The sequence below is a fragment of the Asparagus officinalis genome, unplaced genomic scaffold, assembly GCF_001876935.1.
Source record: "Asparagus officinalis unplaced genomic scaffold, Aspof.V1 AsparagusV1_Un731, whole genome shotgun sequence".
NCBI classification, from domain to species: Eukaryota; Viridiplantae; Streptophyta; class Magnoliopsida; order Asparagales; family Asparagaceae; genus Asparagus; species Asparagus officinalis.
This window is the reverse complement of record NW_017972991.1, coordinates 5,398-77,486: the sequence shown is the minus strand read 5'-3', so window position 1 is coordinate 77,486 and position 72,089 is coordinate 5,398. Positions and strand designations below refer to the sequence as shown.

At 38.6% G+C, this 72,089-nt stretch overlaps 3 protein-coding genes across 3 annotated transcripts; 2 read left to right on the top strand and 1 right to left on the bottom strand.

Annotated features, from left to right (window-relative positions):
- The first annotated feature begins 45,031 nt into the window (after nucleotides 1-45,031).
- Nucleotides 45,032-46,031, top strand: LOC109828112 (anthocyanin 3'-O-beta-glucosyltransferase-like). The gene has a single exon (XM_020395151.1). It carries the CDS (start codon nucleotides 45,069-45,071, stop codon nucleotides 46,029-46,031), a length of 963 nt encoding a protein of 320 aa, XP_020250740.1. The 5' UTR covers nucleotides 45,032-45,068.
- Nucleotides 46,032-46,056: 25 nt separating this feature from the next.
- On the top strand, nucleotides 46,057-46,509 carry LOC109828111 (UDP-glucose flavonoid 3-O-glucosyltransferase 7-like). The gene has a single exon (XM_020395150.1). It carries the CDS (start codon nucleotides 46,057-46,059, stop codon nucleotides 46,507-46,509), a length of 453 nt encoding a protein of 150 aa, XP_020250739.1.
- A 6,081-nt stretch (nucleotides 46,510-52,590) lies between these two features.
- On the bottom strand, nucleotides 52,591-54,910 carry LOC109828110. The gene is made up of 6 exons (XM_020395149.1): nucleotides 54,836-54,910; nucleotides 54,482-54,733; nucleotides 54,301-54,402; nucleotides 54,079-54,213; nucleotides 53,744-53,983; nucleotides 52,591-52,860 (listed from the first exon to the last, which is right to left on the bottom strand). The coding sequence occupies exons 1-6, from the start codon at nucleotides 54,908-54,910 to the stop codon at nucleotides 52,591-52,593; spliced, it is 1,074 nt and encodes a 357-aa protein (XP_020250738.1).
- Between the last annotated feature and the right edge of the window lie 17,179 nt (nucleotides 54,911-72,089).

Sequence of the window (72,089 nt, the reverse complement as noted above, 5' to 3'; positions counted from 1 at the left end):
CTCAGTTTAATACGTCGCGGGCTTGCTCGCGTCCCGATTCCCCGGTATTTTGGGAAGCGGGGCGTGACAATAACCCTGACACCAACACATTCTTCACCAAGAATGGAGAGCTCGGATTACCATTACACGAAATGATGAAGGTTTCCGGTTTACCCATAGGTGATGTCCCTTATCAAGAATTCTTCCCCACTACCAATCAGCTTAATAAGATGAAGGATCGGTCAGCTGTGACCCACGACACTCTATGGGAACTGACTTGTCATTATCACATAGCCATGGCTGAGATGGATACTAAAGCTAGGAAGAAATCTCCCCAGATCAGCTTAAAATATATATATATATATATATATATATATATATATATATATATATATATGATGCAGCATAAACACGTACCAAAAATGTTGCAAGTGCACAACTATGTCAAGTTATAGTATAAAGATATCGATCCCACGAGGAAGGTGTTTTGTAGGAGAAAATATAAAATTGGTTCTTATATTGTGTATGTGACAAATAGGAGTGATGAGTGAATGTGATTGTGAAGAGATTAAGAAGGTGATAGTGTATAAATAGGTACAAAATGTAAGTGAGAGTGGATGTGACAATGAATGAATGATTTTCACAAGGAGAGATGAATAAAATCAAGAATCAAAAAGAAAAATCAAGAATGAAAATAAAATTCAAGAAAGTAAAGATGGCAGATTCAATTAAAGATATGGGTAATCTAGAATTGAATCCACTTCTTAGAAAATGGTGATTCCCTAGAGGGTTCTAGCCTAAAGGCGAATCAAAGAAAATAAAAATAAATAAAAAGAAAAACTAAACCCAAGAGGGTTCTAGCCTCAAGGTGAATAGTGTAAGAAATTAAAATCTAACTACAAAATAAATTACAAAATCTAAACTACAAAATAAATTACAAAAATTAAATGTAAGAAAATAAATCTACTCTATAAGCATAAAATAAATCTAAGGCAAGAGGGTTCTATCCTCTTGGCTATTTAAACAAGAAAATAAAATCTAATTACAAGCATGAAAATAAATCTAAACTAATAAGCAATAAAAGAGAAATAAGAAAAACAAACCTTTAAATTAATCTCTATCTTCATCTTCATCTTCATCATCCAACAAAGAGAAGAAAAGAAAATTTTAAAGTGGTGAAAAAAATCTTTTATTAATTGTAACAAAAAGTTATAAATTTGGAAGGTCTTCTCAATTAAGAGTAGCCCTCCTCTCCAAAAGGAGTTACAAAAATTTTCTCACCTCTAACCTCTCACTCTCAACCCCTATTTATTGTAAACATCAGTGAATGAGAGCCCTTGGATCAAACTTGAGCCCCAATAATGCAATTTCGGCCGTTGATGAAATCTGGATGACTTCGCATCGATACAGGCATCGATGCCCGCATCAATGCTGGCATCGATAATCCAATAAAAATTCTGACTTCACGATTGGCTTCGTCTCGTTGAGATAGGTAAGTTTCATATATTATATATTAAATTCCGCCTTCCGGATTAGGAGATATCGTCGTTTCTTTGCGGCCAACTATCTTGAATACATTTTTTTTATATTTAATTTTTTTTATTTTCTCCTGCTTCTACAGGCTACTCGGCTTGATTCTGGGCTTGGGCTTTTTGACTATTGCTTGTGTTCTTCATTTAATTCATGGGTTTTTGTTGAGATAAGAGATCTTGGGCTTTATTCTTCACTAACCTGCAATTAAAGATAAAAACAATTATTAATTGCATATTTATTCATATAAAATAGATAATGAGGGTATAAAATTGTAATAAAATGTGATTATCAAATACCCCCACACCAAAACTTTTGCTAGTCCTCTAGCAAAGAAAGAAAAATGAAAGAAGAATGAAAGAAGACCTAACTCACTTTCGCAGGAATCGCTGTTGTATTTAGCGCATATAACAAGCCTTTAAACCCCTAGGTTACCCTAGTAGACGAGTTATAGTCTCGTGAGAGTTTGCAGTGAATATACCCACAAAATTTGGTCTACTTGCCAAATTAAAGAAGTCAGTAAATAACTAAATTCACTTGATAACTTTAGACAATCTAATTGAAGCTAGTTATAACTCAAGAAAACGTTTTTATAAATAACTTGAAGGTAAATTTCCTAGAAAATCTTCTCATTATAGCAATACAAAACTAAGCCAAACTTAGAAATTTAATTTAAAAGTTTTGAAAAGAACATGCTAACTCTTTCTTTTAAATAACTTTCAAGTCTCTTGATCAAAAATTGTTTTTCAAGACCATATATACAAAACAACAATATATAAAAACAATTGTTAGTGTTATATATATATGTATATTTTTTCTACTCTCTAATTCTTGGTGATTGTTTTCTATTTTAACGGGCTTTCTAAGTGACCATTTAACGAGTTTTGGGCCAATGAATCCCAACCCAATTGGGCTTAGGTCATTAAGTATAGAAAGTATACTACTTTGAAAATTATTTCTTAAGAAATTTATTTAGAGTTATCATAAAAGGTAAACTTGAGTAAATAACAAACTAGAGATTAGAAAATTTAAAATTTATCAAATAAATCAATTATTACATAACTTTATCAATTTGGCAAGTGACGATATTTTTATAATTTTTTTTAAGGAAAAAGAAAAAATGACAAAAATGCAACTAAAAATGTAAAATAAAGAGAAAAAAAATAACTAATTCCCACCCCCACACCTAAATTTTGCATTGTCCTCAATGCAAACTCCATGATACACAAAGTAAAGCAGATAAGAAGTGAAGTACTTACATTTGATCAGCTGATAAAAATCTGCAATTACCTTTGATCTGAGAAGGATAGAAACAAAATTTTATTATTCTCTTTTTTTTCTTTTTTTCTTTTTTTTTCTTTTTTTACAACTGAACAAGAAACTCTCAAATGAGAGAAGATAAATTCTTTTTATAATTCTAAAATAAACAAAACAAATAATGCAGAATGAAGTGTTCAACACGAAGAGCTCATATTCTACATTGAATCCTACCTTATTGTTGAAAATTCTTCCCAGGATTTTAAATAAATTCAGAATGATATAATCAATAATGTGAAATTCCAAGCATTTCGGGATGTTGAATAATTCTTGCAACAAAGTAAGGTATGTATTATTGGTGTCATGCATTTTATATTTCTTAATGAACTTAGACTCTTGTACTGTGAAGTTTTGTTTCCTAACAACCAATTCTTTTGTAGAGTTCTAAAAATTTGGTTGTTGATTATTCTCTAAGAATCTAAGTTCATCAAGAAAGAGTTCTTCAAAATTTAATTCAAAGCAGCAAATATTTAGCACAGTTTCATTATTCTCAAGGACCTGATCTGCTTCTTCTAAAAACTCAAACTCTTCATCAAAAATTTCCAGTTTCATTATTCTCAAGGACCTGATCTGCTTCTTCTAAAAACTCAAACTCTTCATCAAAAATTTCCTAAAAACTTAAATCAGACTCTTCTTCTTCTTCTTCTTCTGATCTTTCCTGAATATAATTTATTTCTAGAGGCTGATTATTTGGCTGGTCCCCTGGATTAAAAATATTGAGATCAGTAGTCAAATTCCAAAAGGACAGCTTCATTTGACCAGTTCTACAGTTGATGAGAGCATTAGAAGTGTTAGACCCTAGAGGGGGTGATTAGGGTCTTATGCTAATCTAATCCGATTATATGCCAATTAAAATTAATTAACAAGTTATCCTAGCAAGTATGAAATACAACAATATATGAGCTAGGATAAACAATATGAATAACGAGATATATCCTAACAAAGAGATATAGGCAATGTATGTGCAAGGATATATATACTAACACAAGGGTAAACAAAATGAACTAGATAGTGAATGAAATAAATGAGCAATGCACAATTGGCGATATAAGATAAATGCAAAAGCAAATGCGCCAATGACAAACTCAAACACACTCAAATGATAACGGAGTTCGGACCTTCCGTCCTACGTCTCCGCTCCCCACTCCCGGGGAGAAATCCACTAAGCTCACCCGAATAACGTTTACACCTCATAGTGTCGGTTTTCAACGCTTACCGAACAACGTTCACTCCTCACACTCGGTTTTCTAGTTCACCGAAAACTTCACTACACACTCGGTTTCTAGCTCACCGAAAACCTTACAACACTCACAATGTAACAAATATAAATTTGTTCTCTACAATAGATGAGAACATAATGAAGCACAACTCAATGTTACAATCTCTCACAACCCTAATATACTATGTATGCAAATATAATAAGCTCATTTGGGTGTGTGTAACAATGAGATTAAAATCAAATCTAAACTCAATATAAAAACTAGCTTTAAAGAAAGATAATCAAATAACTAAGCAAATGTAAAACTAGATAAGAGTTTAGAAAACTTCTCAATAGATCAAGAGGTAGAGGGAGAATAGTTGGAAGCTCAAATTTCAATAGATGATCTCCTCAAGCTCTTGTGGAATTTTCTTCACAAACAAACTCTTGAAACAAACTTAAAAACCCTTCAACAAACTTGTAAAACTCTTTTTAAAACTCTCTTAAACATCCATAAGAAACAATGAAAGTTAAGTGCTTTTTATATCCTCTTAAACCATCCACAAAGCCCCAAAAACCGAAAATATCAAAAACTAGCCGTTACTAGCCGTTATAGGCTGAAAAGACCAAAATACCCCCTAAATTCAGCATTCTGGAAATTTACGTATCTGGCTTTGTAAAATCAATTAAAAATAGTAAATCAACTCCAAAACTTATGAAATTTTGAGGTAAGGTTCTAGACATGTATAAGAACATGTTAAAGAAAGAATTTATGAAAAATAATGTCTCATTTGAGAGAAATAAATGTTTGAAGACAGATATACAGTTTCTGAAAATCTGCTGACATACACGATTTTGTAAAATCAATTGGGCACAGTGAATCAACTCCAAAAATAGTAAAATTTTGAGGGAAGTTTCTAAACATGTAGATAAACATGTCAAAGAAAGAATTTCTTAAATATCACTTCCCATTTATGAAAACTTATCTGTTTTGTAAAACATGCATGAACATGTGCACGAACAAAAACATGATTTTGTAAATTTTATTAAACATAACAAATCAATTCCAAACTTGATGAAACTTTGTGAAATGTTTATAAGCATGAAAACAAACATGTTAGAAAAAGAATTTCTCAAATTGAATTTCCATTTGTAAAAACTCATGTATTTTGCAAGTGTGTCCAAAGCATGAAAACTCAAAACCATGCATGTATATATATAACTATATATATACATAGAAACCAAATACGTGTGTGTATATGATATTGAGCTTAAGGTACTTAAAACACATAATATAAAACCTAAACTAAGTTACCCAAGCTAGATCTTTATCTTCAATAAGCTCTTCTTGGTAATCTTGCGGATGAAGCTTGAACTTGGATCTTCAACTTGAATTTGCATAGCTTCAACCACTATTCCACCAACCTCCATTTGATATGATCGTTATGGTGCAATCCATCCATCCTCCAACTCGTTGTTTGCCTAGAATAAATACGAAAACACAAACACTAGATAAACAACATTAGCAACAATCTCCCCTTTTTTGATGATGACAAACAATTTACAAAAAGGATATATGCATGAAAGGAAATGAATATATAAATTATAATTCACATGCATATAAACAAGAAAGAATATACTCACAATATTTCTCCCCCTTTGACAACATCAAAAAGGGGACACAGGTATGAAGAGAGCGAAAGCTCCCCCTATCAATATGCATGGATGAGTATAACACATAGAAAGATATAGGGATTGCTCCCCCTATCAAAATGACATATAGAATATAAGCAATAAAAGATCATGGCAAACATATGTGAGCAAGCATAGATAAGAGCATGCTAAAAGTTTTACTCACATACATGAAGATAATGAGAACATATATGAAAATAGTGTCTCATAAAGAACATAAAAACATGTATAATAGTAGATTTATGAAATCAAAAGAAAAAGAGCATGAGAATCATGCAAAATGTTTTCAAATGAAAACGATTCAATCAAATAAAATCATAAATCAAAATTTAAATCATAAAACCAAAACATCATTGATTTTAAAAAAAATCAAGAGAGGTAACCATATCTAGCTCTTGAGCTAGTAACAACCCATATAAACATTTTAGCACCCGGTAAACAAGATTTGGGAATAAACACCCAATAATCCGGGGGGTTATATAAATACAAACCTCTCATCAAAATAAGATCAATGAGCATGAAAACAAAAAAGATTTGATCAAAGAAAATTTGTTTTCATAACAAAAAGATTTTCAGACATAATTTTTTAAAACCAAGAAAGGAAAAAGTAAGAAAACTAAAATTCTTGGTTTAAAGTTTAAATTTGTTTTGGTACCCAATAACTCTTGGTACCAAAAGATTTAGGGACATGACCCCTATCATTAAAGCTCAAAGCCCTAGGGTTATAAACCCTCTTAGGCATATGTGGTGCACTAACACGGTCAAGGAAATAATCGCTCAAATGACCCTTCCGATTACAATATGTGCAATGAAAGAGATCCATTTGTTTTTGTGGACCATTAGCTCGTGCACGGGAAACAATAGAAACATTTGCAAACATGGATGGTCTTTTAAAATTATTTTGCAAATGAGAAACCTTATCAAAACAAAACTTTCCTAAGTGGCCATATCTACCACAAACATCACATTTAAAAACATGTGGTCTATTGGAAGCATTTGTCAAATGAGATTTTCTTTTCAAATCAAAGCAATATTTGGCCAAATGACCAAAACGACCACAATAATCACACTTGAACACACTAGCATGCTAAAGATAAAATGCATTTTTTCATAAGATTCAAGTCTTCATTTTTAGGCACATATGCACTTTTAGAAGTAGAACATAAATAGTTATTTATAAAAGAAGCTGTATCATTCTTTATGTTCTCTACTTCTAACATGGCATCAATCTTAGCATGAGATAGGCTAGCAATAGATGAGATCAAATTTTTATTTTCCAAATTTAATAAGTCATTGCTTTCTTTAAGCATAGTATTTTCATTTTCAATGACATCAAATTTGGACACAAGCTTCTCATGATTGGATTTTAAATTATCATGCTTGCATTGTAAATTAATGAAATTATTTTGCAATTTGTTAAAGGCATGCAATAATTTTTCACTAGCACAAGCAAGTTCATCATTAGGTAAATCATTAATGGTTTCGAACTCGCAAACCTCACTAGGGCTATCGCCTAGTGGCCGTGTGCATGAAGCTCCATATGAACTTGAAGCGGGATCCTCCAAAGCTTGTCGGATCGCCTCTAAGTCTCATTGATGTGCTTCTATAAATTTTTAAAGTTTGTAAGCACTATCAAAATGAACAAACTTGTTAGAGATAGATGAATTAAACGCATTTAGCAAATATTCTAACAAAATATTGTTCATTGTAAACATACGATGATCATTCTTATTCCATTTGGATTTCTCCAAAGTGGGCACAATATAAGCATCATCTATAATTTCCCATAAATCAAAGTGTTTAGATTGAACAAAAAGTTTAAATCTAACACACCATTGGGTATAGGGGAAATTATCTAATCTAGGAACAATATTGATGGCATAACCTAAACCATGCATATCCATAATATAAAAGGCAAGCAAGATACAAATAAAGCTCAAAATTAGATTAGCACAATAAGCTAACTTGGATCTTTAACTCAAGGCGATTACGCCTTAAATCAAAGAGCATCAAGCTCTGATACCAATTGTTAGACCCTAGAGGGGGGGTGATTAGGGTCTTATGCTAATCTAATCCGATTATATGCTAATTAAAATTAATTAACAAGTTATCCTAGCAAGTATGAAATACAACAATATATGAGCTAGGATAAACAATATGAATAACGAGATATATCCTCACAAAGAGATATAGGCAATGTATGTGCCAGGATATATAAACTAACACAAGGGTAAACAAAATGAACTAGATAGTGGATGAAATAAATGAGCAATGCACAATTGGCGATATAAGATAAATACAAAAGCAAATACACCAATGACAAACTCAAACACACTCAAATGATCAAGGAGTTCGGACCTTCCGTCCTACGTCTCCGCTCTCCACTCCCGGGGAGAAATCCACTATCACAACTGGGTTTTCTACGCTCACCTGAATAACGTTTACACCTCACAGTGTTGGTTTTCAACGCTCATCGAACAACGTTCACTCCTCACATTCGGTTTTCTAGTTCACCGAAAACTTCACTACACACTCGGTTTCTAGCTCACCGAAAACCTTACAAAACTCACAATGTAACAAATATAAATTTATTCTCTACAATAGATTAGAACATAATGAAGAACAACTCAATGTTACAATCTCTCACAACCCAAATATACTATGTATGCAAATACAATAAGCTCATGTGGGTGTGTGTAAATGTTACAATCTCTCACAACCCAAATATACTATGTATGCAAATACAATAAGCTCATGTGGGTGTGTGTAACAATGAGATTAAAATCAAATCTATGCAAATACAATAAGCTCATGTGGGTGTGTGTAACAATGAGATTAAAATCAAATCTAAACTCAATATAATAACTAGCTTTAAAGAAAGATAATCAAATAACTAAGCAAATATAAAACTAGATAAGAGTTTAGAAAACTTCTCAATAGATTAAGAGGTGGAGGGAGAATAGTTGGAAGCTCAAACTTCAATAGATGATCTCCTCAAGCTCTTGTGGAATTTTCTTCACAAACAAACTCTTGAAACAAACTTAAAAACCCTTCAACAAACTTGTAAAACTCTTTTTAAAACTCTCTTAAACATCCATAAGAAACAATGAAAGTTGAGGGATTTTTATAGCCTCTTAAACCAGCCACAAACCCCCAAAAACCAAAAATATCAAAAACTAGCCGTTATAGGATGAAAAGACCAAAATACCCCTAAATTAAGCATTCTGGAAATTTACGTATCTTTCTTTGTAAAATCAATTAAAAATAGTAAATCAAATCCAAAACTTATGAAATTTTTAGAGAGGGTTTTAGACATGTAGAAGAACATGTTAGAGAAATAATTTCTGAAAAATCATTTCTCATTTGAGAGAAATAAATGTTTGAACACAGATATACAGTTTCTAAAAATCTGCTGACATACACGATTTTGTAAAATCAATTGGGCACAGTGAATCAACTCCAAAAATAGTAAAATTTTGAGGTAAGTTTCTAAACATGTAGATAAATATGTAAAAGAAATAATTTCTTGTATATCACTTCCCATTTATGAAAACATATCTGTTTTGTAAAACATGCACGAACATGTGCACGAACAAAAACACGATTTTGTAAATTTCATTAAACATAACAAATCAATTCCAAACTTGATGAAACTTTGCGAAATGTTTAAAAGCATGAAAACAAACATGTTAGAAAAAAATTTTCTCAAATTGAATTTCTATTTGTGAAAACTCATGTATTTTGCAAGTGTGTCCAAAGCATGAAAACTCAAAATCATGCATGTATATATATAACTATATATATACATAGAAACCAAATACGTGTGTGTATATGATATTGAGCTTAAGGTATTTAACACACATAATATAAAACCTAAACTAAGTTACTCAAGCTAGATCTTAATCTTTAATAAGCTCTTCTTGGTAATCTTGCGGATGAAGCTTGAACTTGGATCTTCAACTTGAATTTGCATAGCTTCAACCACTATTCCACCAACCTCCATTTGATATGATCGTTATGGTGCAATCCATCCATCCTCCAACTCGTTGTTTGCCTAGAATAAATATGAAAACACAAACACTAGACAAACAATATTAGTTATAAATTGTTTGTTAAACATCATCAAAACAAGAAGGCCAACAAGAAGTGGCTAGGAAAGGTCGTCCTAAGATGACAGGTGTCTATCCTTTGGGATTGGAAACAGACTGTGTTTCCAAGACTACAAAATCTACTAAAAAATAAAATTTCCAACCTTAATCAGAACATCCTCTAACTCACTCATAGGGACCTTAACAGATCTATCAGCCAACTGTAAGGTGCATCTGGTTAGGTTAAGTACACCTAGACCTAATTGCTGGTAGACTGAATATGGAAGCTAATTGACACTAGCCCCTAAGTCTAAAAGCGCCTTATCAATGTGAGTATTACCAACGATACATGAAATGATGGGGGAACCTGGATCTTTACGTTTCAAAGGTATGGGATTTGATAGCATTTCACTGATATTGGCGGCTAAAAAGACTTTCTTTGGAACATTTATTCTCCTCTTCTTAGTGCATAATTCTTTTAAAATTTTAGCATAAGATGGAATTTGTTCAATTACATCTAAGAGAGGAATGTTGACCTTAACCTGCTTGAATGTTTCTAGGATCTTCTCCTCCTGAGGAGAGTGTTTCCTAGGCCTGAGTCTATCTGGAAAGAGAGCAACTGGTCTAAATCTATCAAAAGCAGGCTCATGTTTGGGTTCAGGTTCTTGGTCATCTAAGGGGGGTGATTGTTGAATAGATTCATCAGAAGGAGAAGGAGAAGGAATTTGTATTGGATCAAAAGTTTGACTTGGAGGAGTTCTCACTTGATTATCGACCTGTCTACCTGACCGAAGTGAATGGATTGTATTCACTTGAGCTTCATAGGATGAACCGCATCCTGTGTCTTTAGGGTTGACCACGGGTTGACTCGAAAATTTTTCTTTCTTTCTTTCACTCACGGTACTAGCTAGTTGACCAAGTTGGGATTCTAATCTAGCTATAGCTTGAGTGTTGGAGTTGAGCATTTGTCTAGTTAATTGCATGATGGAATTCAGAGTGTTAGACGTTTGAGTCAACATATTCGTGGTTTTAGTGGAGGCCTTAATTATGGTTTCCAAACCTCTTTCCAAGACATTGAGACGGTTATCCTGATCTGGATTGTGATGAGTCTGAATTAGCTTGATGAAGAGGAGACTGATTTTGATACAGCAGATTGTGTTGTTAAAATTATGGATGAGAATTAAAAGGAACTGTGTTTCTCCTAGGAAAATGTTGGGTCGAAGCGGGAGTGAAGTTTTGAGTTCCGGGAGAATTTTCTTAATTCCATGCAAAGTTAGGATGATTTCTCCAACCTGGATTGTAGGTTAGAGAAAATGGATCATTTCTAGGGTGCTGGAATACAGCGTTCATCTGTTCTAATGCATGGTTGTTTCCTAGAAGAGGACATTCCTCTGAAACGTGGGTAGGAGATTAACAATTATGACATCTTGGGGCAGAAACATGATTGATTTGAGCTAGAGCTCGTTCCTTAATTTCTAAGGCTTCTAACCTCCACAGAATTGTCGCCATCTTCGCTTCAGAAGTAATGTTTGACTCTAAGGAAAGACCACTAGACTTAGAATGGGGAACTGATGAAACCCTGTCATCACAGTGTTCCCATTGCATTATTTTCTCGGATAGACTCTCTAGAAATTCCCAAGTTTTGTCAGCATTTTTCCTCATAAAATCCCCGTGGCACATTGATTCTAAGGAAGTTTTTGCAGAATAATCTAATCCCTCATAAATTATTTGGTATAATCACCATTTTTCTAAACCGTGATGAGGACATTCGATGAGAAGATCTTTAAATCGGTCAAAATACTTCCAAAAATGTTCTCCTGGGACAATTTTAAAATTCACGATGTTGTTCCTTAGCTTCACCGTTTTATGGATAGGAAAAATTTTTTAAGCAAAACGGTGATAAATTCCTCCCAAGTAGTGATGGAATTTATGGGTAAGCTATACAACCATTTTTTTGCTTTGTCTTTGAGAGCAAATGGAATAAATCTGAGTTTGATCGCATCTTCTGTTAATTCTCTCATTTTAATCATAATACACACTTTCTTAAATTTCGAGATAAAAATATATGCATCTTCTGTTTCATTACCAAAGAATTTGGGAAGCATGTTTATGTAATGCGGTCTAAGCTTAAAATTTATTCCATTTGTTTCGGGGAGCCTAATACAAGAGGGGATTGCATTCCTAATGGGATAGCACATATCATGAAGAACGGGTGGATTAGGATGCTCCATTTCTATGATTGGTTCAAAATGAATTAAACGATGAGAATTATCCCTAACCCAAGTTTGCATACACCAAAACTATTTCTTTTTATACTTTTTTTATTATTATAAAAGTTAGGTTAGTTTTTTTAATGAGGAGAGAATGAAAAAAGAGGAAAAATCCTAACTAAACAAATCAAAATCAATCACTTTTCAATCACTCTAACTCTAGGGTTAAGCCTAACTCAACTAGACTAGCTCCTAACCAAAAACTCCTAAAGTGAAAAGATTAAAGTTTTACCCGGGTAGTTAGCCAGGTAAGGATAGTACTAGAGGGTGATCAGAGATCAATTAAGTACCTCGTTCCTTACGGAGCGCTTTACGCAACCCCTAAACCTTGCCTTAGACACCAACTAATCTGAGAAAACTTAAACCGGTTCACTTAAGGATTTCTTGTTCCTTATTGAGCTCGAATCCTTAGGGGCCAACGTCTAATGAGATTTATTAGGCTTGGGTGGTGTAGTGAGGAATTAGTGATTTTTGGGCTAAGGAAAGGGTGATGAAATCCCTCACCTTATCTTGATTATGGGGTTTTGCCCTTAAAAATATTTTTAAGTGTGTGTCAAATCAAGATGCTCAAATCACTTGGTGAATTCCTACTAACTATATGAAATGCAACCCTATGAATTAAAAGCAACTAAAAAGGATGGAAAAGAAAAATCTTTTTTTTTAATTAGGGTTAACAATCAAACAAATGAGAAGGGGGGATTTGTTTGAATTTATTATCTTGTTAGTAAATGTCAAAGTGGAGGATGAATTTTATTATGGTCAACAAAAAATAAAATCTTTTTTTTAAGTCCTAATTGTCTCTAATTGTGAAGAAGTAGCTAAAGGGTGGAATTAAAAACTAGAAAGAGGACTTACCTGAAAGCAAATCTTCAAATCCTAGCTCTCCAATCCGCGATCTTCAAGCTCCAAGCGTTTCCTTCACAAAAAACACACAAGTTAAAGAACCAAAATAATTAAAACCTACTTAAGCACCTTCCCCGGCAACGGCGCCAAAAACTTGATGCGGCATAAACATGTACCAAAAAGGTTGCAAGTGCACAACCGTGTCAAGTTATAGTATTTAAGATATCGATCCCACGAGGAAGGTTTTTAAAATTCACGATGTTGTTCCTTAGCTTCACCGTTTTATGGATAGGAAAAATTTTTTAAGCAAAACGGTGATAAATTCCTCCCAAGTAGTGATGGAATTTATGGGTAAGCTATACAACCATTTTTTTGCTTTGTCTTTGAGAGCAAATGGAATAAATCTGAGTTTGATCGCATCTTCTGTTAATTCTCTCATTTTAATCATAATACACACTTTCTTAAATTTCGAGATAAAAATATATGCATCTTCTGTTTCATTTCCAAGGAATTTGGGAAACATGTTTATGTAATTCGGTCTAAGCTTAAAATTTATTCCATTTATTTCGGGGAGCCTAATAAAAGAGGTGATTGCATTCCTAATGGAATAGCATATATCTTGAAGAACGGGTGGATTAGGATACGCCATTTCTATGATTGGTTCAAAGCTAATTAATCGATGTGTATTATCCCTAATCCACGGTTGCATACACCAAAACTATTTCTTTTTATACTTTTTTTTATTATAAAAGTTAGTTTTTTTAATGAGGAGAGAATGAAAAAAGAGGAAAAATCCTAACTAAACAAATCAAAATCAATCACTTTTCAATCACTCTAACTCTAGGGTTAAGCCTAACTCAACTAGACTAGCTCCTAACCAAAAACTCCTAAAGTGAAAAGATTAAAGTTTTACCCGGGTAGTTAGCCAGGTAAGGATAGTACTAGAGGGTGATCAGAGATCAATTAAGATCAATTAAGTACCTCGTTCCTTACGGAGTGCTTTACGCAACCCCTAAACCTTGCCTTAGACACCAACTGATCCAAGAAAACTTAAACCGGTTCACTTAAGGATTCTTTGTTCCTTATTAAGCTTGAAACCTTAGGGCCAACGTCTAATGAGTTTTATTAGGCTTGGGTGGTGTAGTGAGGAATTAGTGATTTTTGGGCTAAGGGAAGGGTGACGAAATCCCTCATCATATATTGAATATGGGGTTTTGCCCTTAAAAATATTTTTAAGTGTGTGTGTCAAATCAAGATGCTCAAATCACTTGGTGAATTCCTACTAACAATATGAAATGCAACCCTATGAATTAAAAGCAACTAAAAAGGATGGGAAAAAAAAATCTTTTTTTTAATTAGGGGTAACAATCAAACAAATGAGAAAGGGGAAATTATTTGAATTTATTATCTTGTTAGTAAATGTCAAAGTGGTGGGTGAATTTTATTATGGTCAACAAAAATAAAATCTTTTTTTTAAGTCCTAATTGTCTCTAATTGTGAAGAAGTAGCTAAAGGGTGGAATTAAAAATTCTAGAAAGAAAAATTACCTACAAGCAAATCTTCAAATCCTAGTTCTCCAATCCGCGATCTTCAAGCTCCAAGCGTTTCCTTCACAAAAAACACACAAGTTAAAGAACCAAAATAATTAAAACCTACTTAAGCACCCTCCCCGACAACGGCGCCAAAAACTTGATGCAGCATAAACATGTACCAAAAATATTGCAAGTGCACAATCGTGTCAAGTTATAGTATAAAGATATCGATCCCACGAGGAAGGTGTTTTGTAGGAGAAAATATAAAATCGGTTCTTATGTTGTGTATGTGACAAATAGGAGTGATGAGTTAATGTGATTGTGAAGAGATTAAGAAGGTGAAAGTGTGTAAATAGGCACAAAATGTAAGTGAGAGTGGATGTGACAATGAATGAATGATTTCCACAAGGAGAGATGAATAAAATCAAGAATCAAAAAGAAAAATCAAGAATGAAAATAAAATTTAAGAAAGTAAAGATGACGGATTTAATTAAAGATATGGGTAATCTTGAATTGAATCCACTTCTTAGAAAATGGTGATTCCCTAGAGGGTTCTAGCCTAAAGGCGAATCAAAGAAAATAAAAATAAACAAAAAGAAAAACTAAACCCAAGAGGGTTCTAGCCTCAAGGTGAATAGTGTAAGAAATTAAAATCTAACTACAAAATAAATTACAAAATCTAAACTACAAAATAAATTACAAGAATTAAATGTAAGAAAATAAATCTACACTATAAGCATGAAATAAATCTAAGGCAAGAGGGTTCTAGCCTCTTGGCTATTTAAACAAGAAAATAAAATCTAATTACAAGCATGAAAATAAATCTAAACTAATAAGCAATAAAAGAGAAATAAGAAAAACAAACCTTCAAATTAATCTCTATCTTCATCTTCATCTTTATCATCCAACAAAGATAAGAAAAGAAAATTTTAAAGTGGTGAAAAAATTCATTTATTAATTGTAACAAAAAGTTACAAATTTGGAAGGACTTCTCAATTAAGAGTAGCCCTCCTCTCTAAAAGGAGTTATAAAAATTTTTATACCTCTAACCTCTCACTCTCAACCCCTATTTATAGTAAACATCAGTGAATGAGAGATCTTGGATCAAACTTGAGCCCCAAAAATATAATTTCGGCCGTTGATGAAATCTGGATGACTTTGCATCGATACAGGCATCGATGCCCGCATCGATGCCCACATCGATGCTCCAATAAAAATTCTGACTTTATGGTTGGCTTCGTCTCGTTGAGATAGGCGATTTTCATATATTATATGTTAAATTCCGCCTTCCAGATTGAGAGATATCGTCGTTTCTTTACGGCCAACCATCTTGAATATATTTTTTTTCATATTTGATTTTTTTATTTTCTCCGACTTCTACAGGCTACTCGGCTTGATTCTAGGCTTGGGCTTTTTGGCTCTTGCTTGTGTTCTTCATTTAATTCATGGGTTTTTGTTGAGATAAGAGATCTTGGGCTTTATTCTTCACTATCCTGCAATTAAAGATAAAAACAATTATTAATGGCATATTTATTTATATAAAATAGATAATGAGGGTATAAAATTATAATAAAATATGATTATCAAATACCCCACTTAGTGGTATATTTATTTATATAAAATAGATAATGAGGGTATAAAATTATAATAAAATGTGATTATCAAGTTTGTTTCAAAGTTGGTTTTTGTTTACAAAGGAGGAAGTTTACATTGCAAATTGAGGGATTCATTCTCAATCTTATTCATCCTCTCCTCTGAGTTTATAGAGAAGTTTTCTAACTCTTTTCTCTAGCAATTTTATTATTGATTTTCATATTCTTATTATTGCTAGTTTACTATTTGAGTTAGATTTTGTTTTCTCTTTGTTTTACACACACACAATCTTTAAGCTTATTGTATTTACATTCATAGTATAATTAGGTTGTGGGATTGTGTAACTTAGAAAGTGAGCTTATAATTCGTTCTCATCCATTGTAGAGAACAAACACTTTGTATTATGCCTAATTGTGAGGATACACTTTGTAATACACTTGTACATGGAGAGAAGTATGTGACGAGAGTCGGGGATCGTCCCAAGAGGAGTAGCATCTGTTGACGAACCTAGGGAGAGGTTGTATCCGAGCACTTAAGGGAGACACGTCTAGTTCAACACTTGAGAGGGTGTAGAGTGGGATTACAAGAGTGTGTTAGTTGTAGAGTTTTTGGTAAACTAGAAAACCGTATTGTGTGGTGTAAACGTTATTCGGGTGAACGTAGAAAACCCGGTTGTGATAGTGGATTTCTCCCCGAGAGTGGGGAGCGGAGACGTAGGACAGAAGGTCCGAACTCCGTGATCATTTGATTATGTTTGAGTGTGCTTTGGCGTTCATTTATATTTGTGCTCATTGCTCATATCGCCTTGTCTCATTATCTAGCTTGTCCACTATATTGTTTACATTTGTTTATGTTACCCTTGTGTTTGCATATCCCTGCATATATCATATAGTATATCTCTTTGCTAGAATATATCACCTTGTGTATATTGCATATATTCTTGCTCATAAGTAATTGGATATCATCTTGCAAGAATAATTTGTTAATTAATTTTAATTGGCATTTAATCGGATTAGATTAGCCCCCCCCCCCCCTCTAGGGTCTAACAATATGTTCTTAAAAGTTATTGATTATAACTATAACTATTTATTGTATTTATCATCCATTGTATTGCGTATTAAGTGTTGTATTTTTACTTTGTTCATTATTGATCTATGTATACCATAAGAATGTGTGTTGTATGTATTTATATTTGCTATATATAATACTAATCTGACTTTTATGTTATTTTTAATGTTTATTATGGCTGTTTTATTGATTCGAATGATTATTGTAATTATTATTTATTCATGTTTGGTTTATGGTTGTTGTGTTTTATACTATTATTGCACACGCTTTCATAACATATTTTATCATATTGTGATTATATACAACTATGTTTAGCCAGGATGTGATAGTATAAATGTTTTCTGTGCCTAATTTGCATATACTAAATATATATGTTTATAATCTAATATTAAACAATTAGTATGTATCATTGAGCAATGTGCTTTTCCCTTTATTAGCATTGATTTGGTTTACGATAGTCTTTTACTGCACATACATTTGCTCTGTATGATGATAAATTTATGGATATTGTTTATGTATTTAGTATATTCTTGCGTGCTTGTTGTGATTAAGTGCATGTTTATTGTTTACTTTGATTAAACTATGCTTTTTTATTACTTCACATCTGATTTTATGAAATTCTATTACTTTCTATTCAAGCATATACTTCCTTTTGTTGAAATACATTCTTTATATTACTATTTTATATTGATTTTACTATTGTTGCATTTTATTTTTCTTTTACTCTTGCAATGTATTTCTGTTAGTGTGGATTCTTTTATGCTTATATTTTTAATATAATTTTATTAGTTGTATGTTTTGTGTGTATTACTATACTTATTTGATCATTTTGAAAATAATTACCCTGCTTTTACAAACATTATTAACTGGTAATTAAATAATTTTGATTTGTTCATTTTCTGCATTCTAACTGATTTATGTGACTCTGTTCGTTATTTTATTAATCTGAATTTACATACTTGATTTATTTTATACATATATATATATACATATATACATATATATATATAAATATATATATAATATATAAACTATATAATATAGTATAATAACCTATATATATATCGTTTTCTTTCAGCCGTCTCCTCTCCCTCTCTCTCCTCTCCTCTCTCCTCTCTTCCTCTCTCTCCCATCTCTCTCTCTCTCCCCTCTCTCTCCTCTCCTTTTCTTCTCTGCTCACCCTTCAGCCTCCCGACTCACGCAGCCATGCACTCCTCTCTTCCACTCGCCAAACCTGACCTCACCCTTCTACACTCCCTCCCGCCCCACTTCCGCCTCCTCTGCTCATCGCGTCGACCCTACAACCGTCTTCTCCTCTCCCCGTCATCACTACCCCGCAGCCCCTGCACCTTCCCCATCGTCACCACCTAGTCAACCGCCCTACCTTCCCCTCACCGCTGCAGCCCTTGTCGCCGAGCTCCTCCCTGAGCTCGCTGTCGCGCCCTGCACCCGACGCCCTCCAGATCCGATGAACTCCGCCGTCGCCGACGACTCCTCTCCCTTCACCGCCCCGCTGCAGCCCTCCTCTCCTCCTATAGCCCGCCCCGCCTTCCCCTCACTACTGCAACCCTTATCATCGAGCTCCCCTCCCAACAAAATGGCCAGCGTCATCCAGATCCGCCACCAAGCTCCAGATCCGTCATCATCATGGCTCCGACCCGCACCTCCAATAGCCCTCGCAGATGCAGCGACATTGTCATCGTCCCCTACAGTCACGCTATCCAGATCTGCTGCTCCACTCGCTCCAGATCCATCATACTACATCCGCAGCGGCATCGCAGCCTTGTCCGCAGGCCCTTAGGCTCGTAGGCAAGATCCCGCTTCTCTTGACTCGTCATTTCATACTTATATCTGTCATTTAATTAGTTGCATAGATTAGACTGTGATTAGTTATCTGCATGGATTGGTTGATGATAGATGAGAATAACTGGTTGATGATAAACGAGAATAACTAATATTGTAAGGATAAGAATTATTTTTAGAGCAAAAAATTATTTGAATTAATAGATTATTATATTTAAAGATTATTTTTAGAATTATTATAATGAGAAAAGAATTTATTTTGGAACAAGATTATTTCTGAATTACACAGATGATGCATATGATTTATGATTCTTAGATTTAATTATTTGACATGTCATGATATCGTTGCACATGATTGGTTGTATTTATTTACTATTTCCTTGTTGTGATTGAGAATCATTAGTAGTTCATGACTTAGTGGCTTTGTGCGTCATGAACAAGACTTAATGACATATGTGTGTGCGTTGACTAAACTTAAGAGGTGGACCAGAAATCTATCGTAGGTCATGTTTGTTGACTTAGAAAAACAAGAAGAGTTAGGATGGGAAAGTCATAGTTCATGTGATCGGATGTGGTTGTTGCTGTATCTTCCAGACTCGCACTAGTGACCCGTTTCATCCTGGAGTTGGTTTGTTAGACCAAGTGGCCTGTTTCGTCACTTTGGTCAGTGACTTGTATCTATACTTGGCCTCTCTCCTCAAGCCATTAGCTCTATCTTGGTTCGTGAGGAGGATAACACCCAGAAGCCTATATTACCTTAGTCAGATATTGAGGGTAGGTAAACTCAACTATCCTCTCATAGAGAAGGTTGCCTTCATCCTCATCACCATAGCCAGGAGGCTCCACCCTTACTTTCAAGCACATTCCACAATAGTGCAGACTAGCTTACTTTGAAGAAAGATCTCGCAACCTCACCACTTAAGGAAGAATAGTTGCCTGGTTAGTCAAGGTGAGCGAGCATGATGTATAATTCGAGCTAAGGACAACAATCAAAGCCCAAGCCTTGGTTGACTTTCTCATTGAGTCGACCATACCAAATGATGAGCCAGCCCCACCTTCACTACAGGCCCGACAGGGGACATCGACCTCTTAAGCAGCCAAAACCCTTGCCCCTCAACCAAGACACACCGCTGCATACGATTCACCAGAGTTTGCCTCTTTATGGTTGTTAAAAGTGAATGGATCCTCTGGAGAAACCAACAGCAGAGCAGGAGTAGTCATATGTGGCCTTGATGGGTTGACACATGAGCACTCCATCACTTTTGGATTCTCAGCCTCCAACAATGAGGCTGAGTATGAAGCACTTCTGGCAGGCCTTCGAGCCGCCTTAGTAGTAAGAGCCGAGCATATCTACATTATGACTGACTCTCAAGTTGTTTTTCGTCAGGTTAATGGAGAATATGTAACCAAAGATTCTAGAATGGCTCAATATTTGAAGGCGACTAAAGATCTACTAGCCAATTTTACCGATTTTTGAATCGCCCAAGTCCCTCGTGCCTTCAATGCTCAGGTGGATGCACTATCAAGACTCGGATTAATTAGCTCGGGAATCAGCTCATGACCAGTGTACATGATACCCTTGAGTGCCCCAGCATCATCAAGGCATCAGTGGCCGTCATGCAAGCTACGACACATGTTGAGTCGTGTTGGATAGATCCCATCATCCAGTATCTAACATGGGAAACCCTACCAAAGAATGTCACTAAAGCTAGGAGTCCGCAAAGGAGTGCTCGATGTTATCTCATGCTTAACAACTAGCTCTATCGGCTGTCATACTCCAGCAGTGGTGTGGGGCTCTATCTCTATTATCTTCGGCCTGCTGAGGCCGATTATGTTCTCCGAGAAATTTAGGAAGGGACTTGCAGGAAACACCGTGGGGTTAGAACTCTTGCTCAGAAGATCATTTTCCAGGGTTACTATTAGCCCACTATACTGGTCGAATCTAAGAATCTTGTCTCCCTATGCAAGAAGTGCTAATTCTTCTCAACCATCCCGCGAGCAATAACCACTGAGCTAACCTCTATTTTGAGCCTAATTCCTTTTGCCTAGTGGAGGTTGGATTTACTGGACCCTCTCCCCATAGCTTCTGGGCAGCAGAGGTTTTTGATTGTCGCCATCAACTACTTCACCAAGTGGATTAAGGTCGAGCCCTTAGCTAAGATTGGTGAAAGTAACATCATAAATTTTGTTTGGAAGTCTATTATCTGACGGTTTGGTGTACCCCTCTTATTTGTGATGGACAACGACACTTAGTTTGAGGCCGAAGTAGTTATCCTAGTTAAAGTTGGCATGCTGACATTCCGACTGCGGCATTTTGATGAAGACTCAAATATAGGGTAGCTTCGAATTAGACTCGATCTCATTGATGAAATTCGAGAAAAAGCCCTCTGATTTCAAGTCATTAATCAGCAACGCATCACCCGACACTTCAACAGCAAAGTCTACCCCCATAGGTTCAATGTCGGGGATCATCCTCTAAAAAGCAGCTTTCGATAAGGACACCAAGCATGGCAAATTGACTCTCAACTGGGAAGAACCCTACATCATCCTTGAAGAATTGCACTCAGACACATGTCAGCTGAGAAGTCTCAACGAGAGAATCTTGCAGCACCCCTAGAACGTCAAGCACCTAAAGAAGTATTGTCAATAATTATAAATGTGTATTTCATTTATGATCATGAAATCATTTTTGAGTACTAACCCATATGCTGTATTCTCGAAGTACCTAATCTTTACAGGAACTAAAAGACATTGACACCCTCATTAAGTCCAAAGCATTCAACCAAAACCCTTGACATCATAAGACCAAGGCACTCAAACATTTCGGTCATCCTCGACCAAAGACCTTGGCACCCTCATTAAGTTCAAGGCACTCCACCAAAGCCCTTGGCACCATAAGACCAAGGCATTGCTAATCTCTCGGTCAAATCCGACATCAAAGAGACCCTTAGCGCCCTCATTAAATCCAAGGTACTCAACCAAAGCCTTTAGCACCATAAGACCAAGGCACTCAAACCTTTAGGTCATCCTTGAAAATAGACATTAGTGCCCTCATTAAGTCCAAGGCACTCAACCAAAGCCCTTGGCACCATAAGACCAAGGCACTCGAACCTTTCAGTTGTCCTCAACAAAAGACCTTGGCGCCCTCATTAAGTATAAGGCACTCCACCATAGCCCTTAGCACCATAAGACCAAGGCACGTCAATCTCTTGGTCGACTCCTACATTAAAAAGACCTTGGCACCCTTATTAAGTCCAAGGAACTCAACCAAAGTCCTTTGCGCCATAAGACCAAGACACTCGAACCAAAGCGTTCGTCCTCGACAAAACACCTTGGTGCCCTCATTAAGTCCAAGGCACTCCACCAAAGCCCTTGACACCATAAGACCAAGGCACACCAATCTCTCAGTTGGATCCAACATCAAGAAGACCTTGGCACCCTCATTAAGTCCAAGGCACTCAAACCAAAGCCCTTAGCACCATAAGACCAAGGCACTCAAACCTTTCGATTATCTTCGATAAAAAAAACATTGGCACCCTCATTAAGTCCAAGGCATTCAACCAAAGATCTTGGTATACTGGGTCAACTCATCTCAAATTACATATCATAACATGTAGAAAAAATAGCGCTCATAGATATCTAAACAAAAATAAAGTTGACACATGATAGTTTGAAAGGCCAACAAGCCTAAAATTTTTATTAAATATTTTAAGATATTTCCATCATCGTTTACATTAAAAAAAAGATACAAGTCCTCAAGTGTCTCAGCTAGGGTCGGGAGTAGGACTGGGGAGAGAGGCACTCGGCTAGGGGGTTGGGGCATGCTGAGCCATAGGAGGGGTGACCTCTGGGGCTTGTTGAGCAGGAGGGATAGCCTCTTCTTGGTCCTCCTCGAACTCCTCTTCATCGTCACCATCATCCCCCTCCAGCATTATCCCCCTCCCTTCGTCTCTAACTCTTATAAAATATCAAGGCAGCTAGCGATGTGAGGAGGATAGTAGGAGTCGAGAGTATGTCGAGACTCTAGAGGAAGCAAGGCCAATGACACCTCGACTTTGCCCAAGGGGCCCTGGCAGTACTCATCTATGATCTCCGAATTGTGAGTCTCAGAATCTAAGAAGGTGAGTCTAGACTCCAAGGCTTGGACAGTCACATGAGTCGCCTGGTGATCCACCCTCTCCTCTTTAAGATCTGGCATTTGGTTTTGGGCATCTAAATGGTCTGATCGAGTGCTTTCTTGCGTAATAACTCAGGCAAGCTTCTCGACCTCAACCTCCTCTGCCAAGTATTTGAGTCGGCCATCTGGCTCGATGATCTCATGCTAGTAATGGCTAATTTCTTCCTCCAACTTGGGGAGGGTGGTGGATTGCTTCGAGCGATGCCCCTGAAGCCCCTTGATCATGTCATCCCTTATCTCCAACTCTTGCCATAGCTTGCCCTTGTTCTGACTCCAAGTCGCACACTTGTCCTCTAAAGTAGTGACTTTCCTCTCAGTAGTCTCCCTGGCTACCATTTTGACTGTCATATCCTTCTCGAAGTCAGGAAGGAGCCTATGTGCGAGAGAGAGCTGAGAGAATAGCTCCTGCTCAATGAGAACGCCCAGGGCCAAATGCAGACATGTGCTTAGCACCTCCCGTAGGATGTCTGTATCCTTCGGGAGTGAAAATTGCTCCAAGGCTCGAATCTGAGTTAACCCCGACATGAGGACCAAGCTCTCTCTGTTGAGAGGCCTAGTGGGGACAAATTTTTCATCTTCCAAAAGCTCCTCTCGATGATCAGAGGGACCTCCTAGCTCACCAATTAGCTTGGCCTTAACCTCTCCCCACACTTGGTCATCCACCTTCGAGATGCGGTGATAGAACGACCAGCTACAGCCCCCCCTGACACAGGAGCAGTGTCAGCCTTAGGCAGTTCCCCAACCGGCTGAAGTAGGGCACCTCCTCTCACGTTTCTTCTGATGTCCCAGCAAGCTCTTTACCCATCATATGGGTAGACTCAAGCAAAGAAGTCAGAATTTCCAACTCCTTAGCTCGGGCTTGGGCCACTAGCTGCTCATCGCCCTGAACGTCGCCCCGCTGCTCACTGCCTTGATCATCGCCCGATTGCCTAAGAGGGGAAGCCACATCAAGGATGATGATCTCAGGTAGCTGAAGAGAAAGGATGCCTGGCTGCGTGTCCTCCTTAAGACCCTCCGCAGAAGCCTCCGCCTTCACGACCGAGATGACTCAAGGCCCCTAGAACAGCACACTGAGCGCTCGCCTTTGCTAAACTTCTCCTCTTCTTCTCTAACTTCTCCGCCTGGGAGGAGGTGCTCAGTCTGACTACCTTTGCGGCAATCTCTGCTATCCTAGACCATAAAATGTTCAGTTCCTCGGGTACCAGCTCATCCCTCAGCTACTTTCGGGGTTTCATGGCTAGAGCTAGATCCCCCGAAGGCGAGTTCTTCCCCTCCAAGTTCCCCCTCCAAGTTCTTCAGTGGGTTATTCTTTAGAAGGAGGGAAAGAAAAGTTGCTCGCGCCTTGTCGTTCTCCGTGGGGGAACCCTGGATATGCTAGCCACCTAGAGCAATCATGGCTCAAAGAGATTGCTTATCTCACATGATCCGCCATAAGAGCGGATCTTCTCCACCTATCACCCCTCCTCGACCGAGAGTATGCAAGGCCTCAACACATCCTTCTTGATCTTCGACCATGTGGAGCAACATAGGATGGGGTCGATGCCGAAGACCCATACAAACCGCTCCTTCCAATCTTTGTTGGATTTCGAAGTGTCTGACACTAATTTGGTGCTATATGTGTTCTGAAAGAAATAATGGGCATCTTTCCTTGTTGTTTTGACGTTGACAAGATTACCTAGCAAACACATACTTGGCTCTACCTAAGCTTGGTGACAGATCACCAAGAAGTCCACTAGTGTTACGATGGCATTAGAGGTGAACTATGATAGCGACACCCCTAGGGCACCGCATACCTCCCGGAGGAAGGGGTGGAGTGGCAACCAAAGCCCATCCTCCAAATGGACCAAATAGAGTGGAGATATGTCTTGATGGTGATGATACACTACCTTGTTTTCGTCAAAAGTTGATTTTGTTATGGAATTCATTATATCTTTGATCGATTACAACAAATTCGAAAGAGATAGTCTTTTTATAAGACTTCTTTTACACAACAAAATGAAAATTACAACTCTTGAGAAAATAACACAAAAATCGTTTATCAATTCTTGTTTTGTGGGACTTTGCCTGTGCCGGGAGTGCTTTGACTCGTGGACCGTCAAATCACAGATCGTGAAGGGGGGGGTCTTAGTGATTCTTCCTTCATTTGTCGAAGTAAGAATTTGAAGTGAAGATCTTATCAAAGTAAGACGATCACTCTTCTTAAGATCTAGTCAAAGCTCGAATCTCAAGGAATCACACCAAGAACTGTTTTGTCTGCTCTCTCTGCTCTGAATTGCTCGATAAAATGCTCGATCCTTTGGATGCTCTATGATCAGCCCCCTTGGATGCTCTCTAATCAGCCCCCCTTTTGTAACCCCTGTCCAAATCCTTAAATACCATCTTTTTATGAGGTTAGTGGGCCTCTTTTCGGCTTGTAACTGTCTCCCACGTTCTTTAACAGTGAATGGCCACTTGTTTAGGTGGTTTCTGAACTCCTTAGGACTGTCTCACGTGTGAGACAGCAAACACTGTCTGGCAGTGCGAGACAGAAAACACTGTATGGCGGTGTGAGACAGAAAACACTGTCTGGCGGTGCGAGATAGCAAACACTGTCTGGCGGTGCGAGACAGCAAACACTGTCTGGCGGTGCGAGACAGCAAACACTGTCTGGCGGTGCGAGACAGCAAACACTGTCTGGCGGTGCGAGACAGCAAACACTGTCTGGCGGTGCGAGACAGCAAACACTGTCTGGCGGTGCGAGACAGCAAACACTGTCTGGCGGTGCGAGACAGCAAACACTGTCTGGCGGTGCGAGACAGCAAACACTATCTGGCATCCGAGACAGCAAACATTGTCTGGACGTTCCAGACAGCAAACACTGTCTGGGCGTCCCAGACAGCAAACACTGTCTGGATGTACGAGACAGCCAACACTTGTTTGTTGTGTTCTTTTGATCTTTGGATGATCTCCTCTTAAGCTGTATTTGGATATCCATCAGCATTTTTTTAACGCCTACATACCTCATCTCTGTTTGTCACCGATAAAGTGAAAGTCTTGGGGATATCATAGAGTCGTAATAGACTTCGAGCTCTTGGGTGCAAATCTGAGAATGGTAGGGTCGGAGAAGGTTGGTCCTCATCTCGTTGCGGCCGGTGATAGATGATTGAGAAGCCATGGGAGATCATCGTTGATTGGAGCAACGAACGTTGAAAAACAAAGAGTTAGAAGGCAAGAGAATTAGGGCAAAAGCTTGTGAAGAAAGCCCTCTTTGCACCAAAGAGGCGTATATATAGATTCTGAGAGTGACACATGGCAAGATCTAGACGGCCGACACCCTCAATACGAATGGACGTGATTGACCTTAAAATTTGAATGGTCTTTTTTAAAATCAAAGTGTAGCCCTCATTAACTCCACAACCGCTCTGTATGAAAAGAGAAAAGACATCGTTACCTATCAATCAATGGCGTCATAAAGTCTTTTCAATAGTACCCTTTCACCTACCCAATAAAGGCGCTTTAGAACTCACCAAAATTACAACTGTTCAAATCACAGTTGACACGACTCGTTCCCCCTATGAGCCGACAACTTGCATAACCGACCTAGAACATAGTATTAGTGGACCCTTCATGAAGTCGACTCGAAACAATAGAGGGGCCCATCCTTACTAATACTAAGTGTCGGACATTAAGCCTATTCCACTCGGCAATTCCTATGATTAGTTAAAGGACGTTTAGAAGTCAACTCAGCCGACTCTGATTCAAGTGCTCACCCTCACATAAATCCAAGATTTAGAAACCAACAGATCATTATGAAGGCGGCATAAATGCCAGAACAATCAACAAATGATTCAGGACTCAAGGTTTGGTTGACTCGCAGTAATAACTTGAAGAATGATTCAAGACAGATAATAATTGACAGATCACAATTCAAGAAAAAATTTAAAGTAACAAAAAGTGTCCTTTTATTTATCTTTCAAAAATATTTACAAGTGATAGAATTTACAAGACAAGGCAATATTAAATCCTAAGCTAAAGGACGAAGCCCAGGAGAGGTCCATGCTAGCTCCCAAAGTCAGGGGTAGGGAAGTACAGTCGGCGGTTGGTGAAGGAGTCGAGCACATTTCTCGCTCAACCACGTCACTCCTCTTCTAGCCCGAGCCTCTCTAGTCTCCTTGGTCGAGTCCTCACCTCCTATATCAGCCCTTCTGTCGGGGCCCTCATCGACCTCCTCATCTGACCCTTCATCCTCCATACCTTCCTTGCCCAGGTCGAGCCCCCCACCTTAACTCTCTATCTCTAGGAGCGAGTCCAAACAACTGGCGACTCAAGAAGCATAGTGAAAGTGATCAGCCACACTCCTCAGTTCGGTCGGGAGTTGAGCCATGAGGTAGTTGAACCCCACTTTACAGGCAATTGACACCTCCACCCTGCCAAAAAGGCTTTGGCGATACTCCTCCACGACCTCAGACCGATAGGCCTCTGACTCAAGATAAACAAGCCAGCTCTGTGCTTCAACAAGGGACACCTCATAATACACACTCTCCTCTTAGAGCCTTACCCGGGCAAGTTCCTCTTCCTCAAGCTTGTCCCTGACATGTTGGGTGGCTTGGCGATCAACCTTGACTTGTGTCACAGCATTGTCCTTATCCTACAACACATGTGTGACCTGATCAGATAAGTGCCTCACCTTCGGGTTGCTCTCTTGAAGCTCGCGTCTGAGCCTAATGATTTCAGAGGATTTTTGAGCATCCGAGACCTTTAGACCTTCAATCATCTGCTCTCATACCTCCATTTCTCGCCACCAGTCACCCAACACCTGCTCCTTGGCCGACAGCTCCTTGAGGGTATCCTCAAGGTCGCCCCCTATGTTAGTTCGGCAAGCCTCCACCTGCCCCTTAGAGTTTGAGATAAGAGGTTCGGGTCTTCTCCATTTGGCCAAAGAGCTCTTATTCCATGAGGGGCCCATGAACTAAGTAACTCTGAAGGGCTTGATGGAGGCCGACATTCGGGACATTCCCCAGAATCTCCATGTCATGGGGGCAACCAGAACTGCTCCACCGCTATCAATTGGGAGACTCGGGACCCAAGGACCGACCCTCTCGCATCGAGATAGCAAGCAGGCTGGTGACAACGCTCTGGAGAGGGCTCCATAGCATACCGAGGGCTGACATCTAAGGGCCCAATCATCAACATCCTCATCCTCTACCAAACCTCCATATCAATCTCACCGACCCGGTGAGGATAAGGATACACTAAACTCGAAGGAACTGCCTCCTCAGCGACCGGCTCTTTTTCCTGGCGATGAGTCGACTCGGTTGGGTTGACAGGGGCTCCCTCCTTTGAAAGTACCCTAGAGGGGGATGAATAGGGTAATTGCTAATGTAATCCGATATCGATGCCAAATTAAAACTTATTAATAATATCCTAGTAATATGATATACATAAGTGATATATGCAAGGATGTATAATTAAACAATGGGCGATATAAACTATGATACATAATGAGCACAAGAATAATACGCCAAGGCAATCGTAAACAACAAATATGATCATGGAGTTTGGTCCAACACTCGACCTACGTCTCCGCTCCTCACCTAGAGGTGATTCTCCACTATCAACACATTAACTATATAATTGGTTTCCAAAGCTCACTGAAAACTTTTACAACTCACACGTTAATAATCACACAAATACATTTCTCTAAGTGTTGGCCGACTCATGTCACCTTCTTTAAGTGCTTGGAATTACTACCTCTCCCTAGGTTTTTACAACCAAGCCACTTCTCTTGGAATTGACCACGTTCTTCTCCCAACCACTCCTCTAAGTGTTATTGTGTATTACAACGTGATTCGACAATAAGCTCAATTAAATGATTTGTTCTCTAACAAGATGAGAACAAAATTGTAAGCTCACTCAATGATACAACCCCACAATCCAAGTATACTATATGTGAAATAGTAAAGCTCAAGTGGTTGTGTGTGTAAACAATGAGTGTAATGAAAATTAAATTCAAATTAATTTAGCAAATATATATAAGAATCAAAATGAAAATAAGCTAGATAATGAGTTTAGAAAAACTTCTCTAAATAAAGAGGGATGAAAAATTAAGGTTGAGCTCCTCAAAAATGAAATTGAAATCCTCCTCTTTGTGAAACTTTCTTTACATAAACAAACACTTAATATTTCTTAAAAAATTCTTAAACAAACTGATAAAATACTTTTGTAAACTTTCTTAAGTGAAAAAAAATAAGTTATGACACATATATATAGCCTCTATAACAAAACAACCTAAAAACTAGCCATTACTATGCAAACTAGCCTTTATCGGTCGACTGATCTTTTGGATCGGTCGACTGATAGATTGAAATCTCAAAAGGCTAAAAATGCTTCTGTTCGGTCGACTGATGAACAATATTAATCAATTAATGAACAGTTTCGGTTGACCGATGAACAATGTCGGTCGACCGATGTACTGTTCATTGAACACTATTCTCGGAAATATGTAACCTGAAAAATGTGATTTTGTAAAATCAATTACAAATAACAAATTAACTTCAAAATTAATAAAACTTGGGGAAGTATTTATATACATGAAAATAAACATGTTAAACAAGAAACTTTTGAAATATCATTTCTCATTTGTGAAAACTTACTATTTTGCAAAAAGTCCAAAATACGAGTTTTGTTGAAAACACAATTTTGATAAAATTTCTTTAAACAAGTTATGAAATGCTTTTAAAAGGATTAATAGACTTTAGAAAAGATGCAAAAATGTATCATTAAGTATTTAATCCTTAAACACATTATTTTCCCAAAAATGTATATAATATGATAAATATGAAACACATGTGCATGTATAAGAATATATCTATTAGTTTCATATTTATATAGCTAAAAAACTTATCTTTCCAAATATTTGTATAGTTAAACATATCTTTTAGAAAAGCGAAACAACCAATGAAAGCCATAATACAAAAACAACGTGTATGTGTAAAATTTGAGTTTTAAAGTATAAACACATGAAGTAAACCCTAAACTACAAAACTATATACCCAAGCAAGTGATCTACATTTTGATCGTCTTGGTTGCAGGGATGAAGCGATATTAACTTTGACTTGAATTGCGATGGCTTCATTCCGATTTTTCTTCCAACCTCCTTTGAATATTATCGTGAAGGCGCAAGTCCAACCAACCTCCGATAAGGATCTTTGTATAAGATACCTAATAATCAAAAACAAACACTCAACAAACGATGTTAGGAATTATTTGTTAATTATCAAAACCAGATTAGACAATAGGCTCATAAACATGAGACCTAACACTTTGAGTTCATGTTAAGTCTAATTTTAGTTTATGTTAAGTCTAATTTCAGCTCATGTTAAGTCTAATTCAACTTATTTTAAGTCTTATTTCATGTTTAATCTAATTTGATTAATTGTTAAGTATAAACTCAGTTCATGTTAAGTCCAATTTCCGTTCATGTTAAGTCTAATTCCAGTTTATATTAAGTTGAATTTAAATTATTTTAAGTCTAATTTTATTTATTTTAAATCCAATTTTAGCTAATGTTAATTCTAATTTTAGTTTATATTAAGTCTAATTTCATGTTAAGAATCTAGTTCATGTTAAGTCTAATTTTAGTTCCTATTAAGTCTAATTTCAGTTCGTGTTAAGTCTAATTTCGTTCATGTTAAGTCTAATTTTAGCTCATGTTAAGTCTAATTCTAGTTCATGTTAAGTCTAGTTCAACTTATTTTAAGCCTAGTTTTATGTTAAGTCTAATTTAATTCATGTTAAGTCCAATTTTAGTTCATGTCAATTCTAATTTTTGTTCATGTTAAGTCTAATTTCAGTTCATGTTAAGTTTAATTTTTAGTTCATGTTAACTTTAATTTAAGTTCATGAAATTAAATTGGACTTAACATGAATCAAATTGGACTTAACATGAACTAAATTGGACTTAACATAAAATTAAAGTTAAAAACAAATTGAATTAGACTTAACATGATTTAAATTAGACTTAACACGAATTAGATTGGACTTAACATAAAATTAAATTAGACTTAACATAAAATTAGACTTAGTAGGAGAAAAACAACGAACAATATGGCCAGAGTGTGCACGCAAGATCGGTGGTGGCGGAGGGGGATGTTAGCATCTGAGATAAAAAGGAGGAAGAGAGAGAGAGGAGAAAGTAAATGGGTTAGGAGAGAGGATGAGAGGAGAGGAAGGAGGACCAGATTTAGACCTGGAGAGAAGGAAGAGAAAGGAGGAAGAGGGAATTTTGGGCTTTTATATTTGTTTCTCTCTCTTTATGCTTAGTTGGCATAAGAATTATATGAAAAAGGGCTAAATCATATAGATCTGTAATTTAGAGGTTGTAGCACATGGGGAAAAGTTAAAGGGGCCAGGTCACATGAAGTTACTATTTTTGAGGCCTTGACATAATTTTCCCTTGTTTTTGGAAAAATTATTAATATAGTATAGTTAAAGAATTTTTTAAGGTTAAAAGATGAATAGTTATATTTGAAATTTTAAGATTTTACATTTTGCTACCGTTCGTTCTAAAGGTGAAATTGTACTTACTATTTCATCGAGTGGAATACCATCACTACTTATTCCAGGGGGCAAAACAGCTCATTTCAGGTTTCAAATTCCTTTAGTTGTGAATGAAGACTCAACTTGCAATATCAAACATCTTTAGCTGACTTGATAAGCAAGACGAAGCTAATTATTTGAGATGAAGCTCTTATGATATATTGTTTTGAAGCATTAGACAGGAGTTTGAGAGATGTTCTTGTGAGAAGATAGCATTTTGTTTCGGTGGGGGCCACCCATGTGAAACAATCAATTTGTACACTCACGTGAAAAGACCAGGTTCTCTAATTCATGTGCTTTAAAACGCGTGGAGAGATGGAGAATTGAGTGTATCTCTAATTGTTCAGCGGTTTTTTCTCTCTTCCACGTGAAGAGATGGAGATGTGATTGAAAACCGTGTGAAAAAAAGGAAGGAAGCACCGAAGCTATATATAGCTGTTTCTTTCTAGGGTTTTGTGTGTGAGGAGAGATTTGTTTTCGGCTACGAGTCTCTTTTCGGCAGAGAAGAAAAACAGCGGCTGTAGAAAAAGTCCTAGGGTTTTGTGAAGAGAGAAAAAGTATTTGAAGGCTGACCTTTTCTTAAGAAGAAAAGCAATGAGCCTATTTGAGGGTTTAGATTGTGAGAATTGTAAACCTATTTGTATTCTTTTTCTCTCTAATAGTAGATCTACCCCTCCTTGTCCCATGGACGTAGGCAGTTTGTCAAACCACGTACAAATCGTTTGTTTTTGAGTTTATAGCCATTGTAATAGTTTTTTAGGATCCCTCGACAAGTCAGTCCTAGAACTGATAAGAGGAAGAGCCGATATCTCACTTTGTTAAGATATTCGCTTCAGATTCTTGTTTCCTCGGTGAGACGGGAATTCTTATTGATCTTTCTCTCTTATTGTGTACCAGAAACTCTGTCAAAATTTTTGCTGCGTACAACAAGTAGAATCAGAGCCCAGGTTCCAGATCTAGGGTTTGGTTGGAGGAGTAGATCAATTTGGAGGCTCGTCTAGGGCTTCGTTTGATGAAAAAGTTGGGATCTTTTTGGTAAAGACTCTATCTTTTCAGTTTTGGATCTATTCTTCGTTCGTTGGTGCGTTAAGAAAGATGTCGGTGAAAGAGGGTGCTTCGGGTGTCGAGGGTGGTGCTTCTGGCGTGAAGACTATTCAGAGTTTGAATATCCACTCTATAAAGATAGACATGGAGAAGTTTAATGGTACAAATAATTTTGGATTATGGAGATGCGAGGTTTTGGATGCGCTGAACGCGCATAATTTGGAGGATACCTTGAAGTTAGATGGCAAGCCAGATGACATTAAAGAGAATGTTTGGAAGAAGATGAATCGAACGGCGTGTGGTGTGATTAGGTCTTGTTTGACTCAAGATCTAAAATATGATGTGATGAATGAGACTTCTGCAAAGAAGATTTGGGAGATTCTCGAAAGTAAGTATCTGACAAAGAGTGTTGAGAACCGCTTGCATTTGAAGAGGAGACTTTATCGTTTCCATTTGAAGAATGGAACCTCAATTAGAGATCACATGAACACCTACACAAATCTTCTTGCACATTTGGCGAATGTGGATGTCATGATTGAAGATAAGGACAAGGTGTTGCTGTTGTTGAGTTCCTTGCCAGGCGAGGAATATGAGACCTTCGTCCTTACTCTGATTAATGGGAATGCATCTCTTTCGTATAGTGAGGTCACTAGGAATATGAGACCTTCGTCCTTACTCTGATTAATGGGAATGCATCTCTTTCGTATAGTGAGGTCACTGCTGCACTGGTGAATTTAATGGGAATGCATCTCTTTCGTATAGTGAGGTCACTGCTGCACTGGTGAATTATCAGCTTCGGAAGAAAGATAAGGAGACTTCGACTGAGTCGGTAGCAGAGACGTTGGCTGCAAGAGGGAAGGATCCAAATCGAAAGAATTAGAAGTCACAGTCTAGAGTAGGACATCCTACAATTGAAAAAGATCAGTGTGCTTGGTGTAAGGAGACTGGTCATTGGAAGAAAGACTGCCCAAAGCTCGATGAATGGATGAAGAATAAACAGAAGGGAAAATGGAAGCAACCATCATCAGAAGCAAACATCGTATCCGATGGTAATATTTCTGACTCTTCTATTTATTCGCTTTCTATCAGTCCTACATGTAACTATTCGGAGGAATCCGAGTGAATATTGGATAATGGTGCGACCTATCGTGTGTGCCCTAGAAGAGAATGGTTCTCCAGTTTTGAGAAGCTGGATAGTGGTGTGGTGTACATGGCTGATAACCGTGCATGCCAAATCCTTAGGATAGGAAGAATTCGCATCGAAATGTTTGACGGGACTGTTAGGGAGTTAAATGATGTGAGATATGTTCCTTCTTTGAGAAAGAACTTGATCTCGATTTGAGCTTTGGTTGGAGAGGGTCTGAATGTTCGAATTGAGGACATGGTTCTCAAGATCATGGAAGACTCTCGGGTTATGATGAAGGGCGTCAGGATGAATAACCTGTATTACTTGACTGGAGGTATAGTGGCAGGTGGAGAACTAGCGACTTCTATTGATTCGACTAGACTGCGGTATTTGGGGCTTGGCCATTCCAGTTGATTCCTTATATAGATTGAAAGAGGGTGCGAAGACCTGCAGTTTGAAGTCCAGTAAACATGTTGAGGTGAGCAAGAAGACCGAGGTGAAGTTTGGCACCTCTATTCACCGTGCTAAGGGTCGTTCTAGAGGAGTTCACGTGGATGTTTGGGGGCCGTTTGAGGGCCTTCCAATGGGGCATCATTAGGAAGTAATAGGTGTTTGGTTTTCTTTATTGGTAGCTGTTCTAGGCGTGTTTGGGTTGCAACCAAATCCCCTTTGGAGAAAGTCCTAGTAGTATCCAACAGATTAAAGAAGTGTGTGATAGACAGAAAGGTAGAAGTACTCCATTCTAGTTTTGGTAGGAGGTACAAGATGGACCTATTTCTGTATTGGAGCCAAGCTCACGGCATTTCGGGACACTTTGTTGAAAAGGAAATCTTGGGGCAACTAGAAAGGGTGGCAAATTTGGAGAACTGTGCCTTGCTGGAGGATGATCATTGTTTGTGATTGAGCAATGGTTTGCAGAAGAGTTTCTGGACCGATGCTTCGACATATTTGGGTCATCCTATTAAAGAGTTGTCAACTACTGTGATTGGAGGTAAAACTGTATTAGAAGATAGGTCTGATTGTGTCACTTTGGTTGAGGCTTCGATGAGGGAGCTAATTGACTCTCAGTAGGTGGAGAGTTTTGGACAGACCTTAGATGTATCGTAGCGGGTGGAGTGTGATGCTACTCTACATTGGATGAAGATTACTCCAGATCATACTGCATTATTTGGGATTCTAGCTGAGGTGACACAGCTTAGGGATCATTTGGATTTAGGTGCAGATGATGAGTTGGGTTTTGATTCGAGTGCAGCTGGTAGACGTAGTTTGGATATGGCCATTGGTTCACCTCAGGTGGAGGTGTTTGAGGCCATTGGAGATGCTATCAGCCGTAGAGTTGATGATATTGGAGAAGGGTTGTGAACTCTTCTATTAGATTGAGGTCGTTCGCGGTCATTTGGGTGAACTACGTAAGACTTGATTCCTTGGGCAAGAGGATACGTAGGCAGTCATTTATGATACGACCGGTTTGGATTAGTTGATTTTGATGGGGGTGAGATCGATTTGGTGAGTTGATACCGATATTTGGAGAGTGTTTGCATTCTCATTTGGGTTCTCGACTTGTTGTGGATTGAGTCAGTTGTCGTGAATCGTTTCACTTCGTACTGGACGCAACAAGTGAGGCATTTGATTTGGTTAGTGTCAGTTCAGTTTTGGAAGAAACTTCGCCGAGGTGGAGAATTATGAGAAGATAGCATTTTGTTTCGGTGGGGGCCACCCTTGTGAAACAATCAATTTGTACACTCATGTGAAAAGACCAGGTTCTCTAATTCATGTGCTTTAAAACGCGTGGAGAGATGGAGAATTGAGTGTATCTCTAATTGTTCAGCGATTTTTTCTCTCTTCCGCGTGAAGAGATGGAGATGTGATTGAAAACCGCGTGAAAAAAAAAGGAAGGAAGCGCCGAAGCTATATATAGTTGTTTCTTTCTAGGGTTTTGTGTGCGAGGAGAGATTTGTTTTCGGCTGTGAGTCTCTTTTCGACAGAGAAGAAAAACAGTGGCTGTAGGGGAAAGTCCTATGTTTCGTGAAGAGCGAAAAAGTATTTGAAGGCTGACCTTTTCTTGAGAAGAAAAACAAGGAGCCTATTTGAGGGTTTAGATTGTGAGAATTGTAAACCTATTTGTATTTTTTTCTCTCTAATAGTAGATCTCCCCCCTCCTTGTCCTGTGGACGTAGGCAGTTTGCCGAATCACGTAAAAATCGTTTGTTTTTGTGTTTGTGGCCATTGTAATAGTTTTTTAGGAACCCTCGACAAGTCAGTCCTAGAACTGATGAGAGGAAGAGCCGATATCTCACTTTGTTGAGATATTCGCTTCAGATTCTTGTTTTCTTGGTGAGACGGGAATTCTTATTGATCTTTCTCTCTTATTGTGCACCAGAAACTCTGCCGAAATTTCCGCTGCGCACAACAGTACTTATATTCTCTAATCCAAAGAGTTTGGAACAACCTTTTGATGGTAAAAAAAGTTGTGTTTAGAGGTGACCTTAGACAAAATTTTCCATTTATTCTCAAAGGTAGTAGACAATATGTCGTCTCAGCTACTATTAACTCTTCTTACCTATGGAGTTTCTGTAAAGTATTAAAATTGATAAAAACTGTGAGGCTTCAAATAGGATATTGTAATGATTATTCAAATGAGCTAAGAGAGTTTTTGGAATGGATTCTAAAAATTAGAGATGACCAAGCTGGAGAGCCTAACGGTGGCAAAGCAATTGTGGAAATTCCTGATGATATGCTCATAAAAGATTCAAGCAATCCTCTTGCGGTAATAGTTTAGAGCACTTACCCTTCTTTACTACAAAACATGTCAGATCAAAATTACTTACAAGAGAGGGCCATTCTCGCTCCTACACATAATATTGTTGATATTGTCAATGAATGTATGCTTTCTTTCATACCAGGTGAAGAGAAAATCTATCTTATTTCAGGCAGCAAATTTATAGGAGAAACAAGCATGGATTGCCAAGATGATATGCATACGCCTAATTTCTTAAATAGTGTTTCGGTCTTTTGGCCTTCCAAGCCATAGTCTTAATTCAAAATTGGTGTTCCTGTCATGTTACTCAGATATGCATGGATTGTTATCTTTCTAATTATTCCATTTTGGGTGTGAGTTGTCGAGGTCCCTAGCAAATTAAGTTAAATTGTTAATTAATTAATTTATAACTGGCTCAAACAGCTATGTTGATAAAGTATCACTTCTTCGACATTGATAGAATTACAACGTAAGTGCACACACATGAATGGCAAGTTCTCACACACTCTTTATTTTATATCTTTAAATACCAATGTCCTACGATTATTACAAAATCATAACTATAATAAAGGAATATTTTGTTTTATAATATTTTCTTAAAATTATCTCGCAGCATAGCGTGGGCATGACACTAGTTTATTGATATAATAGCAGAGCATAGAGTTGAATTTTTTAAAGTGGATTCATGGTGTTTGAATTTGTAAAAATGGATTCAGCAACCTTTGCTCAATGATCCTTACCCATCACCCTCGGCCACTAACGACAGCAGTTTGCAGTTCGATCGCCGAGCTTGCACAAACAAATGCTGGCAATGCTGACAAATTTGCTAATAAAAAATAGCGAGGAAAACGGAGATTCATGTGTCCGTCATATTAAACTTTATCACGGTCTCAAATGTTATTTAATATTTCTGATAAAGCATACAGCAATTTATAATTAGACGAAATTATGTTAATTAACTTTCTTTGCAGCAATGAACCTGATGGTCCTGATCTTGTAGCACTAAAACAATTTGTGGGTGTTGTACACGAAATACTAAAGGACAACCGAGAAAATGGTAGCTCTGTCTTGATGCAAGTTGCAAATAATTAATATTTATCTCTATGCAAATACTAAAATTAAGGGTCTTTTTGGCAATTCACTAAGATTGGGCAGGTCCAAACTTGGCTTAATTGTTAATTGTAGTATGTTTTTGCGTTTGGAAAGATTTGGGTCAAAATTAACGCAAGTTTTCTAAATTTATTTTTTGGCCTCTAAATCATGCCAGACTTGGTCCCACCCCAAATACTGGACAAATTCTTGCTTGGTTAGAAAAATAATTCAAAGTTGGTCTACTTTATGCTAACTTGCCTAACCGAGACTTAGTAAATATCACTTATATACTCTATCATTTCACCTACTTTTCACTTATATACACTAGCTTGTATTTGCTTGCAAGCAAGTACCCTAAGTTTTTTAAACTCACACTAATATACCCTCACTTTCTTGGCGGTACTTAAATACCCTAAAGATTTTACAAGTAGCACTTGAATCCCTAAAGTTTTTAAAAGTTTCACATAAATTCCCTCAGTTATGCAAACTTGAGGGATTTAAGTGCAAGTTTTAAAAAGTTTAGGGTATTTAAGTGCAAGTTTTAATAATTTTTGGGCATATAAGTGCTACCGAAAATAAGTAAGGATATATAAGTGCAATATTAAAAAACATTAGGCTATTTTATTGCTACCAAATACAAGTGAGGGTATATAAGTGAAAAGTAGATAAAACAATAATGTATATCAGTGCTATATAGCCACTGAAGCTAATGGGACTATCGCTCGTGCTACTATTCACAGATACTACAGTGGTATTCTCACTAGCTTACTATATGCAAAAAAGAGCCAATAAATTTAAACTTTTAGACTAATTTCTTTTTAAGCCCACTCGCTTTTAAACTCATTCCTAGGTTAAAAAACTCCATCAACTTTAATAAAATAATATAATAATATGGTAAATAAAGTATAACATTAAGGTCTTGTTTTGTATAAAGACCTAAAATTTTACCACCATTACTATTTAAACTTATCCATATCAAAATTACTCATAGATCCTAACTTCTTATTAGCCTTAATATGATCAAGCCCGCGCGCCCTTCCCAATGCATTCAAAGGATCTCTAACTACCATCAACGTTGGCAGCCATGTGGGATGCACTTGATTTTGTTTTGTAGGAATTTTGGCTTGACCAAAAACAAGTGTATATGTCACCATAGCTCACAAAATATACATTGTCTCCGAAGAAAAAAAAAACTAATTTGTCATATATGGTCAACAAAATATACGAATTATGGTAATTTTACCTAATATTTACTCATGTTAGAAACATAACTTGATTAATGTTAGATTAATTAGTATATATATAATTAAATATGGATAGACTCAACTGCTGAAATAAAATTAATGTTTTCTGAATCAATTGCATCAAAGTATATTAGCATAGTCTAATCTACATTTATGTGCTTTTTTATCGGTTGGGGAGGGAACTTCCTCATGATCCTTTAGATCATGGATATCAAACCCTAGGCATAGCTAAAGGGCACCCCCTAATGCATGTTTTTGGTATTCTACAAAATAAATTTGTGTGGGTGCTCCCTAATAGAGTAAAACCTTAGATCTTGGTGTTGGAACTAGGATGCTAGCCTGGGGGTGAATAGGATTGCTACAATTTTATAACTAAACTCAGAATATGTTGTGAAAATAAAATATGAGAAAACTAAAAGCAACCAACACAGGAACACATGATATTTTCATAGTGGTTCAGATCAAAATCCTACGTACACTCTTCCTTCTCGCGAATGGACTTCTTCATTATGACTAGAGCTCTCTAGAATCACTACCCTAATTCAGTAGGCTTTACAAACAGGACCCTAGAATCTACTCGAAATAAATCGAGATACACAACTTCTCACAATGACTAACAATAAACCTAGCCCTACCTAGACACCCTCAATTCACCTCGCTTAAATACACTTACCCTTAATTATCTCGGCTTGAGTACACTGTCAAGCTCACAAGTTTGAAATACAAAACCAACCTAAAACAATTTAAGTGCAACTAAAAAGATCTTACAGCCCTTTTAAACAAATTGTTTTTTTAAATCAACGTCGATGATGATCTATGAAGAAAGATGCTGATGATGAACGCAAATGACACTCCTTGCTAAAAAAATCATCTGACGTTGAGCATGACATGAAGAAGTTAAACGAGGCTCAGAGAATCAAATCCTCAAAACTCAAGCTCTCATCAAACCCTAGAATTTGATCTCTCAATCTTATGCAAATTGCCTTTTTTCTTCTCATTAATCTCTTCATTAATCCCTCTTTAAATAGACCATGATTGAATTGGAAAGATGTTTTCTAATTAGTGTTAAAATAGGAGATCAAATCTATCATCAAACGGCTAACATTAAATTTGAAAAATGCTAAAACGCGTCCAAACCGTCGATGGTAAAACCTGACCTTCGATGGGTCATTGATGATCATCAATTGACCATTGATGATCATTGATGGTTACTTGTAGTCTATCGATTATTTAAAGTTTGGTTTCTGGAAGTTACAGATTATTAACTGTAGTACATCGATGATTGAAGCTATCATCGATGGTTGCTGTAGTCCATCGATAGTTCGATTTCTCATTTCTGAAAAATACACATTGTTTATTATAATCTATCAGTGACTTGTGTGACCATCGATGGTGTCTTGAGACCATCGAGGGTTCAAGGCTGAAATCAAGTATTTGTGTTGATTTCTACATTGTTTTGAACCACAACTTGTTCATATATGTTTATTCCTGAAATATATCATCTCACAAACTAATTAGTAGCAAATGAGAGTTTGTTATTAATCAAACAAGATATATATTGCATACTCCGAACAATGTTTTAACACTTGGAGTATAACTCATAGACAGCTTACCAATTCGTCTAGATCCTGTTAGGTACATTCATGTGCTTTTCAACACTAAGATAAACATAAACTTTATATATTACCACTTGATTATATTCTCATCTTACTAGCTGAACTGTAGCCATACGGCATGCGAACACTTCAAAGAAATAGTACAAAACAAAGTTAACAAATCTCTTCTTGTGCCATCCCCACTCAATCCATGGCTTCTAGTGCACCCCTTCTTCATCCCTTTCTATGCCACCAGCCACATGCTCCCTTTCCTCGACACCGCCTTCCTCTTCTCCACTCGACCTGACAACGAACCTGTTAGATAGCAAGTTCCTAATATATTTCCTAATTTATTTTTGGTAGTAGGTTATTAGGATTCCTAATCTGTTTTATTTTTTGTTTTAGAATTCCTAGTATGCTTATGATTTTAGGATTTCTATATATATGGAACAATTGGAAGAGAAAATTAAGAAGAAAATTGGAGATATTTAGAGCACAGAAAAGAGGCATTTTCTGAGCTATTGGTTAGGGTTTTGTTTGGAGAGAATTAGAGATTTGTTGGTGAGATTAATTGGTGAGTTTGAGTGATTTATAATCTCAGTTTGTACTCTTCTTCTCTATTAGTGAAAAACTCTATCCCATTCTTACCCCGTGGACGTAGGCAACTTGCCGAACCACGTTAAAATTAGTTGTTTGTGTTTGTGGCATTGATTTAGTTTGTTTGGTCTTCTCTCGATGTTCGTTTGATTTGATTTCTTGTAGCATGTTGGTTTGGTTGTTTGTCTTCCGCAGCGCTCAACAAGTGGTATCAGAGCTCGGATTACGCTTGAGCTATTTGGAGGAGTAGGTCATTTTGGAGGCTCGCCTAGGGCTTCGTTTGGTGATAAAGGTGGGATTTTTTGGTAAAGATTCTATCTTTTTTAGTTTTGAATCTATTCTTTATTTGTTCTGTATTTGTTTTGGATTTTTTGGTAAAGATTCTATCTTTTTTAGTTTTGAATCTATTCTTTATTTGTTCTGTATTTGTTTTGGTGCTTTGAGAAAGATGGTCGGGAAAGAAGGAGTTGTGGAGGGTACTTCCGGCGTGAAGACCGTTCAAAGTTTGAATATCCACTCTATGAAGATAGATTTGAAGAAGTTTAATGATACAAACAATTTTGATCTTTAGAGATGTAAAGTCTTAGATGCGCTCAATGTGCAAAATTTGGAAGATAATTTGGAGTTAGACGAAAAACCGAACGACATTGAGGAGAATGTTTGGAAAAAGATGAATAGAATAGCGTGTGGTGTGATTAGACCTTGTTTGACTCAAGATTTAAAATATGATATGATCAATGAAACTTTGGCTAAGAAGATTTAGGAGATCCTAGTGGGCAAGTATTTGACCAAGAGTGTAGAGAACCGCTTGCATTTGAAGAGGAAGCTTTATCACTTCCAATTGAAGAAGGGGACCTCCATTTGTGATCACATAAACCACTACACGAAGCTTCTTGCGGATTTGGTGAATGTAGATGTGATGATTGAAGATGAGTACAAGGTGTTGTTGTTGTTGAGTTCCTTGCCTGACGAGGAATATGAGATATTTGTTCTTACTCTTATTAATGGGAAGACATCTCTTTCTTATAGTGAGGTCACCGCTGCACTTGTAAATTATCAGCTTCGAAAGAAGGATAAAGAGACTTCAGTTGAGCCAGTAGCGGGGGCATTGGTCGCAAGAACAAAAAGTTCAAACTGTGGTAGGAGGTCAAAGTCTAGAAGGGCACATCTTGGAGTACGTAGGAATCAGTGTGTTTTTTGTAAAGAAGATGGACATTGAAAAGTCAAATGCCCAAAGTTGGTTGATCGGACCGGGAAGAATAAGGAGAAAGCTATTCAAGCTTTAGAGATGAATGTTGTCAAGGCTAGTGGAAATAATTCAGATTCAGATTTTTCGGGCTACTCGTTATCTACACTATCGTCAGTTTGTGTTACCGACACTACAGAGTGGATGTTGGATTTGGGTGCTTCTTACCATATTTTCCCTAGGAGGGATTGGTTCTCTAACTTTCAGGAGTTAGAAAGATGGTAGGTCATGCTCAAGGGTAATGATCATGAATATCCTATTGGTGGTATTGGTACCGTTCGGATTAGGATGAGTGACGGAGTGATTCGGGAGTTTGTTGGAGTGAGGTTCGTTCCTCAGTTGAAGAAGAACATTATTTTACTTAGAGTTTTGGAGGCAGCAGGCTATAGGATGACCTTGGTCGATTCACGTTTGAAAGTCACACTGGGGTCCATGATTGTGATGAAGGGCGTCAGGAGGAATAATTTATATTATTTGATTGGGAGCACGCTGTTTGATAGAGAGCTAACGACTTCTTTGGATTTGGCTAGACTATGGCATTTGTTGAGGCTGGGTTATTTGATTGGTTATGTCGTGCATGGTTTGTTGAGGAGTGCTTTGACCCACAGATTGAAGTCCTTTGAGCACATTGGTATGAGCAAGAAGATCGATGTGGAGTTTGGCACTTTTATCCATCGATCGATGGGTCTTTTAGGTGGTGTTCAGTTAGGCATTTTGGGGCCTTCCAAGGAGGCATCATTAGGAGGTAATCGATATTTGGTTTCTGTAGTTGGAGATTGTTCTAGACATTGGTGGGTTACAACCAGGTCCCGTTAGTGTAAAGTCCTAGAAGTCAACAACAATTGGAAGAAGTGTATTGGTAGAAAGGTAACTCATCGTTCTAGCTTTTGGTAGGGGTTCTTTCTTGTATTTGTGCCGAGCTCATGGCAGTTTGAGACACTTCATTGATGTGGAGACATTAGGGCGACGAGATGAGATGACAGTTTTGATGGGTCGTTCCTTACTGGAGGGGGATCGATGTTGGTTGTCGAGCATTGATTTTGATTTTGGAGCTTCGATATATTTGGGTCATCTTGGTCATAGGTTGTCGACTGCTGTATGTGGAAATTTTGGATCTGGTGGAGCTGCTTCAGATTTTGGGTTGCGTCGGATATTTGGTTGCCCGGTATTTGGTCACATCGAGGATGTGAGATTTAATCCGATTGCACGTTTGGGATTCAGAGGTTCGTTTGATTATCAGTTAGGAGCTTTTGATTTTGTTCTGAGCAGGTATGTCACATTTGACTCTCGGCAGGTGGAGAGTGTTGATCAGATCATTGGGATAGCGGGTGGAGGGTGATGCTACTTCACATTTGGTGAAGATTACTCCACATACTCTAGATCATACTGCATTGTGGCAGGTGGAGAGTGTTGATCAGATCATTGGGATAGCGGGTGGAGGGTGATGCTACTTCACATTTGGTGAAGATTACTCCACATACTCCAGATCATACTGCATCATTTAGGATTCTAGCTGAGGTGACATAGTTTGGAGATCATTTGAATTTAGATGCAGATGATGAGTTGGTTTTGGATACGAGTGTAGCCGGTGGGCATGTTTTGAATACAGCCATTGGTTCACCTCAGGTGGAGGTGTTTGATTTATTTCAGTTTGGGGCCATTAAGAGCGTTATCAGTTGCAAATCCGTTGGTGATATTGATGAAGAGTTGCAAACTTTTCTATTTGATTGAGGGTCTTTGGAGGCCGTTTGGGTGAACTACGTGAATGCTTTATTCCTTTGACAAGAGGATACATAGGCAGTCATTTATGATACAGCCAATTTGGTGAGTTGATATGACATTTGGAGTTTGTTCGCATTCTCGTTTGGGTTCTCGACTTGTTGTGGATTGAGTCCGTTGTCGTGGATTTCTTTCACTTTGTACTAGACACAACAAGTAAGACGTTTGGTTGGTATTAGTGTCAGCTCAATTTTGGAAAAACTTCGCCGATGTGGAGAATTGTTGGATAGCAGGTTCCTAATATGTTTCCTAATTTATTTTGGTAACATGTTATTAGAATTCCTAATCTATTTTTTTTATTTTAGAATTCCTAGTATGTTTATGATTTTAGGGTTTTTATATATATATAGAACAATTGGAAGAGAGAATTGAGAAGAAAATTAGGGATATTTGGAGCACATAAAAGATGTATTTTCTGAGCTATTGGTTAGGGTTTTGTTTGGAGAGAATTAGAGATTTGTTGGTGAGATTAATTGGTAAGTTTGAGTGATTTTTAATCTCAGTTTTTACTCTTCTTTATTAGTGAAAAACCCTATCCTCTTCTTACTCCGTGGACGTAGGCAACTTGTCGAACCACGTTAAAATTGGTTGTTTGTTTTTGTGGCATTTGATTTGGTTCGTTTGCCCTTCTCTCGATGTTCGTTTGATTTGATTTCTCATAGCATATTGGTTTGGTTGTTTGGCTTCCGCAGCGCTCAATCTGGAGTACTACTCATAGACAACTTATCAATTCGGCTAGATCTTGTTAGGTACATTCATGGGCTTTTCAACACTAAGATAAACATAAACTTTATATATTACCACTTGATTAGATTCTCATCTTACTAGCTGAACTGTAGTCATACGGCATGCGAACACTTCGAAGAAATAGTACAAAACAAAGTTAACAAATCTCTTCTTGTACCATCCTCACTCAATCCATGGCTTCCAGTGCACCCAAGCTCAAAGTCTTCTTCATCCCCTTCTACGCCACCGGCCACATGCTCCCTTTCCTCGACCTCGCCTTCCTCTTCTCCACTCGACCTGACATCGAAACCACCCTCCTAATCACGGCGGCCAACGCCTCGCTCCTCCAGCCGACCATCGACAGCTATGGCCAACGCATCAAGCTCCTTCTTTTCCCCTTCCCCTCTGCCGAATCCGGTCTCCTCCCTGGCCAAGAGAACGTCTCCTCCATCCCCTATGCCGACATCTACAAGATGTGCACTGCCGCTGACTTCTCCCGCGACCCGATCGAGACCCTCCTCCGCCTCCACAGCCCGGACGCCGTAGTCTCCGACATCTCGTTCTCGTGGATGTCTTCGCTCGCTAGCGAGCTCGGCATCCCCAACGTCATCTTCCACGTCATCGGCGTGTTCCCTCAGCGAGTCATGGATGCCCTCCATCGAGCTCGCTTATATGACACAGAGGACACCTCCGACGAGGCCATCACAATCCCCAACCTCCCGGGTGAGAAGCAAATTACAATGCCTAGATCGGAGCTTCCGTGGTTCGTGCGGAAGCCGACGCAGCTCACCCACCACTGGGCGAGGATGAAGGCAGCAAACGCGGAGAGCTTCGGTGTTGTGGTAAATACGTTCTGCGAGATGGAGCCAGAGTTCTGCGAGGAGTACCGGAGGACGGTGTGTCGAAAGGCGTGGTTTGTGGGTCCCGTTGCGCTCGCAGCAGCAAGAGCCGGCGGAAAGAAGGCGGCGGTGGCGGGGCGGAAAACGAGACGGCTCCGTCGTGTATGTTTGTTTCGGGAGTTGGTGCAACTTTACCAAGCAACAACTGGCGGAAATTGCCTCGGGACTGGAGAAGTCCGGGAAGGAGTTTTTATGGGTGGTAAGGGGATTGAAGGACGGTACGGTTACCGGGGAGGAGTGGATCCCGAACGGTTGTGAAAAGAGGGTGGAGGGGAGGGGGTTGATGGTGAGGGGATGGGCCCCACAGACGGCGATACTGGCCCACAAGGCCGTCGGAGGATTCATGACACAATGCGGATGGAACGCGGTGCTGGAGTCAGTGGCGACTGCAGGGGTGCCGTTGTTGACGTGGCCGCTGGTGTTTGAGCAGTACATGAACGAGAGGCTGGTGGTGGAAGGTGTTGGGAGGGAGGGGTTAGAGTTCGTAGCGCGTCGTAGGAGCACGATGGATAAGGAGAGGGTGGTGGTGCCCGCGGAGGTGATCGAGAAGGTGGTGTTCCGATTCATGGGCGGCGAAGGTGGGGCGGTGAGATCGAGGGTGAAGGAGTTGGCAAAGATGGCGTGTTGTGCGGTGGCGAAGGGCGGAGGGTCGCGGAATGATTTCGACTGTTTGATCGGTGAGCTTATGGCGACAAAGGAACTCCAGATGAAAAAGGAACACGAGCATGCTAACTAAATAAGACCGTAGTCGGATTAGTGTAGATTGCGGTGACTTGGTTTCACTTTTCATTGGTAATCTGTGTGAGTTGTTAATCAGTCCGGATTGGTAGTTTGAATCCTAGTTAGTGGATAGAATTCTAGTTAGAATAGAATACTAGTTAGTAGATAGTTCTCTAGTTATTGGATAAGATTAGAGTTGTAATCTTAGTCCTTATATATATGTAAACAACCTATATGGTTTTAAGAACGTGAATAAAAACTTCAGAATAATTTCCTGCTCCTGTTGGTTCTCTCCTCTCTCTGTCTACAGGTTTTCTTTTGTGTTCGGTCCCAAAGAAAAGTTCCCAGGTTCGGTTTTCTTTGTAAACAAGTGCAGGTTCTGTTTTCTCCCTGCAGTCTCTCCATCAACAATTCTTCGGGTTCATCAACAGGGGCAGAAACTTAGAAAAGTTTCCTGCAGAACATCTCATGTCTTTGCTGCAGTTCAGTCTCAAGAAATCTGCCAGGTTCGGTTGCTACAGTATTTCCAGATTTTCTCAAATCAGTTTCAGATCTGATTCAGGCCGATCCTATTCTCAAAGCCAACAAGTGGTATCGGGTTGTTAATTGTTGGAGATGTTTTCCTTATATCAAAATTAATTATTATTTCTAATATTATGTCATATTGTGATGACCTCTTGATTCCCCTTGGTCAAGCATGCATCGATGAATTACACAAGGCTCAAGACGTGTAGGATGCCATTGAACCCGCGGCAGGCGCGTCCGTGGAACACAGGAAGGATCAGATGGCGTTGGCGGCCATCTACCAGGGGATTCCTAAAGAGACTTTGATGGTGATCGCAGAGAAGCAAACGGCAAAAGAGGCATGGGAGACGTTGAAAACTATGCACCTAGGAGCAGATCGTGTGAGGAACGCGAAGGTGCAGACCTTGAAGTCCGAGTTCGAACTTCTCCGGATGAAGGAGAATGACAACGTCGACGATTTTTCGACGAAGTTGACAGGAGTCGTCAACAAGATCCGGGCTTTAGGCGGCGAGATGGAGGAGAACTACGTCGTCAGAAAGCTACTTCGGGCGGTACCGGAGAGATTCCTTACTATCGTCTCCACGATTGAACAGTTCGGGGACATCGACGACATGACACTCGAGGAGGCGATCGGGCGTCTCAAAGCCCACGAGGAGAGGGCACGTGTTTTTCGAAACAACGTCGACGATCACCTATTGTTGACGCATGCGGAGTGGCAAGCAAGGAGCAAGAAGAACGGCGGAGGCTTCCTCTCAACACCTACAACCAATGATGGTAGCGGACGAGGTCGCGGTCGAGGAGCCGGTCGCGGACGAGGGCGTGGCCAAAGAGGCCGAGGCGGACAGCAGCACCACGGCAGCGGGCAGCAGCACCACGCTACCCAGGCAGGCCGCGGAGGGGAGCACGGCGGCCAGGCAGGCCGAGGCGGCTTCGGCGGCAGAGGAGGACGTCCAGGAGGTGGTTTCGGCCATGGAGGTGCAGCTCGCCAGGAGGGGGAGAGTAGCACAAGCGGTGGTCGAGACAAATCCAACATCAAATGCTTCAATTGCGGAGTATACGGGCACTTTCAGTCGGAGTGTCACAAGCAACGCCGCAACCATGAACAGGAGGCTCATCTCACCCGTGCATATGACGAGGAGCCAACCTTGATGATGGCTATGTTAGAGGAATCGTCAAGTGCTATTTTGCTTAATGAGGAGAAGGTGGTGCCGGATTTACTTACAGCGGGGGAGGCACATGTTGACAACAACATTTGGTACCTTGACAACGGAGCTAGCAATCACATGACCGGCCACCGAGACAAGTTCAAGGAGCTCGACGAGAACATCAAGGGAACCGTCAAGTTTGGTGATGGATCCGCGGTAGAGATCAAGGGGAAAGGCTCTATCCTCTTTCAGTGCAACAACGGCGATCAAAGGCTACTACCTGAGGTATATTATATTCCAAGTTTGAAATCTAACATTATTAGCCTTGGTCAGATGACTGAAGATGGAAGCAACGTTGTGATTTCTGGTGAGTTCCTGAGGGTGTTTGATAGGAACGGTGCTCTCTTGATGAGGGTGAAACGTTCATCTAACCGATTGTACAGGATAGAATTAAAGACTTGCAAGCCGGCGTGTTTGATGGCGAACATTAACGATCCAGCTTGGTTATGGCATGCTCAAATTTCAGAGCTCAGAAGCCGCTGGAGTTACTACATGCTGATCTATGTGGTCCTATCACCCCATCTACGCTTGCTGGGAACAACTACTTCCTCCTTATCGTTGATGATTTCAGTCGATGGATGTGGGTATACATGTTGAAGGCCAAGAGTCAAGCTTGTGAAACCTTCAAGAAGTTCAAAACAGAGGTTGAGAATGCATGTGACCACAAGGTGAAGACATTGAGGACGGATCGTGGTGGCGAGTTCTTGTCAAAGGAGTTCACCAAGTTTTGTGAAGACTACGGCATCAAGCGTCATCTCACTGCACCGTACACCCCGCAGCAAAACGGTGTAGTGGAGAGGCGTAATCGCACGGTGATGGACATGGCGAGGAGCCTACTTAAGAGCATGCATATGCCTGGAACCATGTGGGGCGAAGCGGTTAGGCACGCGGTGTACATCCTCAACCGACTACCAACCAAGGCGTTGTACGATCACACTCCCTACGAAGCTTGGTTTGGTAAGAAACCCCACCTAGAACACTTGAGAGTTTTTGGATGTATGGCGCATGTGAAGATTGCAGGTCCTTCGCACAAGAAACTCGACGATAAGATACGTGTCAGCAGGGATGTCGCGTTTGAGGAAGGAAAAGAGTGGGAATGGAGCGCCGATGGAGTCGAAAGATCACCTAACTGGACGGAGTTCACAGCGGAAGAGGAGAATGCAACGGTCGGCGAATTTCCAGCCGTCCAAGCTGGACAAACTGCAGCCCGAACAGGGGCTGCTGCTGTCCGAATACCTGCTGCTGCTGCTGCAGGCCGAACAGCCCCTGCAGGAGCCCATACCGCAGCGGAGATGACCGGAGACGAGCCTGGACAGCCGGCACATCGAACAGCTCCTACAGGAGCTGCTGCTGCTGGCACTGCTGCAGGACGAACACCCGCGGCTGCTGGCACTGCTGCTGGCCGAACCAGTTTGCAGCAGGGTGCTGCTACAGACCGAGGATGCTCCGGCTTCTGGCACTGCAGCTGGCCGAAACAGTCCACAAACCCTCGCAGGTTCAGGAACTGCAGCAGTCACAGAAAGCCCCATTGCATTGGAGCTGTCCGGACCCCCTGAAGCTGCTGTGTTGACTCCCGTACGCTATCGATCCCTCGCAGACATCTATGCGGAAACGGAGGTGGTTGATCTCCCAGTAGAGGAGTTGTTCCTGATCTCTGAAGAACCTGCGAACTATCTCGAGGCTGCATCAGATCAAGAATGGAGGACAGCGATGGAGAAGGAGATGGAGGCCATCGAGAAGAACAAGACTTGGATACTCACGGAGTTACCGCGGGGTTCCAAACCCATTGGTCTCAAATGGGTATACAAGCTGAAGAAGGACAATGAAGGCAACATTCTCAAGCACAAAGCAAGACTTGTAGCAAAAGGGTACGTCCAGCAGCAAGGCGTGGACTTTGATGAGGTGTTTGCACCTGTGGCGAGGCTTGATACCATCAGAATAATCCTCGCCATATCAGCACAGAATGGGTGGGAGGTGCACCATCTGGATGTGAAGTCGGCATTCCTAAATGGTGATCTCCAGGAAGAAGTTTATGTGGTTCAACCTGAAGGGTTCGTTGTGAAGAATCAGGAGCACAAGGTCTACAAGCTTTCAAAGGCACTCTACGGTCTACGCCAAGCACCTCGGGCATGGAACACGCGCCTCGACAAGTGCATGAAGGGCATCGGATTTGCAAGATGCACTCTTGGCATCGAGGTGGATCAGCGAGATGATTGTATTGCACTAAGGCAGGCGGCCTATGCGAAGAAGGTTTTGGGTCAGTTCGGCATGATGGATTGCAACTCGACACAATATCCTATGGAAGCAAAGCTAAAGCTTGGAAAGGATTCTGAAGGAACACCGATGGACGTGACGGAGTATAGACGAATTATCGGATGCTTAAGGTATCTAACTCACACCCGACCCGATATCACATATGCCGTGGGGATTGTGAGTAGGTACATGGAGCACCCTACAGTTTTGCATCGACAGGTTGTCAAGCATATTTTGAGGTACGTGAAGGGTACTATGTCCTACGGATTGGTGTACAAACGAGGTCGAGGCAATGAAGAGTTGGTGGGATTCACTGACAGTGATCTTGCGGGAGATGTTGATGACAGGCGCAGCACAGGCGGCATGGCATTTTATCTAGGTGACAGTTTGGTCACTTGGACATCACAGAAGCAGAAGACAGTGGCATTATCATTCTGCGAGGAAGAATTTATGGCGGCAACTGCAGCAGCGTGCCAAGGCTTGTGGTTAAGGAGTTTAATCAGCGAGGTGATTGGGAGTGAGCCCAAGCCGGTCACACTCTTCGTCGACAACAAGTCAGCGATTGCCTTGATGAAGAATCCAGTTTTCCATGGAAGAAGCAAGCATATCGACACACGTTTTCACTTCTTCGTGAGTGTGTTGAGCGAGGACAGATTAAAGTGGAGTTCGTGAGCACGAGCGAGCAGCGAGCGGATATTCTCACGAAGGCACTAGCAAGGGTGAAGTTCATCGAGATGCGGGAGCTTCTAGGAGTAAGGGACTTAGAGTCTAGTCCAGATTAAGGGGGAGAATGTGAGTTGTTAATCAGTCCTAGTTAGAATAGAGAATTCTAGTTAGAATAGAATACTAGTTAGTAGATAGTTCTCTAGTTATTGGATAAGATTAGAGTTGTAATCTTAGTCCTTATATATATGTAAACAACCTATATGGTTTTAAGAACGTGAATAAAAACTTCAGAATAATTTCCTGCTCTTGTTGGTTCTCTCCTCTCTCTGTCTACAGGTTTTCTTTTGTGTTCGGTCCCAAAGAAAAGTTCCCAGGTTCGGTTTTCTTTGTAAACAAGTGCAGGTTCTGTTTTCTCCCTGCAGTCTCTCCATCAACAATTGTTCGGGTTCATCAACAGGGGCAGAAACTTAGAAAAGTTTCCTGCAGAACATCTCCTGTCTTTGCTGCAGTTCAGTCTCAAGAAATCTGCCAGGTTCGGTTGCTACAGTATTTCCAGATTTTCTCAAATCAGTTTCAGATCTGATTCAGGCCGATCCTATTCTCAAAGCCAACAATCTGTACCGGGTTGTTAATTGTTGGAGATGTTTTCCTTATATCAAAATTAATTATTATTTCTAATATTATGTCATATTGTGATGACCTCTTGATTCCCCTTGGTCAAGCATGCATCGATGAATTACACTCACCATGCCACTTCATGAATTACATTAACTTCTAATTTGCATTCAATGACAAAATTACAACCATCGAACTAAACAAATTATCAGCCATCAATAAGTTAGTGGCATCTCCACTGAACCGTTGGGGCAAGAAAATAACCCGTCGTGACAATTTGCGTTGGGGAAAAGTTTGCCCCAACGGTTGTTTTATCAGCACCAACGGTTCAAACCGTTGGTGCTGATATTTTTTAAATTTAAATTAGTAAAAAAAAAAAAAAAATGCCCCAACGGTTCCAACCGTTGGTGCAACATTCTACAACAACGGTTAAAACCGTTGGTGCAAACAACTTGCACCAACGGTTCCAACCGTTGGTGCAACATTCTGCACCAACGGTTGAAACTGTTGGTGCAAGTTGTTTGCACCAACGGTTTCAACCGTTGGTGCAGAATGTTTACACCTGTACAAAAACGTGCACTATTTGTGCACATTATCAACCTGCTCATAGCAATATTAATCAACCTGTTTATAGCAATATTCCCATGCAATTATACAACCAAAAACATAAATGTCATAAAATGAATTCAAGATCCTAACACTACCATACGCAATTATAAGCCAAAACAAAAAATTTACTAAAATGAAAAGCGAGTAGTACTTTTTAAACTAATTAAATCACAAACATAAAGAATATCCAAAATACAATGTCTCAAATATCTAAAAAGTGCAAGTCACTGCTGACTAAATTGAAGAAAATCAACAAAAGCCTTGCGGACGTCGTCCTCGCCGTAATCCTCCTGCGTTAAGCCCCTTATCAAGCCCCCCAGTCGACTTGTAATATGATTTTGTGTTGAAATATCCTGAGGAGAATGCTGAGCAGCAGAAGTAGAACCATGAGCATCTGGAGAAGGCTGAGCAGAAGCTGAACCCTGAGCACCAGCCGAACCCTGAGCACCAGGAGAAGGCTGAGCAGAAGGTGGATGAGCGGTATGATAATTAACCTGTAAAGTATAAGTAATGATATTTAGAGGGCACGTTCAGATGAATCTCACACAAATTTGTTATCCACATATGAAAACATGGTACTGATTTTCATAGCCCATTGCGGATTTCTATCAGAATTTAGCAGGTGCCACACTCTACTGAATGTTCCATTTACGTTACCCGTTATCTTTCGAATACTAGTTTGCTCGGCATAATTACATTAACGTCTCCTCTTATTAATCTTGTACTCTTCCATGTACGCGTATGCCTCGACTAAAGCATCCAGTTGATTTTAGTCTTTAGTTTCAAGAGTGAATCACAAATCCAAGGCGTAAACACTAAAGTTGGCTAACAGTAACTGGAGTAATGGACTCTCATGTTTCTTCTATCTACAATCAATTTTGACTAAAATCTTGCAGTTAGTAGTATGCTTTCCTCTACGTCTGAATTGAAATAACTTTAGCTATTCCCTTTTACTGTGAAAATAAAGAATGTTGCAGAAAACTGAAGGTATATCAGCCTGTAAAATCATTGCCCTTCTATGGATTTGCGTATTAAACAAGGATGTTGGGATCTAGTACTTTTAAGGCCCACGTGATGCTAAGTTTCCGCTAAACTCAGGACTTATTAATTTACACGGATTGAATCATAGTTATGGATATAAAAGTCAGATATATTACATTATACTTTTAGGATCAGTTTCACTTCCCTTTTGAAGATAATTGTGAGTTTTATATATGATAAACTATCTTGCAATGTGAGAAATAAACTTCTGAAATCAGCTTCCTAAATTAAATACATTGTTATTATCATGTACTCTCTTCAAAATTTATTCCTTTTAATTTAATTAACCAACTGAATTGAAAATAAATTTATATTAAATTAACCATATATACGTACAAGCTGGGTTAGTCGTTCCATCTTGGCCTTAAGCTCCGCCATCTCACGAAGCACATCAGGAGGAGTAGCGAAGGTCGGAGTGGAGGAAGTCTTCAAATAAAATCTAGTGACACCGTGACCCAAACCTCTCTCATAACCACCATGATGCCCTCCATGTACATCATCTAAGACTGTGGTCATTGCAGTAGATTTGGGTTCTCGATCGACCCCTAATGATTTGGCCTTTTCGATCACCCGAGCCTACACCACATAAAGTATTCAAATATTAAGTCAACAATATTATTATAAGCATATTCAAGAAAAAAATTTCAATTAGTCAAAAGCATAACACTTACACAATACTCTTGAGTTTGGGTGTCGGGATATGTACATGAATATGTATCAGCTCCTGGATCGACTAAAGTCGCATGGGTACCTAAATACTCCTTTAATGCACTTGAACTGCCACCCGATTCTTCGATGCGAGCTCTCTGTAATTCACCAAAACATAAATTTGTATAAGATATCATATCATAAATTAATAAATGCATTTTTAAAACTCTTAAGATTAATTTTACCACTCTCTCTTTTGCCCGAACCATACTCCTCGAGCCACCCGTATAGGTTGCTCGACCTCGCTTCTTTGACTCCCGATTATCTTTATTTCTTTTTGCCTCCGCCTGCACAAAAATGTAAGATTTAGATTGTGATCCAAAAATAAGCACATGCCAATCATTGAATTATTTGTTAACCATATACCTGCTTCCTATTAGAAGAAAATAACTTGCAGAGGTCGTCCCACCATCTTTTATCGATCCCTTCGAACACCTCTGTCTTGAAAAGATCATCTCTTTTCTCTTGGGGAGTCTCCAGCCACAGTTCATAACACTCCTTCTTTACCTGATTTCGATTGCCTCGGACTCTCTCCTGCATCTTTATCTTCACGCCTCGATGTATAGCAGGAATATTAAGAGGACAATAAGGATCTACAGGCAAAAACTCATAATCTTTCTGCATATTTAACAAAAAAATACATTAAACACTTTACGTGAATATTGAATAAGATCTTGCTAGTTTTGCAATGACAGAAATAGATTAAAATTGTATTCAAACCTTGGCTTGGAGAAAAAACTTATCAAACGAACGCTCATGATCCGGGCCCCAGTTCTTATAAAGTGGGAAGTCCATGTATTAGCGGCTCTTTTGCCCCACATACTGTCCAAATCTCTCAGCATTAGGGCCCGTAACACGGAAGTACTCATCAAAGTGCAAGGGGAATGCTGGTTCATTCTTCTTAGGATCGGGCATTAATCGATTGGCTTTATTTGAAGATCGAACCTTCTTGGACGTCCGTGGCAAACCTGCATCAAAGTTTTGAAGTTGTATAATGCATGTTATAAAGTTGTGCGTAGGATGGAGAAATTGGAGAGCTCAATTGGTTTCAGAAAACTCTTTGTGCTGTGATTCAGATATGTAGCTAAAGAAAAAACCTGTTGTGATTTTGCATATTTATGATCATGAAAGTAGGTAATTACTGATGAGATGCCTGGCTAAAGAAAAAACATGTTGTTCAACTTTAATAGATCTTTTGTCTCCTAATATTTTCGGACCTCAAACGAATACAGTCAGGTTCCATCACTGTGTTTTCATCTTATTTTCTTGTGGAATGTTGGCACTAAATATTCAAAAGAGCTTATATTTTCCAATCCAGGGCAGAGTCACTTAAGTTGTGCATTTCGTGCTCTGGTATGGTTTATTTAATAATATACTATTATAAGTTTGCCTTTCTTTAAATTTATCGTTTGCTAGAACAAGAGCTCTGTGACCTTCAGTTGGGAGGATTAAGATAGAAGGAAATAGGAATCATATGTTAATTTCACAAGTTGTGAGGCAACATCAAAGGGGACTTTTTCTGAAAAATCGGCATACGATGTGTCTCTCCCAATGAAAATTTATGATGCTCCTTAAAGAGTGAATTTCTCCAAGCATCAATGACTGGAGATGGTGGAAGAGTCACTAATGAAGCATGGTGTTATGGTGGATATGGTTAGTTTCATGATCTCATAGTTCAACTTTCCTCCAAAACCCACGAGAAGGGTGATGTCAATGCGATTATTATCTTAAATTTAGTATTTTTAGGCATAATAACTTAAAACACAGTGCTAAAGGGAAGTTTGAAAATAAGGAGGATGGAGGCAGTAATCGAATATCCATAGTTCTTCAAGAGTAGTTGGAAATTGTATCTAAAAAAATGCATTAAATAAAATCAGATTATGAACTCTATATTTATAAAATATCTTTAATTGTAAAGGAAACAAATATGAGTGGCATAGTATCTATATCCTTTGTTTGTGCTTTTATCCTTATGCTAATTTTAATTTGTGACCAATATTGTAGAAGTCTAAATATAGAAGAAAGTTATGGTATTGTTCACTCGCCTGGAAATCAAGATGTACATGAGAATGGAAAACTGTCGATGGCATATATCTACCTTCTTACAGATGATTGTTTTCACCTGAATATGCTGGTTAACTATACAAGCGGACATTTTTTTATTTATTTTTTATGGCGACCAGAAAATTGTGATCTCGTGGTTTTTTTTCATATGTAGAGGCTTAAAACCACATCCCAGACTTGAATCATCCTGCACATATGGAACTTTCTCAACATGCCTTTGTTTCTCTACTTGACAATTTACTTAAGTGTAGTTTTAAAATGTCAATGAAAATCAACTTTTTTATTTACAAAATCAGTCAACTTTGGGCCATGTTAGCTGCATGGTAAAAGTTAGTTTATTTTTTTACTCTTTAGGTGTTTAAATTGTGCCAGACTTTGGAATCCTCGAGTTTATTTTGTTGGATTTAATCTAATAAATCTAATTATGGACACATAATTAATCAATGTGTATTGCTATCTTTTAGGATAACCCACTAAAGTAATCAATCAAGTTGGGTTAATGGGTATTTAAATAAGTCATGGGGTTATATGTGCAGATACCAAGTTGTAATTATGATTTGTTAAGGGGCCAAATTGCAAATATACAACATCTATAAATAAGGGGTTATGGTCCCTAATCTAGGGTTATATTCTCTAATTCTCTTCACCCCATCTAGAGAGAGAAATTCGGCTATAGAGAAACCCTAAGGTTAGAAGATCCAAAACTCATCTCAAATTTCATTTATGGATTCAGGTATAAGCTTCCGCTCTTTTGATTCTTGTTAATCTCTTTGAATTAATCATTGGCTTATGGTTTTAGATCTCAAGTTTTATGATTCAGATCTAACAAGTGGTATCAGAACCACCTTTGATTAATTCTTAGAGATTTAAGTTCTTAAAATTGGGTTTTTTTATCTTAAAATCTCTGTTTTTGGTTAAGATCTGTTCTCGGATGAACAGTAACATTCGGATGAACATTTACGTTTTTATTTTTTTTTTGATGAACAGTAAAGTATTTTTCCCGGATGAATAGTAACTAAAAAATCATTTGTGAATAGTAACTTTTTAGAATTTTTTGGAATTTTCTTCCATTTTTCTTGGATCTGGTTTTGAAAATAAAAATCGAGGATTATTTTGGGTTTGGTCTTCGGTCCCGCGCTCCTCGCCGGCAAACTTTCGCTGGCGGCCTCGCTGTCAACTCCGACGGCGACGGCGACATCAGGAAACCCTAGGGTTTCGACCTCTTGGGTGCCGGAGCAATGGCGACGGCGGTTTTAGTTTGAAACCCTAAGGGTTCGTGCGATTAATCGTGGCGAAAATTAAGGAGGTGGTTACCTCAACCGAACTTCGCGTTCGTTATAAGGTGAGCGTCGCGCTCAATTTTAACGAACTTCGCGTTCGTTCTCATGTGAGCCTCGCGCTCAACTCAGGTGAGCCTCGCGCTCAATTTTTAACGAACTTCGCGTTCGTTCTCATGTGAGCCTCGCGCTCAATTTTTAACGAACTTCGCGTTCGTTCTCATGTGAGCCTCGCGCTCAACTCAGGTGAGCCTCGCGCTCAATTTTTTAACGAACTCCGCGTTCGTTCTCATGTGAGCCTCGCGCTCAACTCAGGTGAGCCTCGCGTTCAATTTAAACAAACTTAGCGTTCATTCTCAGGTTGAGCCTCGCGCTCAAATTCAAACGAACTTAGCGTTCGTTCTCAGGTGAGCCTCGCGCTCAATTCAAGTTGAGCCTCACGCTCAGTTCTCAGGTGAGAATCGCGCTCAAATCAAACGAACCTTGCGTTCGTTCTAAGGTGAGCCTCGCGCTCAGTTCTAAGGTGAGCCTCACGCTCAAATTATGTCGAACCTCGCGTTCGTTTTCAGTCGAACCTCGCGTTCATTTTTTCAAACGAACCTCGCGTTCGTTCTCAAGTTAAACCATGTGTTCATTTTCAGTCGAACCTCGCGTTCATTTTCAGACGAACCTCGCGTTCGTGCTTAAGTGAGTCTTGTACTCAATACAGTCGAACCTCGCGTTCGAAGTCAAACGAACTTCATGTTCACTATGGTTAAGCCTCGGCTTTTCATGGGTCCACTTTGGTATACTTAATTTATTCAATTAAGTTATGGGACCTAATTAAGCTATGAGACCCCAATTAAGTTTTTTTGGAAATTCAGTTGATTTAAATTAAATTTAAATCTAATTTGGTTTTTAATCAATTATTTAATTCAAATATTATGACACTAAGGTATTAAGGTTATCTCTCACTCCAATTGATTAATTGAAACAAGAAATTGCCAAAGTAACATCTCTTGTGTAGATTGTTCAAGAGGAATGTGAGATGTTTTGTGTGTATGCTTTCGTGTAAATATTTAATCGGCCCAAAGGAAGGTTAATATTTATTTAGACTGTATACACATCTGCAATAATAAGCATGTGACAATTATAAGGTTTACATGTGAATAATGAATCGATCCAAAGATAGTTTCATTATTTGACATGAGTTATTATCAATGTTTGATCATTGCAACAAGGTATCACTTACAAGTTAATATTACTGTCCAAAGACATGATATTAATGTTGTGCCAGATATCTTGAGATGGGATTCGTCATTATTTGAATTTTATTGATTAATAATTATGGTTATTGATGTGAGCATTTTTGTTTTATTTCAGCTAATGCATCTGCTGCAACAATTTCTGCTAACATCAACTCAATTCCCATGCTAAATGGGACAAATTTTAAGGTTTGGAAAGAGAACATATTAATTGTTCTTGACTGCATGAATCTTGACTATGCATTAAGAACTGAACAACCCCAACCTCTCAATGTGGATAGCACTCCTGATGCAAAGAAGGAGTATGAAAAATGGGAGCGTTCAAATCGCATGAGTCTTATGATCATTAAGCGCGGCGTTCCGGAAGCCTTCAGGGGCATAGAATCCGAAGGGATTACTAAGGCTAAAGATTTCCTTGCCGAAATTGAGAAGCGTTTTGCGAAAAACGATAAGGTAGAAACAAGCACGCTCTTAGCTCGCTTGATTTCAATGAAGTATAAGGGCAAAGGAAATATCAGGGAGTACATTATGGAAATGTCTCATATTGCTTCAAAGCTTAAGGCACTTAAACTCGATCTTTGTGACGAGTTATTAGTGCATCTGGTTTTGTTGTCTCTTCCTGCACAGTTTAACCAATTTAAGGTCAGTTATAACTGTCAAAAGGAGAAATGGACTCTAAATGAGCTCATTTCATACTGTGTGCAAGAAGAAGACAGGTTGAAGCAAGATAAGACAGAAAGTGCTCATTTGGCCTATGCCTCTAAGGATAAGGGCAAGAAAAGGAAGAATGATAAGGAAGCTGCTAAGGGTCCAGTTGAGAAGAAACAACATAAGGATAATCAGGGTTGTTTCTTCTGTAAGAAGCCTGGACATGTAAAGAAGGACTGTACAAAATATCACGCCTGGCGTGATAATAAGGGTACGTTCCTTGCTTTGGTCTGTTCTGAGGTTAATTTAGCTTCAGTACCTAGAAACACTTGGTGGTTAGACTCTGGTGCTACTACTCACATAAGTGTTTCTATGCAGGGTTGCCTGAGCTACCGAAAGCCAAGTGATGTTGAAAGACACATCTTTGTGGGCGACGGACAATCGGTAGATGTGGAAGCAATTGGGCACTTTAGGTTGTTGTTAGGAACTGGTTATTATTTGGATTTAAAAGATACTTTTGTAGTACCGTCTTTTAGACGGAATTTGGTTTCTGTTTCTGTATTGGACAAATCAGGTTATTCTTGTTCATTTGGAAACAGTCAATTCAGTTTATCTTTTAATTCAAATGTTGTGGGAACCGGTTACTTGAGTATTTATGACAACCTATATTTGCTTGATACAATTGCTTCTTACAATGAATCCTTGCATGTGGAATCACGTGGTACTAAGCGTAAATTAAATAAGGAAAATTCGGCGACATTATGGCATAAGCGCTTAGGTCATATCTCAAAAGGTAGAATTGAGCGTCTTGTGTCTGATGGCATTTTGGATTCCCTTGATTTTTCGGACTTCGACGTATGTGTTGAATGTATCAAGGGAAAACAGACCAAAGTGAAAAGATTAGGTGCCAACAGATCTTCGGATGTCTTAGAATTGATACATACGGATATTTGTGGGCCATTCCCTACGGAATCCTGGAATGGTCAACAATATTTTATATCATTCATAGACGATTACTCACGTTATGGGCACCTATATCTTATTCATGAAAAATCTGAGAAGAGGAGAATCCAGATCATTCTCTTCTCTTTTGTAACCAGGAATTCAAATTGTAATCGAGAGTTAAGAGAGTTGTAATCATTCTTTTTCTAAGCAGTTAGAGAGAATAAAATCAAACGCAATTCTTTCCTTATATTCTTTTTATTACAAAATTTCCCACAAACAAAAGATGGCGACTCCGCTGGGGAATAGCTTCTCTGACGAAGAAGTGGTGGTGCAATCTGATATTCATCTTACTGGAACAACCGTCGAAACTCTCGTGGTAGAGTTTGATCAAGCCAAGTTTGAGGAGGCTATCTCCTCTTGTGGAAGCAATTGGGCATTTTAGGTTGCTATTAGGAACTGGTTCTTATTTAGACTTAAAAGATACTTTTATAGTACCGTCTTTTAGATGGAATTTAATTTCTGTTTCTGTATTGGACAAATCAGGTTATTCTTGTTTATTTGGAAACAGTCAATTCAGTTTATCTTTTAATTCAAATGTTATGGGAACCGGTTACTTAAGTACTTATGACAACCTATATTTGCTTGATACAATTGCTTCTTATAATGAATCCTTGCATGTGGAATTATATGGTACTAAGCGTAAATTAAATAAGGAAAATTCGGCGACATTATGACATAAGCGCTTGGGTCATATCTCAAAAGGTAGAGTTGAGCGTCTTGTGTCTGATGGCATTTTGGATTCCCTTGATTTTTCGGACTTCGACGTATATGTTGAATGTATCAAGGGAAAACAGACCAAAGTGAAGAGACTAGGTGCCAACAGATCTTCGGATGTCTTAAAATTGATACATACGGATATTTATGGGTCATTCCCTACGGAATCCTGGAATGGTCAACAATATTTTATATCATTCATAGACGATTACTCACGTTATGGGCACATATATCTTATTCATGAAAAATCTGAGTCTCTGGACATGTTCAAAGCCTATAAAGCTGAAGTTGAGAATCAACTCAACAGAAGAATTAAAACCGTCAGATCTGATCGTGGTGGTGAGTACTACGGTAGATATGATGGTTCAGGTGAACAACGTCCAGGACCATTTGCTAGATACCTAGAGGAATGCGGTATCGTCCCACAGTACACTATGCCGGGTTCACCTAGCATGAATGGTGTAGCTGAAAGAAGAAATAAGACTCTTAAGGATATGGTAAGAAGTATGATTGCTCATTCTTCTTTGCCAGAGTCACTCTGGGGAGAAGCACTTAAGACAACAGCTTACATTCTGAATAGAGTACCAAGTAAAGCAGTTGCTAAAACACCTTATGAGCTTTGGACTGGTCGAAAGCCCAGTTTAAAGCATTTACATATTTGGGGATGTCCAGCTGAGGCAAGGCCTTATAGGCCAAATAAAAAGAAATTGGACTCCAAAACAGTTAGCAGCTACTTTATTGGGTACTCTGAACGCTCTAGGGGCTATAAGTTTTATGATCCCACACTAAGGAATATTTTTGAGACGGGAACAACAACATTCTTTGAGGATGTTGAGTTTGGGGGGAGAAATAAGGTTAGAGACATTGATTTTGAGGAGGAATGGGCTTCGGACCCAATCCATTCAATTACTTTTGACAATATTCAGGTTCCTATACCTGTTGTTACTCAAGAAGTAAATCCGGAACCTCAAGATGACAATGTTGAACAACTCCATGTTCCAGAAGAACAAACTCAACAACCTTAAGAACCAGTGCCATTAAGGAGATCCACGAGAGAAAGGAGAAATGCTATTCCGGATGATTATATTGTATTTCTCCAAGAACATGAGGAAAGTAATGGAATGTTGGAAGATGATCCAATCAACTTCCTTCAGGCCATGAAAATTTCAAACTCTCAACAGTGGATTGATGCCATGAATGAAGAGTACAAGTCTATGCAAGACAATAAGGTTTGGGAACTTGTCCCGTTACCAGAAGGTGCAAAACCAATTGGTTGTAAATGGATTTTTAAAACCAAGCGGGATGCAAATGGTAATGTGGAGAGATATAAGTCACGTCTTGTGGCTAAAGGCTATACTCAAAAGGAAGGCATTGATTATACAGAGACTTTCTCTCCGATTTCATCGAAAGACTCTTTCAGAACAATCATGACACTTGTTGCTTATTATGATCTTGAGTTACATCAGATGGATGTTAAGACTGCATTTCTCAATGGCGACATTGATAAGATGATCTATATGGTGCAACCAGAAAACTTTGTGTCAGAAGACCCAAAGAATATGGTCTGTAAATTAAGGAAATCCATCTATGGACTCAAGCAAGCTCCGCGTCAATGGTATCATAAGTTTCAACAAATAATTATCTCATTCGGTTTTGAGATGAACATTGTTGATGACTGTGTATATCACAAGTTCAGTGGGAGTAAGTATATCTTTCTGGTTCTGTATGTCGATAACATATTGCTTGCCACTAATGATATAGGCATGTTGCACGAAACCAAGAGATTTCTATCAAAGAATTTTGAGATGAAAGATCTTGGGGACGCCTCTTTTATATTAGGGATCCAGATACATCGAGATCGCTCTCGGGGTATTCTTGGATTATCACAAAAGAGCTATATCGATAAGGTACTTAAAAAGTTTGGCATGCAAGATTGCAGACCAGGTGACACCCCTGTTGCTAAAGGAGACAAGTTTAGTCTCAATCAGTGCGCTAAATGTAACCTTGAAATTCAGGAAATGCAGAAGATTCCTTATGCTTCGGCTGTAGGAAGTCTAATGTATGCTCAGGTATGTACGTGTCCGGATATTGCGTACATTGTTGGGATGTTAGGTAGATACTTAAGCAACCTTGGTATGGATCATTGGATAGCAGTCAAAAGGGTTATGAGGTATCTTCAGAAAACAAAAGATTACATGCTCACATACAGAAAATCAGAACATTTAGAGGTCATTGGGTATTCGGACTCTGATTTTGCTGGATGCCAAGATAGCAGAAAGTCTATATCAGGCTACATTTATATGTTAGCAGGAGGAGCTATATCATGGAAAAGTGTTAAACAGACACTCGTAACTTCCTCCACTATGGCAGCAGAATTTGTAGCTTGCTATGAGGCATCCAATCAGGGAATATGGCTGCGAAATTTTGTCACGGGACTGCGCATTTTGGAAAATGTTGAAAGACCACTAAGGTTATATTGTGACAATAAATCTGCAGTAATGTATTCCAATAACAACAGGAGCTCAACTAAGTCAAAACATATTAACATTAAGTTCCTGGTTGTGAAAGAAAGGGTACAGAGTGGACAAATATCTATAGAGCACATTAGGACAAACTCCATGGTAGCTGATCCTCTTACTAAGGGATTGCCACCCAAGGTCTTTCATGAGCATACTGCTCATATGGGTGTGGTATTATTTGAGGATATTATGTTTGGTTGTATTGTCTGATCAGAATAAAGTATTCAGTTAAGACACTCTGTTACATTATGTTTGGTTTTGACCTCACTAAAGAGGACCAGTTGAAAATAGACATGTACTGATCACATTGCATGTAATTTTCATGCTGCACATCCATGATTGATCTATGTCGTTTGATTGTATTGGTATATGTGACCATTGATGGGTCGAGTCACGATAAATATGACGAAGGCCGCTTTGATCCTATATTGATATAGTCAATGGACAAGATTGTTCAGAAATACCTTTTCAGTGATAGTAATTTTGAGCTCATAAGGTTATACACAATTTAAGGAATCATATGGTGCCCAAGTGGGAGATTGTTAGATTTAATCTAATAAATCTAATTGTGGGCACATATGATTAATCAATGTGTATTGCTATCTTTTAGGATAACCCATTAAAGTGATCAATCAAGTTGGGTTAATGGTATTTAAATAAGTCATGGGGTTATATGTGCAGATACCAGGTTGTAATTGTGATTTGTTGAGGGGCCAAATTGCAAATGTACAACATCTATAAATAAGGGGTTATGGTCCCTAATCTAGGGTTACATTCTCTAATTCTTTTTACCCCATCTAGAGAGAGAAATTCGGCTATAGAGAAACCCTAAGGTTAGAAGATCCAAAACTCATCTCAAGTTTCATCTATGGATTCAGGTATAAGCTTCCGCTCTTTTGATTCTTGTTAATCTCTTTGAATTAATCATTGGCTTATAGTTTTAGATCTCAAGTTTTATGATTCAGATCTAACATATTTGACCGAAATAATCTATACAAAGGATTTTTAGTCATTGTTATATGTGCTACTTTTTAGTTAATTTTCTGTTAACGGTCTATTGTTTCTGTTCTATTTAAATCATACCAATTTGTACCAATTTTCTAATTTTGTGCAGATTGCTAATGTGAAAAAGAATATAGAGTCTGTCCAAGGGGAAAATGTCTATCCAGCTGAACAGCAGCTGCTTATACATCAAGGGAAGGTTTTGAAAGATGATACAACACTAAGTGATAATCAAGTTTCTGAGGATAGTTTTCTTGTCATAATGTTGACCAAGATATAATTGCTATCCCTTAAGATTAGGTCCTTGATTTTTAGCACTTGTACCATGGTGTGTCCATTATTCATGAATCATTTTGGTGTTTGCTAGTCCTTGCTAATCTCTTTAATAATTACTGGATTGCCCTGTGCACACTGCATTATGATTTCTCTCCATACCTTCTCATCAAAAGAACTCACTTATTAGAGCTTCATGCGTGGCACAATGTTTTTTTTCTCTGACATGTAATGTTTTTAGTTAATATGCTGCTAAATCATTACCCTTATGTTCCAGGTCAGTAATGTGAAAGTTCTTATTCTTGTTGAGTTTAACATGAGTTATATTTATGGATGAGAACTTCAACTTTCATTATTTATATAATGCTCTTAGCTATGTACCTGATATAGCAATACAATTTTGCAATGATAAACATGGTTGTTGGCAAGTTCTCTTTCATGTACTTGATCAGATTTACAATCCATGATTCGACGAAACAATCTGTTTTGAAATCGACAGTTGATTGCACTATTGTAATACAACAGATGGATTCTTTTTGAGGTCAAATGTTAAGCCTAAAAGTATAGGCTACAATTGCACAGAAGTCATGCAGAATATATTAAACATATTCGAGTCATAAATCTGTTCAAGGACCAAAAATCTCAGGTTTTATACTGAGAAGGAGTATATTAAACATATTCGAGTCATTAAACATATTCTCTGATTGGGATTACATACCTCCGGCATTCTCAGCACGCTTCTCCGCCCGTTTAGCAGCACGGTTAGGACGATAATTTCTCATGTGTAGAGGACGAGCTATTGATGTGGATGCAGAGGCATCCCCCATTATATAATACAATGTATGCATGCAATACATTGTATTATTTTCTTGATGTTTGATGGGTTTTCCTTGAAGAAGTTCATGGTGTTCTCTCAAATTTAATTGTGTGTTATATTATATTGATTGCTCAATGATATACGCAAGGAATAGAGTTTATTGACCAAGTGCTAGAAGTAGCACAAGTTTTTTCATTTCCCTGAATTTGGAACAAGGTGCTCCATCTTCAGTGCATAATCCTAATTAAAGAAAAATTATGAAGAAAATATACAATACCTAACTGCTCTATGTCTGCATTTTTCTGTCGATGGTGTTAACCCTACTAGATGATCAACTGTCATAAGGATATCAGTGGATTTTTCTAGTGAACAGATTAATTCAGAAGGGGATTTTCCATTCCAGTTTCACTGTTTCTGATTCAGAGTCAGTGGACTTACGTAGGTTAATTATAGGAACCTGCTGAAGCTTCTCAAGAAATCTAGCAACAAGTCTAAGGACAGAAGAATTGAGCAAAGTCTGAGAATTTCAATGGGCAGATATCTGAAACAGTATGACAAGGACTACATGAAGATGGCCATGATAAAACAACATTGTGTATATAGTGAACATGTATATGCATGTATATAGTGAACATGTATAAACATGTATATGCATGTATATAGTGAACATGTAACAAAGTGAACGTATGTGTGTATGAATTTTTTTTTTGTGATTACTACCTTTTTGTTTTTACAGACTCCTTAGACGTTGTAGGAATGTCTACAATGATTTCATGTTCAAAATCATTCCGAACCCATGAAACTTCATGCACAACCTGAGATTCATTTGGATCTATAGAAATAGAAGCTTGTAACAATCTAAGTCCTTCATCATCAGAATCTGTCTCAGGATTGTCCTCTATGTCAACATCCACAAATTGTGGGACATCGTAAGTATTCCTAGGCTTCCATCGGCAAACAACACTCCATCCAGGATGTTTCAAGCACTTTGAGTAGCATACTTGAAATGCTTATTCTGGGAATATATACGGTTCATCTTCAAACTAAAAAAGATTAGTGTTTACACTAGTCAACCCATATTCATCTTTCCAAGTCCCATATGTTTCTCTCCACTTTCCATGTCCAGTTCTTGTATGATACCAAACACACTTGAATAAATAAATTAGTTTTGCTCTTCCGGGATAGCGAATACCGAGTATTCTATCTAAATACCCATAGTAAATTATTCCTTCAGTGCCAATAGCCGCAATTCCACTATTCTGGGTGGTCCGAGATTCTTCTCTCTCCTTGATTTCAAACTTGTACCCGCTTACACCAAATCCATTGTAGTATGCAACCTCTCGGCTCGGATATTCAGATAGACATCTCAAATCCTTATCCAATGTTAATTCTACATTTGGATCTTGGACCTGACAAAACAGTTTGTGTGGTAATTATATAAAGATACAAGTTTAGATTAAGATAATGACACATAAATATTGACAAAGAAAATCTTACATAATTTATAAACCAGCTACAAAAATTATCATGATGATGTTTTTCCAATTGTTCAACATTCCAATTAGGATGCTCTTCACGTAATTCATCCTTGTGAATTATGTTCTCAACATGAATTGTTATAACATTAACATCATATTATTTTATATATACATGTACATATAACAATTAATATAGAACATACTTACTCTCTAACTTCCTCGAGGCATATGCTATTGAGGATGATAAATCGATGTATATCATTAATAAATGTGAGTCCCATTGTCGTGTAAGTTGGTTTTCCATATGTTCCGTCATGAATACTCACAGGTCTAATGAGCTTTGTCTCTATATTTTTGTCCAAATAACGGGAACAAAATGTTGTTACTTCCTCCAAGAGATAACCTTCCATAATAGAACCCTCTGGCCGATTTCTATTTCGTATATAATTTTTTAGAGTCAAAAGGTACCTACAAAAACTCACATTAAATTACTAAACACAATAATGTAGAAGATAAAAATTATATCTATTGCATCAAATGGAAATTTAAAGTTACCTTTCTATAGGATACATCCACCTATATTGTACCGGTCCTGCAAGTCTAGCCTCTTTTGCAAGATGAACAATCAAGTGGATTATGATATCAAAGAACAACGGTGGAAAAATCCTCTCAAGCTTGCACAATATCAAAGGTATCGCTTTCTCTAGCTTTTCTAGCTCCTTGTCATCGACATTTTTAGCACACAATTCTCTAAAGAAGGTGCAAAGTTCATTGATCACTAAACCAATGGATTCTGGAAGAGAAGTCCTTAGGGATAGTGGGATAAGGTGTTGCATAATAACATGGTGATCATGACTCTTCAACCCATCGATCTTGCCTTTCACAGTCTTTATCTTCTTATTAAATGATCCTGAAAAGCCTATGGGAACCTTCAGCTCATGTAATACCTCTAAAAACTTTTTTTTTCTGATTTTGACATATGATAAATGGCATTGGGGACTACAAATTTGCCCGGGTTACCAGCTTTAGGTACAGGATGCAATTCTTTTCTAATGTTGAAGTGCTGCAAATCTCTCCGAGCTTGGAGGTTGTCTTTTGATTTTCCATCTTTACAAAGAAGCAAGTTAAGTATGTGCTCAGATACTCCCTTCTCAATGTGCATCATGTCCAGATTGTGACGCACGGTAGTTGTCTCCCAATAGGGTAATTCAAAGAAAATACTTTTTTTGTTCCATCCTTGTGGTCTTTCCTGTCTTTCCTTTACTTTTCCGAAAGTTATATTTCCGTAAACATTCCACTGAGCAAGTATGTCCTTTCCGGATAGGGGGACTGGAGCCTTTCTATGCTCTGTAGTACCATCAAAGTGAACAGCATCATCCCTATAAGGATGATCTTCTTCCAACATACGTCGATGACCGCAATAACAGATTTTTTTGCTAAAGGGCAACCATGTCGATGATGTATCGGCATGGCAGTAAGGACATGCTTTATAACCGTGTACAGAATAACCTGATAGCATTCCATATGCAGGAAAGTCGTTAATTGTCCACATTAAGGCTGCACGCATTGTGAATGTTTCCCCTTTGTCTGCATCATATGTCTCTACACCATCAACGAATAAAGACTGTAACTCATCGATGAGAGGTCGAAGGTAGACGTCGATATTGTTGCCCGGTGAACTCGGCCCATCAATAAGAAGAGGCATCAGAAAGTATGATTGATCCATCGCTAACCACGGTGAAAGATTATATATCATCATTATAACAAGCCATGTACTATGCGGATTGCCATTAAAACTAAAGGGGCAAAAACCATCGCTAGCTAATCCAAGCCTAATATTACGAGGATCTTGACTAAATATTGTGTGCAACTTGTCGAAATCCTTCCATGCTGGCGAATCTCTTGGATGACTCATTTTACCATGTTCACTTGGAATAGCACGGTCATGCCAAGTCATTGCCACCGCTGTCTTCTTACACCTGTAGAGCCTCTGCAGCCTCTGTGTCACAGGAAAGTATCGTACCACCTTGACTGGTATGTCATTCTTGTTAGCATGTGCTTTCTTCTTATATCTAGAAACTCCACAGTTAGGGCACTCTTTCAGTTTAGAATTTTCTTTCCAGAACAGTACACAATCATTAGGACATGCATGAATCTTCTCACAATTCAAACCTAGATCTGACATTATCCTTTTAGCTTCATACCAGCTCTGAGGCACATTGTTCCCCAGAGGCATAGAATCTTTCAGGAATTTTAGAAGCATCGTAAATGACTTGTTGCTCCATTTATTTAGGCATTTAATCTGGAAAAGTTGAACGAACCATGATAGTGTGGAATATTTTGCATTCTCATAAATTGGTCTTTTGGCATCTTTCATGTACTTCTCATACTCATCTACATGTTCTTGTCCGGAAGGATGATCATCTTCAGCAAGATTGGAGTCACCAAAAGCAACTTCTATCATTTCCTCCATCTCCTCTTCTGGAAATAAATTTTCTTCATTGTCTTCTTCTTCATTATCGGCAATATTAGGAGCTACGATTTCTCCGTGATATACCCAAATTGTATAATCCTTAATAAAACCATGCTTAACAATATGAAGTTCTACATCTTCCTCCTTACGATGCAGCCTATTCCCACAATGACTGAACGGACAAAGAATCATCCCATATTGGATCCTATCGTGTTCACACACAAAATTTATGAAAGAGGCAACTCCTTCAATGAATTCAGGCTTTGTACGTTTTTCACGATTCACATACATCCAATCCTTAACTCTGATATAGTCACGTGCCATACCAACCTAAATTAGTCAAAGTTAGCGATAAAATTTCTTAGAAAGTAAATTCAGCACATTAAAAATGTGGCACGATCAAAATAAAGATAAACAAGTTTCAATAATTAAACCTCATCCAAGGAGTGATAAATTAGATGAATGCTAACGGTTTAAAAATATTTAGTCGGTCTTGATTAAAAAAGTGGTCTCTCTAGTGCTAAAGTCGGAATAAAAGGATTTGAGTTGAATTTCAATTTATACAGTTTGAAGGACAATAGAAATGTAAAACCCACTCAAGAGTATGATTTGATTTGCCTAAAATATGATTATAAATATTATAAGAGACATGAACTAGATATTCCCGAAGTGAATGATATTTTTCCTAGATATAAGTTTTATGAGTTCAAAATTAGGACAGGAAGTAGAGATGATACCAATTCATGCATAGAATTAGTCCTTACGAGAGAACATAAGCACATGATTATAAGATATCAGGGGGAAAAACAAGGCGTGAAATTGCTCCAAATTGAGTTATATCCTCAACCAATTGACATAATAGTTAGCAGGAAATTACATTAACAAAATAGAATATTTCACTTTCTAAATCCTCTCATGGCTATCTGGATAAAGCCAGGATTTGGCATTTCCTTTGTAACATGTGTACAGACAACAAAGATATCAGTTTGAGGTCAAAACCAAATCCAAAGCCTTAGTAGTTATTCATTCAATAAGTAAATTGTAGATAAAAGACTGATTATGCTATGAAATTATAGATAAAAGACTCACTTTGATTTCTGAACAGCGGCGGCGATCTTTGGGCGGCGGAAAAGAGGGGAGAGCGGAGGAGCCGACGGCGCCGAAGGATAGGGTTTTGAGGGGGGAGAGCGGAGGCGGCGGTGACGGCGGCGATCTCCGACCAGCAGTGACGACCTCCGAGCGGCGGTGGCGGAGATCTCTGAGCGGCGGCCAAGTCGCAGCTTTGATTTGGGGATCTTCGAAGAGGGGAGAGAGCGGTGGCGGAGGCGGCGATCTTCGAGCGGCGGCGGCGATCTTCAAGCGGCGGTGGCGGCGATCTTCGAGCGGCGACAGAGATTTTTTGATAGGGTTTTTTTTTTTTTGATGAGGAGGGGGAACGCAGAGAAGAGGGCGAACGCAGAGAAGAAGGGATTTTAATTTGTTTTTTTTTATTTTTTTATTTTTTTCGGGTAAAAAAAGGGGGGGGGAACTCCCGCTATGTGAAAATACCAGCCCCAACGGTTGGAACCGTAGGGGCTGATGAATGTTGTCCCAACGGTTCCAACCAACCGTTGGGGCTGTTGGCTTTTGTACTAGTGTAGAAAAGAAATGAATCCTTATAAGGATTATTTATTCAGGGTGGTATTCTATTCTTAATACACTCCCTTAATGAGAAAACAAGCAAGGAATTCAACGATTTAGTTGTATGCATTTTCCTCTTCGATGGGGAGAGATTTGATCTTTGAGGTGGTTGGTTTTGCACATCTAACTTTTTAGCTGTGATTTTATTAATTATGAAATTTGATTTTCTCATATAGCAATCTTGGAATATTAAGAAAATTTCACTTACAAGCCCTCTCCTACCCTCCCACTCTGTTTTAAGAGGGTTAAGAAAGTGGGTGAATTTTATACTTTTTAGCCCTCCCCTCCCCTCTTCTTGTTAACTAAAAAATGTAAACAAACACAATTTTAGGAGAAATAACATTGTAACTAGGGATGGGTATGGGCCGGTTTGAACCACGGGCTAAACTGGCCTAGCATAGTTTGGGTCTAAATCCGGCCTGATCCACCTAGCCGGGCCAAACCTGGCTCACGTTGGTGGCAGTTCATGGGCCAGGCTATCTTTTGATCCAAACCCAGGACCAAAGAAGCAGGCCCAGCCCGAGTTTAATTACAAATATTTACTTTCTTTAGAAAAAAATAACTAGAATTTTCTTGGAAGTATAACTTCCCGAATAATACACTTACTGAAACTTGGAGGAATATTGTGATTATCAGTGGTCCAGAAGTGTGTAATTTCCATGCCTTTTTGCATCAGAAGAGTTTTCATCCAGGCTCTTGCTTTTAAAGCTAATGTCGGATAATATGTATCCTGCAAGTATCTCTGCCTTAATTTCTCTGGATCATTCATTAAGGAAACAT

Bases quoted from the DNA above. Each gene is read 5' to 3' on its own strand.
- LOC109828112 (XM_020395151.1), top strand. From the start codon at position 45,069: ATGGCTTCCAGTGCACCCAAGCTCAAAGTCTTCTTCATCCCCTTCTAC.
- LOC109828110 (XM_020395149.1), bottom strand. From the start codon at position 54,910: ATGGACTTCCCACTTTATAAGAACTGGGGCCCGGATCATGAGCGTTCG. The intron at 53,984-54,078 runs GTAAGTGTTATG...TATGTGGTGTAG, and splicing joins CCCAAACTCAAGAGTATTGT to GCTCGGGTGATCGAAAAGGC. The intron at 52,861-53,743 runs GTACGTATATAT...TATACTTTACAG, and splicing joins TGGAACGACTAACCCAGCTT to GTTAATTATCATACCGCTCA.
- LOC109828111 (XM_020395150.1), top strand. From the start codon at position 46,057: ATGGTGAGGGGATGGGCCCCACAGACGGCGATACTGGCCCACAAGGCC.